At 43.1% G+C, this 62,712-nt stretch overlaps 4 protein-coding genes across 5 annotated transcripts; 3 read left to right on the top strand and 1 right to left on the bottom strand.

Annotated features, from left to right (window-relative positions):
* Positions 1–5,995: 5,995 nt before the first annotated feature.
* LOC148899457 (serine/threonine-protein phosphatase 2A 55 kDa regulatory subunit B alpha isoform-like) lies at positions 5,996–20,630 on the top strand. The gene is made up of 11 exons (XM_088994703.1): positions 5,996–6,024; positions 6,177–6,288; positions 6,516–6,593; positions 15,229–15,326; positions 15,430–15,595; positions 16,059–16,171; positions 16,276–16,453; positions 17,235–17,399; positions 17,519–17,688; positions 17,772–17,863; positions 18,057–20,630. The coding sequence occupies exons 2-11, from the start codon at positions 6,282–6,284 to the stop codon at positions 18,334–18,336; spliced, it is 1,347 nt and encodes a 448-aa protein (XP_088850829.1). The 5' UTR covers positions 5,996–6,024; positions 6,177–6,281; the 3' UTR covers positions 18,337–20,630.
* Positions 20,631–21,206: 576 nt separating this feature from the next.
* On the top strand, positions 21,207–26,098 carry bnip3la (BCL2 interacting protein 3 like a). The gene is made up of 6 exons (XM_088994697.1): positions 21,207–21,353; positions 22,833–23,094; positions 23,171–23,252; positions 23,732–23,838; positions 23,934–24,083; positions 24,532–26,098. Exons 1-6 carry the CDS (start codon positions 21,302–21,304, stop codon positions 24,572–24,574), a joined length of 696 nt encoding a protein of 231 aa, XP_088850823.1. The 5' UTR covers positions 21,207–21,301; the 3' UTR covers positions 24,575–26,098.
* Positions 26,099–31,321: 5,223 nt separating this feature from the next.
* Positions 31,322–42,089, top strand: LOC148899455 (dihydropyrimidinase-related protein 2-like). Of its 2 annotated transcripts, XM_088994695.1 has the most exons (17): positions 31,322–31,364; positions 32,608–32,673; positions 33,006–33,053; positions 33,134–33,216; positions 34,717–34,805; positions 36,547–36,731; positions 36,886–37,050; positions 37,326–37,387; positions 37,528–37,608; positions 37,691–37,759; positions 37,852–37,972; positions 38,177–38,333; positions 38,555–38,696; positions 38,784–38,954; positions 39,330–39,509; positions 40,144–40,327; positions 40,424–42,089. In XM_088994695.1, exons 4-17 carry the CDS (start codon positions 33,175–33,177, stop codon positions 40,513–40,515), a joined length of 1,740 nt encoding a protein of 579 aa, XP_088850821.1. In that variant the 5' UTR covers positions 31,322–31,364; positions 32,608–32,673; positions 33,006–33,053; positions 33,134–33,174; the 3' UTR covers positions 40,516–42,089. The 2 variants fall into 2 exon arrangements, with proteins under 2 accessions (XP_088850821.1, XP_088850820.1); XM_088994694.1 differs by lacking the exon at positions 31,322–31,364 and having other exon boundaries at positions 32,614–32,771.
* A 1,037-nt stretch (positions 42,090–43,126) lies between these two features.
* Positions 43,127–60,170, bottom strand: adra1aa (adrenoceptor alpha 1Aa). Its single transcript, XM_088995541.1, has 3 exons — positions 60,028–60,170; positions 55,709–57,296; positions 43,127–46,161 (listed from the first exon to the last, which is right to left on the bottom strand). The coding sequence occupies exons 2-3, from the start codon at positions 56,604–56,606 to the stop codon at positions 45,599–45,601; spliced, it is 1,461 nt and encodes a 486-aa protein (XP_088851667.1). The 5' UTR covers positions 56,607–57,296; positions 60,028–60,170; the 3' UTR covers positions 43,127–45,598.
* Between the last annotated feature and the right edge of the window lie 2,542 nt (positions 60,171–62,712).

The following is a 62,712-nucleotide window of genomic DNA, read 5'->3' as shown; positions in this document are numbered from 1 at the left end:
TACATCAATTGCAGAGATACAAGACTTCCAGGGATTGTGTGTGCATGCGTGTGTGCGTGCATGCATGCATACACGGGCTCGTGTACGTGTACAGGCTTGTGTCACTGGTCTGACCGAAAGGAAAAGAAGACACATACAGTAAAGTCTCGTTATATCGATATTCAAGGGAGTCCGAAAAAATATCGATATAACCGGGACTATCGATATATCCGACCCTGTTTGCATGTAATTTTCTCAGTGCGTGCATAGAAATAGTATCGATATAACCGGGACTATCGCTATATCCGATATCGATATAACGAGACTTTACTGTATATGAGAGCTAAACTATAATGACAGAAAAGACGTTGTTTGTGAAATGAAGATTAGTGTGGCGGGCACTAGGACCAGGCATCTCACCCAGCAGGTGCAGGGGAGGGGGCAGTTCATGTTGCATGTATTGCACTGCTTTTGCTGTTCAGTAGAGATCCACTTGTTAGCCGTTGGAATAAACACGTCTCCACATATTCATCGTGTGTGCTCATTCCTCAACGGCTACACTGGTGACCCCGACAATGGAAATGTTCATGGCAACGGACGAAGATGTTTCTTCTACGGCCATGTCTCCACGACCGGCGCCCAAACTCGCAGCTGCCGCCTACGCCGCGAAGTTGCCCGAGTTCTGGCACAGCGACCCGGCTTCGTGGTTCCAGCATGTGGAAGCACTTTTCCACCTACAAGGCGTCACGACAGATGACCTAAAATATTACATGGTCGTGGCGTCCCTCGACCAACCGACAACGCATCGCATGATGCAACTTCTGCGCGCGCCTCCACGATGCAAGAAGTACGACGCGCTCAAACAATGGCTGCTCCGACGGTTCACGCTATCGGCCTCCGAGAGAGCAGACAGACTACTTTCGCTTCCCGGACTCAGCGACGGAACAGCAGTGGATCTAATGGACAAAATGCTGTCGCTGTTAAATGCGGATGATGGCGGATTCCTTTTCCCCCACATTTTCCTTCGCCAGCTACCACCCGAAGTGCGCGCCGTGCTCGCTAACTCGACGTGCCCAGCCACCGGCGACTATCGTGGCTTGGCGGAAGAAGCAGATCGAGCGCTTCTGGCGATACGGCGGTTAGCCGTGCAAATTGATCCGACCGTCGTGGCCGCAGTGGGATCGCAGAAGCGGCGCGGGAAAGCCACCTGCTATTTCCATCAGCGGTTTGGCGCCAAGGCTCGACGCTGCGCACCTCCCTGCTCCTACGAGACGGCGGGAATTTTCAACGCCCAACACCCAGTAGCAGCCGTGGGCGCCAGCAACGAAAGCGAGCTGCTTTTCGTCACGGACTCCTCGTCAGGAAGACGTTTCCTTGTGGACAGCGGGGCACAAGTAAGCCTGCTGACACCCACCGCTGCGGACAAGATGGCAGGTGGATGCGGGCCTGCCTTGTGCGCAGCTAACGGCTCGCCCATCGCTAACTTCGGTTCCAGGTCGGTGACTGTGCGTTTCCACGGACGGGAATTCAAGTGGAACTTTATTGTTGCCGCGACCACAGTTCCCATAATTGGCGCCGATTTTTTTATGTGCTCACGGACTTCTTGTGGACATTGCCAACCGTCGTTTGATTGACGCCATCTCTTTCGCCACTTTTCCGTGTGAGGCCGGAGGGCTCGGGGCGTTAACGCATGCAAATTATTTAACATCGGGTAACGTTTATGAATGCCTGCTGACCGATTATCCGTCGTTAACCACACCCGCCTTTTCCAATGCCGATACTAAACACGGGGTAGAGCATTTCATTCCCACGGTTGGCCCGCCAGTTTTTGCCCGCGCTCGTCGCCGCGACGCGGCAAAATTGGCAATGGCGAAAGGGGAGTTCGCGACGATGGAGCGCTTGGGCATCGTGAGGCGTTCCCACAGCCCGTGGGCTTCACCATTACACATGGTGCCCAAAAGTGACGGTTCTTGGCGGCCGTGCGGTGATTTTCGTCGGCTGAATAACATAACCACACATGACCGTTACCCCATCCCGCACATTCAAGATTTTTCCGCACGTTTGGCCGGCGCCGTGATCTTTTCAAAAGTAGATCTAGTTCGCGGTTATCTCCAGGTGCCGGTACGGGCGGAGGATGTGCCCAAAACAGCGGTGATTACCCCCTTTGGCCTCTTTGAATTTCTCCGCATGCCTTTTGGCCTGAAGGGGGCGGCACAGACCTTCCAAAGACTGATGGACTCAGTCTTGCGAGGTCTTGATTTTGTATTTGTCTATCTAGACGACATCCTTGTGGCCAGCCCTTCACCGGAGGAACACCTGTCGCACTTAACCGAAGTTTTCAAGCGCCTTGATTCGCACAGCCTTATAGTCAACCCTGTTAAGTGCCAATTTGGTCTGTCCAAGATCGATTTCTTGGGGCATCGCATTTCTCCACAGGGCGCCATCCCCTTACCCGCCAAAGTACAAGCAGTGGTGGATTTCCCCCACCCGGCCACAGTTAAGGCTCTGCAGGAGTTTTTGGGAATGATCAATTTTTACAACCGGTTTCTTCCTCACGCAGCCGACCTCCTACAACCCCTCTACGGCGCCTTGAGAAAAAAGAAGGCTAACGACCCCGTCGAGTGGGCACCGCAACGAGCACAATCCTTCCAACGGGCCAAGGAAGCTCTTGCGGGTGCAACTCTTCTGGTCCACCCAATCTCAACCGCACAGGTAGCTTTGACTACCGACGCGTTTGATGTTGCCGTAGGGGCGGTGGTTGAGCAGCTTGTGGAGAACGAATGGCAGCCCCTTGCATTTTTCAGTCGGAAACTGCAAGATAACGAACGCAAGTACAGTGTTTTCGACAGAGAGTTGTTAGCACTCTATCTTGCAACGCGCCATTTTCGTTTCCTCCTCGAGGGGCGCCGGTTTACCACAAACCACTCACATTCGCCATGTCAAAGGTGACTGAACCGTGGTCGGCCCGACAGCAACGGCATTTGGCGGCCATTTCTGAATTCACAACAGACATTCAGCACGTGGCCGGCAAATGTAACCCTGTGGCCGATTGCTTGTCACGCGCGATTGTGTGTCCAGTCCAGCTCGGGGTGGATTTTTCAGAGATGGCCACTGCCCAATCTGAGGATCCGGACATCCACGAACTCAAGGCAGCAGGCACAGCCCTGAAACTTGAGAAGGTGGCACTGTGTGAAGGGGGTCCCGCTCTCCTCTGCGATGTGTCTACGGGTCGCACTCGTCCCGTGGTTCCGCAGGAGTGGCGTCGGCAAATTTTTAATTCTATTCATTCCCTCTCACACCCTGGCGTCCGGGCGTCAGTCAAACTTATTGGGGCCAAGTTTGTCTGGCCTGGGTTACGGAAGGACGTCAGGAAGTGGGCAGCTGCATGCGTGGCATGTCAGCGCGCCAAAGTCCACAGGCACACCCGAGCAAACCTGGAAACTTTTCCAATTCCGGACAGGAGATTTGACCACGTCCATGTGGATCTGGTCGGGCCCCTCCCTCCTTCGCAGGGTTGCACACATCTCCTCACCATGGTCGATCGAACCACTAGGTGGCCGGAAGCAGTTCCCCTGTCCTCCACGACCTCGGCAGATATTGCTCGCGCGTTTCTGTCGTCCTGGGTCGCACGTTTCGGCACGCCATCCGATATCACTTCGGACAGAGGCCCCCAGTTTGTGTCCGAGCTCTGGTCGGCCATGGCGCAGTCCTTGGGTGTGCAGGTACACCGCACTATGGCCTACCACCCGCAGGCTAACGGGATGTGCGAACGCTTCCACCGGTCACTGAAAGCCGCGCTACGGGCCGCGCTGTCGGACGGTAACTGGGTCGACCAGCTTCCGTGGGTCCTGCTCGGGTTACGTTCGGCCCCTAAAGAAGACCTTAACGCCGCCCCCGCAGAGTTAGTGCTCGGTCAACCACTCCGCGTTCCTGGTGAATTTCTGCCTGAAGCTTCGGGTGCACCTTCATTCCCCTTTTGCCAGCAGAGCCCCTGACTCCAGCACCAATTCACCACTGCGTCCCCAAAATATTTGTTCCGTCTGCTCTTAGGTCAGCCCGTTTCGTCTTTGTGCGTCACGATGCCCACCGCTCTCCCCTCCGACCGCCGTACGACGGCCCGTTTAGAGTGCTCGAACACGGTGAAAAGAGTTTTGTGCTCGATATGGGTGGGCGGAGGGAGGGAATTTCAATAGACAGGCTCAAACCGGCTCATTTAGTTGCAGGCGAGGACGTTTCGCCGGCCCAGGCCCCACGTCGCGGACACCCTCCGAAACCTCCAGCCTCACCGCGGCATGCCAGGGTTGAGTGTCGTTCCCCCACTGAGGTCTCGCCCGAATCACCTACACCACCTAATGACGGACTGCGTAGTCGTTGGGGCAGGCTGGTTAAGCCCCCTGCAAAATTTTCACCTTGACCTTCCTTCTGGGTGTTCTGGGGGGGGCTGTGTGGCGGGCACGAGGACCAGGCATCTCACCCAGCAGGTGCAGGGGAGGGGGCAGTTCATGTTGCATGTATTGCACTGCTTTTGCTGTTCAGTAGAGATCCACTTGTTAGCCGTTGGAATAAACACGTCTCCACATATTCATCGTGTGTGCTCATTCCTCAACGGCTACATTAGTGCCTTTAGTGCAATCTGCAGATTATTCAACAGTAGTCAAAATAAAAATGTGTCCTTTAATACAATTGGTTTAATTTAAATACAGTAAAGTCTCGTTATATCGATATTCAAGGGAGTCGGAAAAAATATCGATATAACCGGGACTATCGATATATCCGACCCTGTTTGCATGTAATTTTCTCCGTGCGTGCATAGAAATAGTATCGATATAACCGGGACTATCGATATATCCGATATCGATATAACGAGACTTTACTGTACTTCACATTATTTATTTGCCTTATGGATTCGTGTTTTTGCAGAATGGGACGAGGTGGAAACCTGGGGCATCTACCTATTGCTGCTTCCAGGCACAAGACACAGGCATCGGTGCATCTGGATTCCGAGCCTTTGTTGATCCGCTTCCTGCGGACATTCAGGGAAATCCTCAAATTTGTCCTTTTCAGCTACACAGTGCTTTTCGGTTCCTTGCTACTCGCCCGTTGGACCACTTACTACATGGTGGGAAAGTAAAACGACAAAAAAAGTCAACCGGCACTTGGACGTGGAGCTCCCTACTCAAAATGAAGATGTTTAATTTTGGACTCCAAAGCCACAACTCAGTAACACTTTAAATGTAAACATTTTCTTTCATGTTTCACACAACCAACCCTGGTATCACCAAAAATGCCATACTTTTGAAAGAATGCACTTAACCCTACTTGCTGTTGCGGGTGAAAAAAAGGGGAAACTTAGATTCAACAATGTATTGCATCAAACGGTGCTTCTAATTCATTCGATCACAGCAAATGATGTCATCGTAATAAATGTGCCGTCCAGGCCAAAAACAAAATGCTTTTCCATATAGAATACACTATTGCTGATTACAATTGATGAAATAGACGTTTTGTGGGGGGTGAAAATATATATTGAGGAAGCGGCACAGATAGAAAAATGTAAGTATGTCTGAGGATGGGGTGTTCATTGATAAATGGGTTAAATGTAATGCGATAACAGAAAATGTATATCAGTGAACTGTTGTCTTATATGAATGATCTTGTTTTAAAGTGAAAATTTAAGGTAAACTGTATTAAACGATCAAATGTAAAACAGTTTTTTTCGCGTCCCAAACTGCGCTTTGCATTTGATTTTTCGGAGTCCAAGAACATACGGATTGAGATTGGCGTTTCCGGTTTATATCTGACGCAAATTATTGCCACTTTTAAGTAAAAAAAAAAGTATACTATGGTTCAACCCGTCTCAATTTCTGGTGGGGTATTAACCTATTTGCCACCGATTAATGATTCAGAACTAAAATATTTATTATTTTCTTGGCTCACCCTCGCCGCTTTCCTGGTACGAGACTGGTATTATTTCTCAGCGCCGCACGCGTTGGCCATTTTGAAAGTGTGATGCGGGGAGAGGCAGGGAAGAGGAAATTCTTAAAGGTAGACTGCAAAGTCTTCACCCGTGTGCCTAGCAATACGTTGTTACCATTCCATATCAGATATATATATATATATTTTGTAACAACTGAGCCAAGATTGTTTACGCTTGTCTTAAAAACATTGGCGGCGCTTGAAGCTCAACTCCTCCACAGCTCATCGGCAGTCATTAGCAGCCTGGTCAATAACAACAGCGGTTCACAGTCCAGGACTTGATCCCGCTTCAAAGACCCCCCTGTCCCTTTCCCTGGACCACGACCATGTCAGGTAAAACTTAAACGACACGATGATACTGCCGCCATCGATCAGTGAGTATAATATAATATAACGAATATAACGCAAATTGATCTCGTCCGTTGATATTGAACAAGGCGTTTGCTAGCATGCTACGCAGTATCTAGTATGCATAGTGTGTGTTCCTCGCATGTTACTCCGAACAAAGTTACTCTTCGTTTGATGTGGTTTCTGCAAAAGTGTATTTATGCCTCCTGTAGGGGTCGGTGGTGAGAGTGACGAGATGCAATGGTGCTTTTCCCAAGTCAAAGGAGCAATAGATGACGATGTTGCGGATGGTAAGTAAATTTGAATACGTTTTCATCGACACTGGGTGCCTCTACGCCGTTTAAATATGCATTTGGTAGCTGTCCTATCAGGTTTAAGATTGGTGCACTAGTCCTTAATAGTAAGACAATAAAGCACACAAGAAGACTTATGTCCCTTTGTGGCTACAGAACAAGCAACTCGCTCAGTAAAGGCTCCCAAAGACAGGGGTGTCAAACATACGGCCCGCGGGCCGGAACCGGCCCCCGAAGAGGTTCGATCAGGCCCGCAGGATAATTTGAAAGTGGAAAAATGCATAAAAGACATGGAATTAATATTTTTGATTCACTGCAATTCATGGATTATCCGCTAAGGGGCGCACTCTTTCCATCTGAGTAGAAGACACGCCGCATCACTGAGACAGACTGAAAACAGCCGACGGTGTCAATGCGCCATCTGCTGCTTGTTACGACGTTGTTAATATCTTGGTCTCTACCTCTCCGCTACACCCTCATTAGCCAAAATGTCGTTATCCAAACGGAGAAAAGTAGATAAGGAGTGTAGAATTTTCAAAGAAACATGGACCACGTCCTATTTATTTACAGAGATGCACGGAAAACCTTTGTGCTTGGTGTGTTTGCAACAAGTTTCAGTATTGAAGGAATATAATATTCGACGCCAGTACGGGACTCATCACAGCGAAAAAATATGACGGGTTGCAAGGACAACTGAGAAGAGAAGAGATTAACGAATTGCTGGCGGGTCTGAGGAAACAGCAGTCAACTTTCATCCGGAGCCGAGAAGTCAGTGAAGCAGCGGTAAAAGCCAGCTACCTAATTGCTAGTGAAATAGCATTAGCATCGAGGCCCTATTTCGACGATGAGTTTGTTAAACGATGCATGATGAAGGCGGCTGAACTTGTATGTTCCGAGAAGCGACAAGCTTTTGCCAATATTAGCCTGACGAGGAATACTATAGCAGAGAGGATTTATTGCATTTTCCGTGGCAATTGACAAGAGCACTGACATCACAGACGTGGCCCAACGGACCTTATTTATTCGAGGAGTTGATGAGACATTGACTGTTACTGAAGAGTTTCTTGAGTTGGTGCTAATGATGGACACCACAACAGCCGAGGACATTTTCGGCTCTGTCGTTGCTGTATTGGACAGAGTTGGAGTGAACTGGTCCCGCGCTGTCAGCCTGGCTACAGACGGGGCGTCATCCATAATCGTAAAGAAAGCAGGTGTTGTGACAAAGTTCAAAGACAAAGTACAAGCCCTTAATGGAGGAGATCGTTTCTGGACATTTCACTGTATTTTGCACCAGGAGGCATTGTGTTGCAAGTCGCTGAAAATGGACCACGTCATGGAGGTGGTTGTTCGCACTGTAAATTTCCAGAGGTCTGAACCATCGTCAGTTTGACAAACTTCTCAGCGACAGCAACATTACCCACAGCCTGCCATACCACACTTTAATGTTAGTCAGCAGCTTCAAAACAAAAGTTCTGTGATGGAATTCTACTGTTCATACAACTCCATATATTTTCAGTATGTATTGTATGTGTATGTATGTTTCATGTATGAAGTTTACAGATTTACAGGACACGTGAACACTTTCTTCATTACAAATTTAGAATCACTCCCCTTAGTTTGTAAGGTGTACGCAGGGATTACATTTAGATTTTATATGCGTATGTGTAAGTGGTTTAAAAAATCCCTTTCTTTAAAAGTCTCATTTAATCTTAAAGTGCATTACTATATTTTTCAGTACAAATTAAAGTTTTGTGCCTTTGTATAATCATTGGGATCAGTTGCAATGCATATTTGTGAATGATAAAAGTAAATTGCACATTTGTCTAAGGAAAGATGAGGTGTTTCATGAAATGTTTTGTAAAAGGATAGTTCATTAAATGTCAATATTTTCCTAATGTTCTTGTGCTTCTTTACACCAAAAACAAAGGAAAGACATGATATTTTTGCTATTTTAGCAGAGTACTAATTGAATGTATAAATAAACAATGAAAGCATTTTCTAACGCTCACATTATTTTAACATGCGCTGTAGCCGTTGAGGTAGGAGCTCACACACGACTGAATGTGGAGACATGTTTATTCCAACGGCTAAGAAGTGTATCTGACTTGAACATGGGAAAATGAGGTCAAATATTGTTATCATAACCACGCCCCTTGCTGTACACCTGCTGGCTGAGATACATGGTCTTAGTGCCCCCCACATCACCACAGAATCGCAAGTACGAAAATCTCCCGATTTATGATATCTGAAATGTCACATTTATGGAGACATGACTTCATTTTTTATTTCCTAGTGTCATTTTTGCAGTTCGATAGTTTACGAATATTTTCACAAGTGTAATAAAATCGTTTTTAAGACCTTTTTATTGTGTACCACTGCTACTAGTTGTGGTAAAACACTGCCTGAAGATACATGCATTCCACTCGTGTGCCCTACCAGTATGCTGAATCGTGCTACAATTGGATTAATAATACATTTAATTTACAAAGCGCCTTTCAAATTACCCAAGAACACTTTACAATTGAAAGAACTATAAACACCAGAGCAATAACAACATGAATAAAATTATAAATAATAAAAGCTGATTAAACTCAAATGTGAATGCATTTTTAAACAGATGGGTTTTGAGGTGGCATTTGAAGGTGGGAAGAGAGTCAATATTTCGGAAATTGGGTGGAAGTGAGTTTCAGAGTTTGGGAGCAGAGAGTCTGAAAGCTCTGCACCCCACCGTGGTGAGACGTGCAGAGGGCACACAGAAGTGGAGGGAGGATGAGGATCTGAGCGACCGGGAGGGAACGGAAATTTGAAGGTTAGACAGATATGGGGGGACAAGGTTATGAATGGCTTTAAATGTTAATATAAGTACAGTGATACCTCGGTTTACGAACCCCTTGGCTTACGAACTTTTCGGTTTACCAATGTTAAATTTATTGCATACGAACTGTTTTTCGGGATACACACGGAGCTGCCATAATGAGTGATGTGTCGTTCGCGAACGAGCCCGTTCTCCTAACAAGAAAATGGCAGACGTCTTGTTTTGGTCCTCTATTCCCCGCCCCCACTCGTCAGTTAAAGCCACATGATTGGTCAAGAACGCAGCAGTGAGGGCACGTGGTTTAAACATTAAAGAGACAGGCAGACAACCGAGAGAGCGTGACAGAATGGATTGAAAACAGTGACATTTGGACTTGTTTCAACTTTAATAGTTCAAAAGCGGAGTGTTTATATTTGTACAATAATATGATATTACAAGCACAAAGCATGATGATTCAAAATTATTTTGGCCCTACTTTACAAACGTTAATATATTACTGCGATACAGTTATTGCTGAAGTAAAGCTACAGTGTTTACCGTAAATCTGTTTGATAAATTTAATCTCGAGTAGGTGTAAATGCGTTTCTACAACATTTATTGCAGTGTTGTTCACATCTCTTGCTGAAGCTTGATCTGTCAATCTGCAGCTAAAAATATTCTCATAACTACTGGACACCATCATGCTTTGAAATGTGTGTGCGTTGCCTGACAACTGTAGAATCCCAGAGCTATTTCTTGCGATTCTCTTGTGACTTGTCTTCAATTTTCTTCTCCCCATAATAGACTACTTCAGCTGTGTGAATTATTGGCAAAAGAGTCCGCCACTGTATGCTGTCCTGAAATGAACTTGCATTTTCTCATGTAGTTTTGCACTGCGCTTTCCCACTCACCTTCTGTATAAAAAGGCGGTACAGTGAGACCTCGGTTTACGAACACCTTGCCTTACGAAATTTTCGGTTTATGAACATCAAATTTATGAAAATTAAACTTTGGAGGACGCACTACTTTTCGCGATACACACCCACCACGGTTGGCGGGGTGATCTTCGGATCTGGCGGAGGGATCTTCGGATCTGGTGGAGTGATCTTCGGATCTTCGGCGGAAGCACACGACCGAACAGCGCTCCAGCCAGCGCACCTTTCCACACACCCTCTCATTGAATGCACACGTCGATCGCCTCCAAGGAGCGTTTTGCAGATAATTTTACTATTATGGGACCGAAAAGAAATACCACCATACGCTCGTGTTCAGCCGAAGAAGACACAAAACAAAATCACCATCAAGGAGAAGAAGGAGATAATTGAAAACACGAACGAGGTGTGCGTTTGTCTGATTTAGCGGCCCAGTACGGCTATGCTAAGTCAACCATTGCTACCATCCTCCACAACAGAGAAGCCATCAAAGGTGCGTCTGTTGCAAAAGGTGTTTCCGTGCTGTCAAAGCAACTGTCTCGGGCAATCGAAGAAGTTCAGAATCAGAATCATCAGAATCAGAATCATCTTTATTGCCAAGTATGTAGAACACACAAGGAATTTGTTTCTGGTAGAACACGCTGCACTAGTATCGTTGTCAAAAAAAAAACTGCTAAGTGGCACTATACAGTTCCATTTTGGCTACTGTTGAAAGAGTTCAAAGAGTTAATGGCTTGGGGGAAGAAGCTGTTTAAATGTCTGCTGGATTTGGTGCGCATGGATCGGTAGCGCCTGCCTGAGGGGAGTAGCTGGAAAAGGTGGTGGGCAGGGTGCGGAGGGTCCAGTAGGATTTTCCGCGCCCTAGTTTGGATTCTTGCAGTATGCAAGTCCTCGAGAGTTGGTAGGGTGGTGCCAATGATTTTTTCCGCCGTCCTAACTGTCCGTTGAAGTCGGATTTTGTCCATTTTTGTGGCGGCCCCGAACCAAACGGTGATGGAAGAACACAGAATGGATTCGATGACAGCCGTGTAGAAATGTTGCAGCACCTCCTGTGGCAGGCCATGCTTCTTTAGCAGCCTCAGGAAGTACATTCTCTGTTGGGCCTTTTTCAGGATAGAGTTGGTGTTGACCTCCCACTTCATGTCCTGGGAGACTGTGATTCCCAGGAACTTGAAGGTCTCAACGGTTGACACCAGGCAGTTGGATAGTGTGAGGGGTAGCTGTGGTGATGGATGTTTCCTGAAGTCCACCATCATCTCAACTGTCTTGAGCGTGTTCAGCTCCAGGTTGTGACGGCTGCACCAGAGCTCCAGCTGCTCCACTTGTTGTCGGTACGCAGATTCGTCGCCGTCTTTGATGAGACCGATGACCGTGGTGTCGTCTGCGAACTTTATGAATTTGACAGCTGGGTGCGTTGAGGTGCAGTCGTTTGTGTAGAGAGAGAAGAGCAATGGAGAGAGGACGCATCCCTGCGGGGCTCCAGTGCTCGTGGTTCGTGTTGTGGATGATATATTTCCCAGTCTGACCTGTTGTGTCCGTCCTGTCAGGAAGCTGAGGGTCCACTGGCAGATCGTGGGGGACACACCAAGCTGGAGAAGTTTGGGGATGAGGAGTTCTGGGATGATGGTATTGAACGCAGAGCTGTAGTCCACAAACAGGATCCTTGCGTAGGTTCCTGTGTTGTCAAGGTGGTCGAGGATGTGATGCAGTCCAATGTTGACCGCATCCTCCACAGACCTGTTTGCCCGGTAGGCAAACTGAAGAGGATCTAGCAGAGGTCCGGTGATGTTCTTTAGGTGGTTCAGCACGAGGCGTTCAAAGGACTTCATGACCACAGACGTCAGAGCGACAGGTCTATAGTTGTTCAATCCCGAGGGTGCTGGTTTCTTTGGAACTGGGACGATAGTAGACTGTTTGAAGCAGGATGGGACTTCACACTGCTCCAGGGATCTGTTGAAGATTTGTGTGAAGACCGGAGCCAGCTGGTCAGCGCAGACTCTCAGGCAGGAGGGGGACACTCTGTCAGGTCCTGCAGCTTTCTTGATCTTTTGCTGCTTGAAGAGCCGTCTAACGTCCATTTCGTGGATCTGTAGGGCAGAGGGCGGAGATACGGTAGTTTCTGGTAATGGTGGGCAGACCGGGGAAATGGGGGTGTCCTTTTCAAATCGGCAAAAGTATGTATTTAACTCATCAGCCATACCATTGTTGTACACTGCTTGGGGGGAAGGTAAACGATAATTTGTTATTGCTTTCAGGCCATTCCACACCGATGCAGAGTCGTTAGCGGAGAACTGTTTGTTAAGCCTCTCCGCATAACGTTTCTTTGCGATGTTAATTTCCTTCGTCAGTCTGTTTCGGGCGAGTTTGTAAACTGCTCAATCACCGCTTTTAAATGCGGATTCTTTCTCTTTCCTAAGCTGCCTGAGTTTTGGAGTGAACCATGGCTTGTTGTTGTTGAATGAGCGGAAGGACTTTGTTGGTACACACATGTCCTCACAGAAACTGATGTATGATGTTACAGTGTCTGTGTATTCATCCAATGTGTCCGTTGAAGTTTCAAAGACGCTCCAATCAGTGCAGTCTAAGCATTCTTGTAGCGATAACTTTGCTTCATCTGTCCATGTTTTAACTGTCTTGACTACCGGTTTTACACATTTGAGTTTCTGTTTGTATGTGGGAATTAAGTGGATTAAATAGTGGTCAGAAAGACCCAATGCTGCATGCGCAACAGACCGGTATGCGCCTTTGAGTGCTGTGTAACAATGATCTAGAATACTTTCTCCTCTGGTAAAACAGTCAATATGCTGCTTATATTTGGGAAGTTCACGAAAAACTTCTGGTTGAAAAACTTCTGTTAATTTGGATTAATGAAAAGCAGCTATCCGGCGACAGTGTGAATAAAGCAATTATATGCGAGAAAGCACGACTGGATGCATGATATTTTCACTCCTTCAGTGAGGAAATATCTCGAGGAGAAAGGACTCCCTCTCAAGTGTCTTCTTCTCCTTGACAATGCCACAGCGCATCCACCAAATTTGGAGGAGGAACTTCAGGGTGATTTTAATTTAAGGTAAAATTCCTCCCTCCCAACCCCTCTCCTGCAGCCCAAGGACCAGCAAGTGATTGCAAGCTTTAATAAGCTTTACACAAAGGCACAACAACACAAAGTGACAAAAGAAAACACAAAAATAAGACAAAAACAATAAAAAAAAGCAAAGCTCGTGAGAGCACTTGCTGACGGCTGCCTACTCGTTCGCCATCTCAGACTTCTCCGGATTGGATAGATCGCTCAATATTCTGTCTGATCAAATTGGCGATCGGATTTTTTTTAACTTGTTAACAGTGAACAGCTCTAAAATCTTAAAAAGGTTTAATCCACACAAAATACTCCATTGTGAGACAAACAATGGTTTTCGGGTTAATGCTTCCCGCACGTGTTATGTCAGAGGAATGAGAGGAGAATACTAGCTTTGTCAACGTCTTTATTGCGCCGCCATGTTCGTCTACCTGCAGTCGTGACGTCACCGCTGCTTTACGACCTTTCGCAACATTCTGTAGCAGTATGACATATGCTACAACACGTTTCCCATCATTCTTCCGACGCACCATAAATGTGGCACCGTTTTGGCGTAGGGTTCGCCTTCAGGTGGTGCTGCCACAATTGTACAACTTTTGAAGAAAGTTTGAAGACAGACGAAACACAAATACTATATTACAAATGCAAACTGCAAACTTCAGGTTCTCCCCCTTCTCAAAAAAAGTACAATAGGTCATTTTCCGTTTCTGGTGTTTTATTAGAATTTAGGGAAATTCAACAGTTGTAGTGTGAATACGCCATACATATCAGTATTTAAAATTTGTGTTTGGGAGCCTTTTACTGAGCATCTTCATCTTTATTAACTTCATAGAGTTGTTTGTTCTGTAGCCACGAGGGGACATAAGCCAGTGTCTTCTTGTGCCGGTCCCTAGCCCGGATAAATACAGAGGGTTGTGTCAGGAAGGGCATCCGACGTAAAAGCTTGGCCAAAACAAACATGCGAATCAAACCTCTGAAGATGGAGGATACTGATTCGCTGTGGCGATCCCTTGAAGGGAAAAGCTGAAAGGAAAAGAACATTTTATACTCCCCCTGTGCAACAAATACTACATTTGTCATCCAAACTACTCACTTGTAACCATCTGTTCACCAGCAACAGAATAATGTGGAATTTAACTGGACAACGAAAACAATTGCTTTCTATTCATTCAGCATTGTTAGTATTTTTATGAGCTTATACGGACGGAGACGAACTTTATCAGGCACTTTGTTTGGGCCAGATTGTTTAAGACGTTGTGTTGAGAAAAAATCTTCACAACAGTGCCAGGCAGTAAAGACGGATTGATTTTTGTACGACTTGTTGTGATTTGTTGTAAATGCTCTTCTAGTTGCCAATTGTGAGTTCTCCCAGCTACTTAATGTGACTGGAATGATGGATGAATGATAGAGACATATAATACATCAATTGCAGAGATACAAGACTTCCAGGGATTGTGTGTGCATGCGTGTGTGCATGCATGCATACATGGGCTCGTGTATGTGTACAGGCTTGTGTCACTGGTCTCTTGTGTTTTTATCCTGACTGGCATTTTCCTTGCTTCTTATAACGGACAAAATAAGCGAGCTTCATGTTGTCAGGGCCACCAAAGGTTTGACATTGTTGTTACATGAAATGTAACAACAATTTACATTAAATGTAAATTTCTCCACTGTGAGACTAATAAAGGCAAATCCAATCCAATGTTATGTTGGTGGACACTGATTTGCTGTGGCGGCCCCTTGAAGGGAAAAGACGAAAGGAAAAGAAGTTACATGTTATGTTGTATGCAATGTTCAAAGAAAATGATTGCTCCAATCCTATGTTGACAGCTGATATCATATCCACTGTTGAGTTCAACCACTCTGGGGAATTGCTTGCAACTGGTGATAAAGGAGGCCGTGTCGTCATCTTCCAACAGGAGCCAGAGGTATTTTTTATGTAGGCACATCGATGTTTGAATCTACGTGCCCCACATTTGCAGTTTTGCATTATCATACCTGACATGATCGTTGTTATTGTTTATTTTTAAGAGTAAGAATCAACCTCAGTGCTGCGGAGAATACAATGTCTACAGCACATTTCAGAGCCATGAACCTGAGTTTGACTACCTGAAGAGCCTTGAGATTGAGGAGAAGATCAACAAGATCCGCTGGCTTCCCCAGAAGAATGCTGCTCACTTCCTTTTATCCACAAATGGCAAGTTAACTTGTCATCCCCGACAGAATGCTATGCAGCTTTTTTCCTGATTTTTGGCCAAATACATAATTTTTGAAAATGCAAAAAAAATCTTCATGCAATACACAAAAGCAGAAATAAAAGTCTAGCAAAAGAGAGAGAGAGAAAAAATAATTTCTGGCTTGACTGTACTGGTTAACTTGCTATGACAAAACATTTCAGATACCACATTGGTAAAAAGTTTGTACTGTATCTGCTTTTAAATGACGAGTTGATGGATTTTTAACTCCAAAGTTGTATTTGTCTCGCCACCCACCTGATGGCGTCAGCAGCCACAGATTTGTAATAATTATTGATTTATATTTTACTTTGTGTTAACTGTTTTGAAGCTTTGAAGCGCTTTGTGACAGATCCAGCTGTTTAAAAGTATGATATTGATCGGTGTGTCGTATTGATTTTAAATGTTCTGTTGTCCTTTTTTCAGATAAAACCATCAAGCTGTGGAAAATTAGTGAGCGAGACAAGCGTCCGGAAGGTTACAATTTGAAAGAAGATGACGGTCGATACAGAGATCCAAATACAGTCACAACACTACGGGTGGGTATCGGAGGTTTCTTATTTTTTTGTTTGCAGCCATCGCATTTTAACATTTTATCACTTTGTCTGAAAAAAGATTTTTTTTAAAAGGTTGTGTCCCCTAGGTACCAATATTCAGGTCCATGGACCTGATGGTGGAGGCCAGCCCCCGTCGAGTCTTTGCAAACGCTCACACCTACCACATCAATTCCATCTCAGTTAACAGTGATTGTGAAACATACCTATCCGCGGATGATCTTCGCATCAACCTGTGGCATTTGGAGATCACTGATCGCAGCTTTAGTATCCTTTCTCTTCAAGATCCTTGTGGACATCATCGGCAGTCTGTTAGAAACTCCTTATGTTTTCTAGGCTAGTCATTGAGCATATCCTTTCCACTGTGGGAACGTGCGGTTGTTAGAGAGACTGTAAAGGGCAGATGTACTCTTGCATGGTTCTGTTCATGTCCGAAGTCTCTCGGTTGAAAGATTCATTCCGTCTGCTTATTGGAGGCAAATGTACCGACTGCAATGTGAGCGGGTTGCTGCACAAAAATACATCTTCTCAATCAATCAAATTAATATTATAATTGTAATGTGAAAAAAATACCATCTCTTGACTTAGTGTCTTGATTAACTCATAATCGATGTTTAAATGTATCATTATTTTGGATAATCTATGAGTTGTTAGGCTATCTTTTTAAATGTAAAACTGTCCAAATGCTCAGCGGTTAATTTTATCAATCTTCTTCCCCCCTCTATGTAAGTGTGTGATTATTGAGTCAAAAAAAAAACATTTAGCTTTTAACATGTTACAAACCAAGCCAGTCACTGAATCATAATTAATCAATTTGATAGTTGTCATGTGTTTGACTAAAGGAATAGAAATTAAATCGATTTTTAAAACGGATTCATCAATTAATCAACAAAATTGATAACAGAATAATCGATTACAAAAAGGATCACAAGTCTCAGTCATTCTTTTTTCTGATGATAATCGGGCAAATGTTTGGTCCTTTTTCCTGTTGTAATTTAAAGTTGGGAAGTTTCCTCATCCTATTGGACCTGAACTTTTCCCTCTTCAGATATTGTTGACATTAAGCCAGCTAACATGGAGGAATTGACCGAGGTGATCACAGCATCAGAGTTCCATCCTAACCAATGCAATACGTTTGTGTACAGTAGCAGTAAAGGGGCCATCCGCTTATGCGACATGAGAATGTCGGCACTGTGTGACAACCATGCCAAATGTAAGCAGAAGCAGCCCCTATTGGGACTCCACCCAACTCAAATTCAGATTTCCATTTCCAGTCTTCTTCATGTGGTGCCTGGCAACCTTACTGTACAAAGTATGTTGTTTTGTTCACAGTTTTTGAAGAGCCAGAGGATCCAAACAATCGTTCCTTCTTCTCAGAAATAACATCATCTATCTCTGATGTAAAGTTCAGCCACAGTGGACGTTACATGATGACACGTGATTACCTGTCCATCAAAATCTGGGACCTCAACATGGAGACTCGTCCGGTGGTGACTTACCAGGTATGTATTGTATATGTGGTCAAGCCAAACCATTCAGATACAGTCCAATGCTTGTTTTTTTTCAAATTGTTGTCCTTTATCAGGTACACGAGTATCTCAGGAGCAAGTTGTGTTCACTCTACGAGAATGATTGCATCTTTGATAAATTTGAATGCTGTTGGAATGGGAACGACAGGTTAGAACAGACATTCTCTGGATTGATTTTCTTTCTGGCATCTTTATTCTGTTTCCCAGATGTTAATATCCACAGCTGGTGTCAAGTTACTTGTTTTTTTGTCAACACTAACATTTATTTTAGTGTTAATTTGTTAGTTTTGTTGACTGTGCAGCTCACACTGTCTCATTATCACACTTTGCCCTGTCTGCAGTGTGGTCATGACAGGTTCCTACAATAACTTCTTCAGGATGTTTGACCGAGGCTACAGGCAAGATGTGACCCTCGAGGCATCAAGGGAGAACAGCAAACCACAGTCTGTCCTGAAACCCCGCAAAGTAAGCTCGGGCGGGAAGCGCAAGAAGGATGAGATCAGTGTTGACAGTTTGGACTTTAACAAGAAAATCCTCCACACTGCTTGGCATCCCCTGGACAACATTATTGCTGTGGCCACCACCAATAATCTCTATATATTCCAGGACAAATTTAACTAGCATTTGATGGGTCATTTCTGCTCCATTTCACAGACAGGTCTAAGTGTTCCAGTCTGTCTCAGACCTTGAGTATGACCGATCATCACAAGAACACATTCTATGTGTAATGAACATGCAGGCCTTGTCGAGCTAATTACTGTATCAACTTTGGGATTCGGGGGCTTATGTACTTCCCCTCCAGTGTAGGCACCTGTTTATCCACGTGCTGGTTGCGACCACCGCATGCCAGACCAAAGGGAAGATATGTGAACAAACAAACATATTTCTGAGTTGTATATTTAGAGCTATGACTAATTGTCAATGCGTTCTTGGTTCCTACATTTTATCATTTTAGCAGGAAAATGTCTAATTGTAGACTAAATTGCACTGATATGAAATACTGCTGCACTGTATAAGTCATCGACACTCCTTATTTACACCAACATGTTTGTCAACTCGCCAAATTCACAAAAAAAAAAAATATTTCATGATTAACTCATTCACTGCCGTTCCCGAATTTATTCGGAAATTCAAAAGCATGACGTAGAGCACCATTCCCAAATTTGTTCAGGTTTTGTTTTTTCTTGCGGGGGGATGCGTTTCGATCTTCGGTCAGACCCCTGGCAATGTTTTTCCCTGCCACGAGGGGGGAGCATTTACCTTTTGTACAGCTATCCCCACTTTCAAAGCAGAGTACTACAAACAAGAAAGTTTGAAATAGACTCTCTTCTTTCATTAGAAAAAAGGTCTAAGGTTTCTTACACTGCTTTGAATGTTTATGTAGTCCTAAAACTCAACATTCTGTGCGTCCTGCAATTTGAGTGAAAATGACAAAAACCCTGGCACTGTAGTGGAAACATATTTGCACATCGTCTGGCAGTGAATTAATTGTGTATTGGTAAAGGGCCAGTTTTGGATTTCTCCTCAGGTTAGTCTTCAAAGGAGTTTCACCAATGTTACTGTTCATACCCTCTTAAATCTATATCCTGAAATTGTTCATTGTTCACATTGATATTCTTAACAGTAAGTGTGCCAAGTTTCACTTCTGTGGCACAACGGTCACCTGAAAAACAAGCTTTTTCGTAGTTTTTGTATAGCTGGGTGCTTTCATGAACCACTGTATAAGAGGGCTTGACTGATAACACATGGTTGAATGTGGACAGACAGGAATCGTATTAACACACTGGCAGGTGATGGAAAGGAATCACACCAAAGTAAAATGTACTTTATGCCTCTAAATCATAATTCTTTAGTAAGACCCCTGACCAATCCTTGCAGGGAGAATGGGCTACCATTAACAGGCTTGTATATTGGACATAAGTTAGCCCAAGTTTTTTGTGATGTCAAAGTTCGATGCTGCTGCCACCTCCCCCAAATCTTTTTTGTTGTAGATGGCTTTACGCCTTGAATCAAGCTTCATTTTTTACGTTTTATACTGTACCTCCAAAGAGAACATAGGCACAATAGCTCATATATTTTTGTATAAATTAAGGCAATAGTCACAGATGTTTAAAATTTTAGCCATCTATCTGATGGCTAGTTTGACTTGTCTTCATACTTACATCAGCGAATGCATGGGCAGTTCATTCTGTCTCTGACGTAAAGGGGGTAATGGCCTCCCCCCACCCCCAATTTACTCTTTTCAAAGCCAGTCAAGTGAATTTTGCCTTCATTTCTTGAAAGGATATCTACACTGTGTTTTTAATGTACTGTATAATTATTTAAGGAGGGAATTTGTGAGGCACTTGGCTTGCAGATGCTTGTTTTCTATAAATGAAGTTGCCTCAAACCTTATAAGCCATCATCCCGCAACCATCTCCCGCCTTTGTCACAAGTTGCCAGTCCTATGGAACAAACGGGTTGAGAATGTTTTTTTTCTTTGAGTAATTTTTGTCTTATAACCAACAATTTTTTTTGCAGTTGATGCCAACAAATAAGTGCTGTCACTTCCTCAGTGCTGTGCATGACATTTTTCAGTCATTAAGTATTTTCAAAATTATTCGTGGCCTTTTTTAGAATTTGTGTGTACTATTGGCAACCTTGCGATAACAGTTTATAATCTCACCAGTCTTTGAACTCCAGGTCTGATCATCACCCATCTCCAAAAACATCAACTGTCATATATTAAATAAAATACTGTTCATAGCTACTGACCATTAAGACTTTAGAAACCGCTAAGGTGACAGATGCATTTCCTCTTTCTTATATGCCAGATATGAGACACTCAGGGGGTTTACCACTGCCCATTGTTCAAAACATTGTACTTTCAAGAAAACATGTTTTCAGTAATAAATAAAAAACGCCTTCAATTAAAACTGATGGGGTTTGATCTTTAATTGTTTAATTGTAATGAAGCCATGGCCAAACTACAATACTGACACTACCTGTGTCTGTGGACACAGTCATACACTATTTTGTTTAATTTGTCTTTCAAGAAGTTCTGGACCAAAGAAAATAATTTGGATGTCATACTGTAGTGGAAAATTACTGTATTCTGACGGCGTTTTTCCAGATGGAAAGCACACAACACATTTCGAAATTAAATGTGGCATTAAAAATAAATGACCGATCAGTGTAAGTGTTGTTTGGAGCATAAGATCACTTAAAAGGCTTTAAATATTGTTTTAATAAGTGAGTGACAAATGCCTCGCCATCTTCATGAATTAATATGTCGCAGGCATTAATGACGAAGTTATTTTCTTCGTACTTTGTCCACTGTCGACGATGAAAGCCTACACCATATGGATCGTTCATCACGTAAGCCTTGTTTTTGACAAGAATTGTTTGACTCTTGACGTCACAATACATCGAAACCTAAACGTATTTTATCGTGAAAGTTGCACGTGGACCATTGACGAATGCAGACAGACACGTCATTTTCCGAGTTAAAGACGACATTTGCTATCCTGTATTGTTTGGACCCTGGACAGATTAGGCGCATGCGCACAAACCCTAGTCATGTTGACTCGCAAAAACAGAAGTCAACATGTCCACCTCTGCTGCTCAACAAAACAATCAAGCAGAACCCGGACTTCACGGTACGTAACATCGTTCGTATGTAATGTTTACTATAACCTGAAGCTATGTAGAGTTTCTTCAACAGGTGTTTGATTTTGACCGTAATGGTGCAAAAGTAATTTGTTTCAAGTTATACAGTGTTTGGTAAAAGCGTTTCCTCATCCTCTTGGGGTGGCGGCGGGTGTTGTAAATTGACGTTGCTGGGAGATAGCCAATGGGGCTTCAGACTTATTTTACTGATGGGAATTGTAGCCAATACACAGCCGACTTCACGCTGGGCGGACTCCAACCAAAACAAAAACAAGTTTGCGACAAAACCTATAACATAGACTTGCTTTTTATTTGAAGATTCTCGTGGCCGCCACCAATTATTTGGGGGAATTTAGAATGCTACCGTTGTTACAAAGGCATATGTCCCTTTGGTTGAAAAGGGGGCGGGGGGTGGTCAAGCGACATGATTGCATTACCACTGCTAACAAAAATATTTAAGACGAATAACTGCCCCGGGGCTTGTTCACGCGCAAGGGGGTTGTTCACGCGCAAAATATACAAATAAAATAGTAATCTTTCTAAAGATAGGAGTATTATATTCGTTGCAGCGATACGTATGAGCAGCCTGTCTGTTACGCAACAGAGACCTGCATTGTTGTCATGGCTATAGATACATTATATTTGACCATGCGCGGGTACGCCGTTCAGTCGTTGACAGTCAGTCGTTCCTGTCTGGCTGGACAATATAAACGGATGAAAGAGGCGTTTCGTGCAATTAGTTAGCATTCCAGCATCTTCTCGCAAAACTGAAGTCAAGTGATCCACCACTGCAATTGTGAATACAAAATGTGAAAAAGATACTGCTACGTCACATAATTTTGCTTAAATTCATGTAGTGTAATAACATGTAGACTAACGTCCTATACCAGAATGTAAAGTAATAAAATGTATTAAATTAAAAATATTACACTAATATACAACGCATTGTCATCAAATGGTGAGTATACTTTTTTCTTTTTTTTAATGTTGCTGTGCCGATGACCATTTTGTGTTTGGGAGCCTTTTACTGAGCAAGTTGCTTGTTCTGTAGTCACAAAGGGACATAAGTCTTCTTGTGCCGGTCCCAAGCCCGGATAAATACAGAAGGTTGTGTCAGGAAGGGCATCCGGCGTAAAAGCTTGGCCAAAACAAACATGCAGATCAAACCTCTAAAGATGGAGGACACTGATTTGCTGTGGCGACCCCTTCAAGGGAAAAGCCGAAAGGAAAAGAAGTTCGCATTCGGTGTGAAGCCAGCCTGGCTATAATTAATTGAATAACGCCATCATCCTGCTGAGAAATAACGCTCTTGCTGTTAGTATGGCAGTGGCACATAGATGAACGGCATCAATGATGCAGTGCAATATATTTAAAAAACAACGCTTCATGCATCGATAGTTCTTATGTCAGAATTGCTGCTGATTGGGATAAATTGAACACAATCGTTTTAAATCTTTGCTGTTTCCAAGGTTCCTGGGTGGAGTTAGAGTTGAATGGAAATACAGGAGTGCAGAGTGTGCACACGAGCTTGCAAATATCAGATGCCGTGGACCAAATAAATGCTAACAGTGACACGAATCAAACCTTGGAACTGGTCCATGAAATGGACGAAACATTAATTGGAGGACTAGAACATGTGCCGTCATCTTCCTCCATTCACAATGGCGACATGGAAAGGATCCTCCTGGATGCTCAGCACGAATCCAGCCCAAGCAGTTCTTCATGTGATAGGTGGGTTTTATGACATTTGGTTCATGCTGTCTGGAGTCTCGAAACATACATATTAACCACACTGGTGTCAATTCAGTCCCCATAGGCCACAGAGTCCCGACCAGAATGAGGGTCAAATCACTTTTGATGTGGAGATGTCAAGTCTGAGAGATGGCCAGGTAAAAAAAAACAATGTATTCCTTGATTTGTCTTTCTCAAACCCAATCTCACTTTGGAACCTGCGGGTTAGCACCTCTTACCCAAAGCATTTTTTTTTCGAACTTGGTCACTCTAAAATAAAAAAATAAATAAAAAACTGTCGGAACAGTAAGCATGTTTTGAATTATGCAATGGCCTCGTGTGAATGGATAATGTGTCAAAACAATTACTGTACTGAATCAATGTATATCTTACCAGTATCTGGCCTTTAAATATTTTTGCTGGATGGAGATTGCCACGTATGCTTGACAGATGAAGCTTAAATAAAGACTGACCACGGCTAATGGCAATCTATATATTCTGTTCAGATTATCTTTTTTTAACCATACCGACCAAAACAGATCCACATTCCACTTTTTCATGTGGAATGCGGGGCCACTGTACCTCATGGTTATCATTATATTTCAGTCCTAACTATCTTGTCCTGTGACAATTGTAGTCCGAAGAAGAAGGGGTAGACAAAGACCGAGAGGATGATATCCTAATGAACAAAGAAGTCGACTGGGTTGCTGATTGGTCCAGCAGGCCGGAAAACATTCCACCCAAGTGAGGCTCTTTCCTGTTTGGCATCTTATTTTTGCTTTTACTATTTATTTTATTGAATCTAAATTGTATGTTGCAAATTGTTTTTGTTATTTCAGGGAATTCCATTTCAGGCACCCCCGACGTGCAGTATCCCTTAGTATGAGAAAAAGTGGAGTTATGAAGAAAGGTGGCGTATTCTCTGCTGAATTCCTACAAGTTTTCATCCCGTCACTTCTCATTTCACACATCCTCGCCCTCGGAATCGGGTAAGAAGTTGCATGTTTAATAGCCATTCACACATTTTAATTTAATTAACCGGTAGATACACCTGATTTTATAAATAAACCTTTCAGACTGATGATCAATCAAATATTCTGTCTTTCTTTCTTTCTTTTTTTCCTTTTTTCTTTCTGGTGCTTGATGTCCCATTTTTTGGGTACTTGTGCCTGGCCAGGTGGTTTGGAGACGACTGCCTTAGTTAATTGTGAAAGTTACTTTGTCATATATGTTCATTGTTCGTGATTTGTTTTTTTCTTTTAATTGATGATACCAAGAAAGAATGCTGTTTCCTACACATTAAAGCTTTTTTTTAATAACATGAATGGTGTGATACAGATTGGTTGTTACTGAACAATTCTGATGATGTAAATGGTGTTTCTAATCCTTTTGATCCTTTTTTAATAGTAATAATTCCTGTTTGTTTTGTCTTTGGAGGGTGTACATTGGGAAAAGAATCGGCACTGCCAGCTCTTACTGAGTAGAGAATGAGTGGTGCCTGGGTGTCCTGTCTTTCAAGCAGCCGATCATCACATTCTCTGCAGTCAGCGTGCACCCACATTTACCCTCTTGATTCATGTTCGATTGAGTCAAATTGTAAGTGTATGTATGCACACATGTTGTAATGTGCTCACTCCTCATCTTGACCCAAGTAAGTTGACTTGTATCCACTCTATAGCAACTTTTGTTCAAGATGAAAACTCTGTCATCATATTTCAATACAAATGTGACAAGGATTTTGCCTCAGTAGGGCGCATGGCCTTGTGGTAGAGTGCTGTTTTCCTAACCAGAGGTAGGTGGTTTGAATCCTGGCAATTGCAACCATAGGGGTGATCGCACAGTAACTTTTACTCTGGCATAGCATCGGGCCTGCCCCGGTAGAGCATTCACATGTGCAAAATTACACCAATGTAGCCCCTGAAAGCAGCTTAACCCTGCTCAGGAGGTGGGTTAAAAATTTACTCTGGACTAAATGCTTCTCAAAACTAAATGCTTTGATACGTCAACAGGCAAGGCTTGGAGAAGGAAGTACACTTGTGTACACCTGTATATGCTTTATTTCCGTATCACTATCGTATTGTACGGCTACAGAAACTGCCATCTGAATGCTAGTGAGGCTGCACAGTGTTTAACACGCTTCTCTTTAGTAAGCAGCTTTTTACATGTAAATGCTCCACAAAACTTAAGATATATCGCTACAAAATACATTGGTGCAAATGTGTGCCGTGTGAACACCCCTCATGTCGAAGTGATACTGAAACCCCAGTTGAGCACTTGAGTACTCAAAAAGTGCTACATGAGCGACAACCCATTTACCATGCAGTGGGTTTTTTTGTTTTGTTTGAAGGACAACCAACACCATTTTTTGTTTCCTAACTGACATCAGAAAAACGTTTTATAGCATCTAAAATACCCAAAACGCGCAGGCTGCTATTTTTAGTCAAATGCAAAACACCAATAAAACTTAAAGTATCCCAAAACTGCTTCAAAATGACCTTGGAAATGGCGAGTTTCAGAAGGTCCCGCCTCCTTGTTCGTGACGGCACGCCAGGATACTCCAGACAAAACAATGGCTTCAGAGAGTTCAGATTCGGAGAAGATGCTTTCTTGTTACTCATCCAGTTATGAATATGATTCAAATAGTTCTGTAGAGGAAAGCATACATGTTTGCAATCGATTAAAGAAGTCCTTCTGTATCAATTCGAGCCGTCAGGACTCCAATGTAGCTCCCAGAAAATGCACAAGATGGCGCACAAGCTTCGTTGGAAATGGGCTGATTTGTCTGCTGAGAATTTGTGTCCACTTTTATGGTGTTACCGCAATTGGTAATGCTGGTGTGACACACAATGATTCACCATCGCGTTAATTATGTATTTTTCCTTTTATGTTTTCAGACCAAACAAAGTACCCAAAATGCGTTGTGTGTCGCTTTCTCAGTCAGGGGCGTTCCTGACGTGACGTCACGTCAGGCATCGTGATCAACTCAAAAATAAGACTTCCTGAATATTCAGCGTGAGTCTTAAAACGTAGAATATAGCTACAGTAAAGTCTCGTTATATCGATATTCTTGGGAGTCGGAAAAAATATCGATATAACCGGACTATCGATATATCCGATCCTGCGCCATGTAAATTTTCTCCTTGCGTTCATAGAAATAGTATCGTAATAAGCAGTACTATCGATATAACCGATATCGATATAACGAGACTTTACTGTATATGTGGTGGAATCTTTGTAAAATGCGCTCCGTAGAAGTCATTTGAAGTGATTTTACAAATTATGGACACTTGTCCGGAGGTGTCGATTGTCCTTTAAGGGATGTATTGTCAAAATTACACTCCTTATTTTTTATCGGTTTGTCACCAGACATTCTGGCCCTAAAACTGAGTCGCCTTACTACTCTTAAATTCACCAGGGTTATGAAACAAAAAATATGTGCCATATCCGAAATACGAAAAGAAATACAGGTATGAAAGAATAACTTGTGACGCCTTAACTTTTTGAGCTGAACTTGACGGGTGCAGATGCTGAAGGAAACGTAATGCTGCACACATCTTTTTGAAATAGAAGCTTGCTCAGTTTTACCTTGAGTGGTTTTCTTTTTAAAGATTTTTGTCTTGAAGATTGAACTCTAAAACATTAACCTACCATGTAGCCAATGATTGACTTGTGCATTTTGTGGTTTATCTTACGATAGTGGAAGTATGACTAATCGACCTGCAATGTCCCAAGCCCTATACTTTTTTGCTTTTTCTTTTTTGCTTTATGTTTTACTTTTATTGCACATGACAACAAAAATGGCACAGTGTCAAGTTAATGTGTTTTCAGTCATGGCACATTTGCATCATATGCTTCGGGGAATTTTCCTGACATGTTTAATAATAAAAGTGATCCGTTCCAATTAGTAGAAACAATATATATATATATATATATATATATATATATATATATATATATATATATATATATATATATATATATATATATATATATATATATATATATATATATATATATACAGTAAAGTCTCGTTATATCGATATTCAAGGGAGTCCGAAAAAATATCGATATAACCCGGGACTATCGATATATCCGATATCGATATAACGAGACTTTACTGTATATATATCAAATCAGTATTGTCGGTACTGTCTTTTTGCTGTCATCTAGCTCACCATGTGAAGCAGAACCCACCACTGTTTTTCCAGGACACCATTTTCATCTCAATGTCTATATAATTTCCAGTGTAATTTAATATGTGAAATGCTTGTAAACTTCCAGAAAAAAATACAAAAGCCTTTACTAATTTAAGTAGATCTAACGTCTGTGTTGATGCTGATATGGATCATAAAGATGATTGATTCTGACTCATTTGACAGTGTTTTAAAATTGATCTTCAAACAAACATAATGTGAAAACCAAATCTATTTTGTTAATCTTAATATCACTATAGCTTGTGTGCAGTTATTGAGATATTGACTAGGAATATAACATGCGGTTGCACAATTATAACACACATGTAATATTTGATCATTGGCAAGCTTCTGTACAGCTGATAATTGCAGAAAACAATGGAAACTCTGAAATGACTTTACTGAATAAAGCAGAAACCTGGTCATCTGAAAGTTTGTCCAGTCGCCATTTTAATAAATGCTCCAATATAAGATATGTCTATGTGTACATACTCTATCCACTGTGGTCAAGCCAGCCTCCACTTGCAAAATCGAAGTCAAGTCAGCAGCCACTTCGATTGACAACACTGCATTACTGTAGTCTGCGGTGAGCGAGCGGCGTGGGCCACCTTCAACACTAAAGCGACACAAGTGCATGCCCGGGCCCCGGCAGTGGTTTGGAAGTAAATAAACAAAAAATATGTAAAACAAGCTGTTTCTTGGCTGTTGGGTAAGGATGACGTTTACCGACGTTTAGGAAGAATAAGAACTCCCAGAATAGTTTTCATCGGCGGCCCGGTAGTTGAGTGGTTAGCACACCGGCTTACAGTTCAGAGGTCGCCGGTTAGTGTCCCGCACCCCCCCCCCTGTGGAGTTTGCATGCTCTCCCTGGGCCTGCGTGGGTTTTCTCTGGGTTCTCCGGTTTCCTCCCACATTCCAAAAACATGCATGGCAGGCAGATTGCACACTCCAAATTGTCCTTAGGAGTGAGTGTGAGAGTGACTGTTGTACGTCTTTGTGTGTCCAGCAACCCCCGCGACCCTAATGAGGAATAAGCGGTATGGAAAATGGATGGATAGATGTATCCACACTGAGAAAATATTACGAGCCCTTGGTGATTTCAGAACGGTTCAGAATCAGAATCATCTTTATTGCCAAGTATGTAGAACACACAAGGAATTTGTTTCCGGTAGAACACGCTGCACTAGTATCGTTGTCAAAAAAACTGCTAAGTGGCACTATACAGTTCCATTTTGGCTACTGTTGAAAGAGTTCAAAGAGTTAATGGCTTGGGGGAAGAAGCTGTTTAAATGTCTGCTGGATTTGGTGCGCATGGATCGGTAGCGCCTGCCCGAGGGGAGTAGCTGGAAAAGGTGGTGGGCAGGGTGCGGAGGGTCCAGTAGGATTTTCCGCGCCCTAGTTTGGATTCTTGCAGTGTGCAAGTCCTCGAGAGTGGGTAGGGCGGTGCCAATGATTTTTTCCGCCGTCCTAACTGTCCGTTGAAGTCGGATTTTGTCCATTTTTGTGGCTGCCCCGAACCAAACGGTGATGGAAGAACACAGAATGGATTCGATGACAGCCGTGTAGAAATGTTGCAGCACCTCCTGTGGCAGGCCATGCTTCTTTAGCAGCCTCAGGAAGTACATTCTCTGTTGGGCCTTTTTCAGGATAGAGTTGGTGTTGACCTCCCACTTCATGTCCTGGGAGACTGTGATTCCCAGGAACTTGAAGGTCTCAACGGTTGACACCAGGCAGTTGGATAGTGTGAGGGGTAGCTGTGGTGATGGATGTTTCCTGAAGTCCACCATCATCTCAACTGTCTTGAGCGTGTTCAGCTCCAGGTTGTGACGGCTGCACCAGAGCTCCAGCTGCTCCACTTGTTGTCGGTACGCAGACTCGTCGCCGTCTTTGATGAGACTGATGACCGTGGTGTCGTCTGCGAACTTTATGAATTTGACAGCTGGGTGCGTTGAGGTGCAGTCGTTCGTGTAGAGAGAGAAGAGCAATGGAGAGAGGACGCATCCCTGCGGGGCTCCAGTGCTCGTGGTTCGTGTTGTGGATGATATATTTCCCAGTCTGACCTGTTGTGTCCGTCCTGTCAGGAAGCTGAGGGTCCACTGGCAGATCGTGGGGGACACACCAAGCTGGAGAAGTTTGGGGATGAGGAGTTCTGGGATGATGGTATTGAACGCAGAGCTGTAGTCCACAAACAGGATCCTTGCGTAGGTTCCTGTGTTGTCAAGGTGGTCGAGGATGTGATGCAGTCCAATGTTGACTGCATCCTCCACAGACCTGTTTGCCCGGTAGGCAAACTGAAGAGGATCTAGCAGAGGTCCGGTGATGTTCTTTAGGTGGTTCAGCACGAGGCGTTCAAAGGACTTCATGACCACAGACGTCAGAGCGACAGGTCTATAGTCGTTCAATCCCGAGGGTGCTGGTTTCTTTGGAACTGGGACGATAGTAGACTGTTTGAAGCAGGATGGGACTTCACACTGCTCCAGGGATCTGTTGAAGATTTGTGTGAAGACCGGAGCCAGCTGGTCAGCGCAGACTCTCAGGCAGGAGGGGGACACTCTGTCAGGTCCTGCAGCTTTCTTGATCTTTTGCTGCTTGAAGAGCCGTCTAACGTCCAGTTCGTGGATCTGTAGGGCAGAGGGCGGAGATACGGTAGTTTCTGGTAATGGTGGGCAGACAGGGGAAATGGTGGTGTCCTTTTCAAATCGGCAAAAGTATGTATTTAACTCATCAGCCATACCATTGTTGTACACTGCTTGGGGGGAAGGTAAACGATAATTTGTTATTGCTTTCAGGCCATTCCACACCGATGCAGAGTCGTTAGCGGAGAACTGTTTGTTAAGCCTCTCCGCATAACTTTTCTTTGCGATGTTAATTTCCTTCGTCAGCCTGTTTCGGGCGAGTTTGTAAACTGCTCGATCGCCACTTTTAAATGCGGATTCTTTCTCTTTCCTAAGCTGCCTGAGTTTGGGAGTGAACCATGGCTTGTTGTTGTTGAATGAGCGGAAGGTACTGTACACAGAATAGCAGCCAGACTGTGACAGAATTTGCCACTAAGCTACGTCAACTTGCTACGAAGTGTGATTTTGGGGACAGACTGGACGAGGCTTTACGTGTTGGCTTCGTCAGTGGAGTCGCTTCAGAGGCCTTGCCGTTTGCAAGAGCCGTGGAGCTTGCAGTCAACATGGAGACAGCCCACCGGGATGCACAGCAGTTTATGAAAAGGGAAGATGTCACAACGCAAGTCCACAAGTTCAAAGAGAACCAACAGGGAGGAGGCATTGCTACAGATGTAAAGGCACAAACCATAGTGCAAATGACTGTTTCTACAAGAATTCAAAATGTCATCACTGGTAAAGTAGGTCATATTCAAAAGGCATGTCGGGCCCGGACACAGGCATTACCATATAAGGCCGTTTCTTACATAAATGGGATACAGATCTCAATGGAGATTGATACGGGCGCGGCTGTCAGCATTATTTCTGAAAAGGTGTATGAGCGGTCGTTCTCGCATATACCACTAGAGGGGAGTCGTGTAGCACTAAAGGGCTATTTTGGGCAACCCATCCCAGTGACAGGTCAATTCAACGTTAAAGTGACATATGCGGGTCAGACTGCTAACTTACCACTGGTAGTTGTGGCGATTAATGGGCCGTCACTCTGTGGACGAGAGTGGCTAGATAAAATAAAAGTAAACTGGGAAACCAACAACACAATGTTTTATTGCTTCTGTTGTTGCTCAGAACGCCCAGAGACATGGTATGCTTATCAAGAAAACTGTTTTACTAATATGTCACTTTAATTTGCATGTATTCTGAATAAATAGCTTGGCAAAGGGGCGCAGAATTCAGACGTATGTCATTGATTACTGCGTTTACTGCCGGCAGTAGGGACAATATTTCTGGTTCCGAGTCTCTGTCCACGGTGTCTGACTGTCATATCTCTGACAAATTATCACAGAGAAAGCACCTACAAGGGATCATTCCTCAAGATGGTGAAAGAAGACTATGTTCCTCATCAAGTGTTTAATGCTGAGGAAACCGGACACTCCATTCCATCAATCCATTAACGACCATCACATAGGTAAATAAAATGACTTTATTGTACGGTACAGTTTATTGCTTTAATCATAATACTATAGCACATTTATTATACATAAAATAAGGTATATTTTGTGTGGTTTTAAGGCTTAGAAAATTAGAAAGTAGCAAATTATGTTTTATGGGGACCTGGGAATGGATTATTCTCATTTTAATGGTTTCCTATGGGAAATTAATTTTTGGGATACACACCTTTTGCCTTACACACTCTGCCTGGGGACCAATTCAGTTCGTAAGCCAAGGTCCCACTGTGTGTGTGTGTGTGTGTGTGTGTGTGTGTGTGTGTGTGTGTGTGTGTGTGTGTGTGTGTGTGTGTGTGTGTGTGTGTGTGTGCGTGCGTGCGTGCGTGCGTGTGTGTGTGTGTGTGTGTGTGTGTGTGTGTGTGTGTGTGTGTGTGTGTGTGTGTGTGTGTGCCGTCTCACCCATCATGGGTGGTGTCTGTCCCCCATTTTAGCTCGGGTCCTCTCGGGTCCTCATAAACTTTTAACTACTTACAGTAAACAACAAAAGTAAACAACAAATGATAAATTAAAATTTGCATAACAAAAAGAAAAAAGCACCACCCAGGCCACCACACATATATATATATATATATATATATATATATATATATATATATATATATATATATATATATATATATATATATATATATACAGTAAAGTCTCGTTATATCGATACTATTTCTATGCACGCACGGAGAAAATTACATGCAAACAGGGTCGGATATATCAATAGTCCCGGTTATATCGATATTTTTTTCGGACTCCCTTGAATATCGATATAACGAGACTTTACTGTATATATATATATATATATATATATGAATATACAAAGAGATTGGAAGTTTCTGTTGGTCTTGTTTTTAGATGGGTCTTTGTTTTTGTACTTTATTTTTCTAAATACTCCATATTTTAGGTTCAGAAGAATATACTGTAAATATATTGAATGTTTTTTACATTAGTAATTCGTTTTACATGTAATTTTGCCCTATTTTTTGGAAGTACAAATTAATTTAAGCAACAAAAAAAACATGGATCCGTATGGGAGCCTAAAGAGGTCTTTTTGGTGAGCCGATCCAAAAGAACCGACTCTCTTAAAAAGGGCCAGAATTCCCATGTCTAATAAAACCGCATTCAGATTGAACGTTTATTGTGAGGGGCATAATACACAGCTGTGCACTGTGCACTGTGCAATTATAATGCTGTCTAATCCACCTTGAACAGCCATGCAGGAGACCAAGAGGAAGACCGAAGAGGAGGTTTCAGGATGTGGTCAAATAGGACATGAAGGTGTGATAGAAGAGGATGCACAAAACCTGGATAGATTGAGGACGTTGATTCGCTGTGGCGACCCCTGAAGGGAAAAGCCGAAAGGAAAAGAATAAGAAGTAAAAGGAACATAGAATGTTGGCTGCTAATTCTGTACTCGAGGTATCTCTTGCTTGAGACTTTATGGTTAACACTAAAATGTGGAGCTGAGACTGACAAGGGTGGGGTATTGCGCATGCGCGTTACGATTGAGCGACTCTTGAGGTTGTCTTCTGTGATCCATTCCTACAGAATTGGCAACATTTTAAACGATATTCTCAAACTGTGGCTCTCATTTTTTATATATGCATTAGATATAACTTTTTGAACAACGCTGACCCTCGATAGAAGCTGTCGGACAGGTACAAATTGCGTCGATTGTCCATTGAGCATCCATTTATTCTTTCGCCGGCTGCTGAGCTTCTCCTGTCTTACGAGCTAGCGGTAGCCAAGAGACAGACGACCACTGGAGGGACACTCAAAATGTCGGGTTATCAAGGAAAAAAGAACATTCCTCGAATCACCGTGAGTATATTGGTATATTTTACCCTATCGTTTTTTCAAAACCGCGCCAGTAAGCTTGAAAACATTAGTTGAACGCTGACCACCGGTCGCATCGGTAGTTAATTTTTGCCACCAACTGTTCACATTCTATAAATGTCCAAACAGCATCTTTTTTTAATTTTTCTTGAGGGGCGATTCTAAATCTCACTGCACAGCGTTTGGAAAACGCTGCATGAATGGCGTAATGGGCGATTGGAATAAAATCTCTTAAGTAGGTCATCTGACAGCACCCATCCAAAAAACCCTTATCCTGCAGCTGTTGGGGCCCCACCGACGGAGCAATAATGAAATAAGATAAGAGTGAACCCCATTTTCAGTGTTACAGTGGCGTGCTTTTAACACCGCAGGCAAACCTGCAGCGCGTCTACGTTCTTGACAAATCTTCGCACTCGTGCAGGTGCTTCCCTTTTCAATTCCGAATCGCCCAAAGTGTCTTAACTGCATCCTTATATTATTTCCACAAAGCGCAATAATTATGTCTTGCAATCATGTATATGTGTTTGTATGAATGGTAACAGATGGATATACAGTACATGCTAGTTGTACCTTCTTCCATCCTCTGGAAAGAACATTTAGTATTTCTGGTAGTCACTATACTGTGAAGATAGTAAAACATACATTTGTTCCTCCCTAAATGCATTTTGGACACAGATTTTGTATACGTATACTTTTTCCTGAGCACATAAAATTCGTATGATATTTTCATTTTTGTTTTTTAAATGCGACCAATGAAAGCTTACATATGTTACGATCCGTTGCAATTTACACCAATAACATTTCAGCAAAAGTCCACCAGAATTCATTCACGTTATTAATATATTATTTTTATTCTATTTTAATTTAAATGTAAACCTTACTTGTCAGAAAAAATGACCACAGATTCTGAATGTGTGCCTCTTGTCTCACTCTGACCATACCAAATGGCACAGGAGCTCTGGAACCTTTCTGGCAATCATATACCGGCCCATGCATTTGGCTATATGGTTGGAGCTTTGGTTTTTATACTTATTCATTCAGCATTTCAATGCCATTCTAATGTTTCATTCTTGTGTTGTAATGTGATAATATTCTCCAACTGTATGACTACTGTACCAAGTGAACAGGGTATTCTAAACCCCTTCACATTGAGGCTTTTGTACAGTTAATGAATGAAGCTGGTACACGTGGGCACAATTTGGGTTACACAAACAAGTCATTTATTGTTTTTGTGTTTTACAGTGGAAACATGGCAAACAATGTAATAGAGTGGTCAGGGTGATATTCTGGTCAGTCATGATACATCTTCCGGTATGTGTGCTCTGTGACTGGCTGTAGACCAATCATCACGTGTCCTTCATTCTGCCCCAAAGTCGAGTGGGATATGCGTCAGCACAGCCATGACCCTGATGAGGACAAGTGCTGTTGCAACTGGATCAATGTGGTGGATACTTTTATTCAATGAAAACTGTTTCTCACTTGCAGAGCGAACGTCTCCTCGTAAAAGGAGCAAAGATTGTGAATGATGATCAGTCCTTCATGGCTGATATCTACATGGAGGATGGAGTCATCAAGTAAGTTTGATTTTTTTATACCAATCCACTATTTCAATAAGATGTAATCATTGCATATATATATATATATATATATATATATATATATATATATATATATATATATATATATATGTATGCTAAGAGCGAAAGGGACATAGACTCCCTGATCCACACAACCAGGATCTACAGCAGTGATATCGGAATGTCATTCGGGCTGGAGAAATGTAGTCGGATGGTGACTAAGAGGGGCAAGGTAGTCCACACTGAAGGGGTCTCACTCACTGAAGGAACAATAGCAGACATTGAAAACAGCTACAAGTACCTCGGTATACCACAGGCCAATGGCAACCTCGAATTAGCAACAAGGAAAGCGGCTACGACCAAATACCTCCAGCGGGTGAGGCAAGTCCTCAGAAGCCAGCTCAATGGCAAGAACAAGACCCGGGCAATAAACAGCTATGCCCTGCCAGTGATCAGATACCCTGCAGGAATAATAAGGTGGCCAAAGGAAGAGATTCAGACCACGGATGTTAAGACCCGAAAACTCCTCACCATGCACGGAGGGTTCCATCCCAAGTCCAGCACCCTGAGACTGTACACAAGCCGTAAGGAAGGAGGCCGGGGACTAGTGAGTGTGAGAGCCGCTGTCCAGGATGAAACATCCAAGCTCCATGAATACATCAAAGAGAAGGCTCCAACGGATGATGTACTCAGAGAATGTCTCAGTCAATGGGGAACAGAGGATGAGGTGCTGGAAGAGGGACAATCATGGGAGGAAAAGCCCCTACACGGGATGTACCACCGAACCATAGCAGAAGTGGCTGATCTCAAGAAGTCCTATCAGTGGCTAGAGAGGGCTGGCCTAAAGGACAGCACAGAGGCACTCATCCTGGCTGCCCAAGAACAGGCCCTGAACACCAGAGCCATAGAGGCAAGGATATACCACACCAGACAAGACCCAAGGTGTAGGTTGTGCAAAGAGGCACCTGAGACAATCCAACACGTAACTGCAGGGTGTAAGATGCTGGCAGGGAAAGCCTACATGGAGCGCCATAACCAGGTGGCTGGCATAGTCTACCGAAACATCTGTGCGGAGTATGGACTGGAAACCCCAAGGTCAAAATGGGAAACACCTCCCAAGGTGGTGGAGAATGACCGAGCAAAAATCCTGTGGGACTTCCAGATACAGACTGACAAGATGGTAATGGCCAACCAACCAGATATCGTGGTCATAGATAAAGGGGAAAGGAAAGCCGTTGTCGTGGATGTAGCGGTCCCGAGTGATGGGAACATCAGAAAGAAGGAACATGAGAAAATCGAGAAATACCAAGGGCTCAGAGAGGAGCTGGAGAGAGCCTGGAAGGTAAAGGTGACAGTCGTGCCTGTGGTGGTCGGAGCACTTGGGGCAGTGACCCCCAAACTCGACGAGTGGTTGCAACAGATCCCGGGAACAACATCGGATATCTCGGTCCAGAAAAGCGCAGTGCTGGGAACAGCACGGATACTGCGCAGAACCCTCAAGCTTCCTGCCCTCTGGTAGAGGACCCGAGCTGAAATGGGGACAGACACCACCCATGGTGGGTGAGACGAGGATTTTTATATATATATATAAATATGTGTGTGTACGTGTATATACACATATATGTGTATATACATATATATACAGTATATAAAATAATAGTACATGGTTGATGTTACTTTTCTAATTTTTGCTTTGTTCACATCTGCATTACGTATCTTTTTTTCCCTCTTTTTCCAGGCAAATAGGTGACAATTTAATTGTCCCCGGGGGAGTGAAGATTATAGAGGCTCATGGGAGAATGGTGATGCCTGGAGGCATAGACGTGCACACCCGATTCCAAATGTGTGACCGTGGCATGGTGGCATCAGATGACTTCTACCAGGGCACAAGGGCAGCTCTGGCGGGTGGTACCACCATGATCAGTAAGTTGTTCATCAAAGACCTCTGTATGTCGTCAACTAAGGTGCACACATCCAATCACATCAATTATAACATTGCATATGTGCATGCAACGAGGTGTTTGAATACTGCTGTCTCCCATACATTCAATGTAGCCTTTTTTTGGGTGTTTTTTAGTTGACCATGTGGTGCCGGACCCTGGCATCAGCTTGGTTGCAGCTTTCAAGCAGTGGAGAGAATTGGCTGACAGCAAATCCTGTTGTGACTTCTCTCTCCACGTGGATATCACTGACTGGAAAAAGGGGACTCAAGAAGAGATGGAGGCCTTGGTGAAGGAACATGGTATGAATTCAACATTCCTAATGCAAGTCTAAATTATTACAACCGTACAAGGTACAGCCCTCAATACTCATCTTCGTAATTGTGTCACGACAAATCTCAAATTTCTTTCTACATTCAGTCTTTGCGTCTTTGGTGTCAGAAAACAAGTTTGATAAGACTATCTCATGTCTTGTCATTGTTTGTTTTTTTGTTTTGCTCTTCCTCTTTTGCTCTGGGATCTTCCGCTCTTGCTCTCTTTTTTCCACTTTTGGCTCTCATAAGTTTTCTATCTTCAGGTGTCAACTCTTTCCTGGTCTATTTGGCTTATAAGGATGTTTTCCAACTTTCTGACTCTCAGGTACACTGAACTCTTGCAGGGCATTCTCTTCTCTTGCATGGCTGGCTCTTCTCTTTTTGCTCAATTTGCATGTTTGACTGTTAGAGGTCTGTGTGTGAGACTTCTGCTCATGAACCCACTTGTCTCTGGTGATATTTTAGATTTATGAGGTTTTCAGCATCATCAGAGACCTTGGTGCCATTGCTCAAGTGCATGCCGAAAATGGCGACATCATTGCTGAGGTAAGAATAAAAATATTCAATCTAAGCAAGAATCTGCTCTTTCAAATTTGGAACATGATGTTTTTTTGGGGGGACTTAATAGGAGCAGCGACGCATCCTTGAGCTGGGTATAACTGGCCCTGAAGGTCATGTGCTTAGTCGCCCAGAAGAGGTGAGATGTCTCGAATTTTAAACACAGCAAAGGACTCAAGAGAGGGTGCCGGAAAGCCCAAATATTCCGGTATGTGGCTGCCTGTTTGACAGGTGGAAGCAGAAGCAGTTAATCGCTCTATCACCATAGCCAATCAGACAAATTGTCCAGTTTACATCACCAAGGTAATGAGCAAGAGTGCTGCAGATGTCATCGCTCTGGCCAGGAAAAAGGGTATGTTCTGAAATGTTCATTTCTGATACATCCATCCATCCATTTCTAATCAGACTTATCCTCACACGAGTCGCAGGTGTTTTGGAGCTGCCTATTCCAGCAGGCGGCGTCCACCCCGAAATTCTTCACCAGCCAATCATAAGGCACTCTTTTCCATTACACTGCAGCTAATTTTGCAATGGTTACTCCTGACTGTTCTTTTAGGTTCTGTGGTTTTCGGTGAACCCATCTCAGCCAGCTTGGGCACTGACGGTACCCATTACTGGAGCAAGAACTGGGCCAAGGCTGCGACCTACGTCACCTCGCCACCACTCAGTCCTGATCCAACCACCCCCGATTATCTCAGCTCTCTGTTGTCGTGGTTGGTGTTTGGAATCAAAGATCGCAGTCTTTTCAAAAAGCGTTCTCCTGTTTGCCTTCTTAAAAAGACAATGACAAAGTATTCTGTGGTACTTACCTTTACGTCGGTCTTCCAATTTATGAGTTTAAATTAGAAGCCAAGACGTTTTTATTTCCTTTGTGTTACGGACCAAAATTGACCGATGAGAAATAATCAGCATTTTTGCATTCTGTTAAATCCAGTGGGGACCTCCAGGTGACAGGGAGCGCTCACTGCACTTTCCAGACCTCTCAGCGTGCAGTAGGCAAAGATAACTTCACCTTAATCCCGGAGGGCACCAATGGTACTGAAGAGAGGATGTCTCTAATCTGGGACAAATGTGTGGTGAGGGCCAACATTCACTCTGTGAAAGAAGAAAAAAGTCTCATCTATCTGTGTGTTCTGAGACCTTGTTCCCATATCTCCCACTAGGTGACTGGGAAGATGGATGAGAACCAGTTTGTGGCAGTGACCAGCACAAATGCCGCCAAGATCTTCAATCTCTTTCCTCGCAAGGGCCGCATTGCTGTGGGCTCTGATGCTGACCTTGTTTTGTGGGACCCGGATGTCACCAAGATCATCTCAGCCAAGAACCACAACTTGGTATTTGTAGAGGTGTTTTGCTAGTTGGGGGTTTTATTTGAATGAATAGGGCAGTACTGTGTAAAAGTGGGTTGTTTATCTGGCTCACAGTGCTGAGATTTGGGCTTTGGTATCAGCAAATGGGTTTTCTCAAAAATATGAATATTATGTCAATTGAACAATCTAAATTTCCCTCAGCTGTTAAGTATGGATGTTTGTCTTGATGTGTCCTGCAATCGACTGGTGACCTGTTCAGGGAGGGTGTGCCCCACCTCACACGCAGTTATTTGGGACAGGCTCGCTCTAAATGAGGAGGTGCAGTTTAGAAAATGGATGCGTGGATGTTTTACTAAAGAATGCCTCTGACTGCTGCCCCCGGCTTCCTCTTCTCCCCAGTCTGTTGAGTACAACATCTTTGAGGGCACAGAGGTGCGCGGAGGTCCTCTGGTGGTGATCAGCCAAGGTAAAGTTGTGCTGGAAGACGGCAGCCTTCACACGACAGAGGGCTGCGGGCGCTACATCAGCAGGAAAGCCTTTCCGGACCACGTGTACAAGAAGATAAAGGCTCGCAGCAGGGTGCGTCCACATAGATAGAATGACCTAGCACCGTGTCTCCCTACCTTAATTGAAACAAGGCAAATTTGTTTGATTTGAAAAATCTCACAGCAAACTGGCAAATAAATATTTCATGAATCAGGTACTGTGGTGAAGAGTGAAAATCCGTCACCCTCTAAAAAGGTTTCTACGGTAATTGCTTTCAAATGCCATACGATGATATCTAAGCATTTCTTTTCTCAAAATGAAAACCCCAAACTCACGTCACCAGACTTCTTTGGCACCAAGATGGCTATTGGCAAACCACTACTTTTGCCTAAATGAACTTTAGTGAACTTTAGTTCATTTAGACAGTTGAGTCTTGAGACCAAGAGGCCACAAGATGGTGCCAATGCAGTACTCTTAGGGCAGAAAAATTGAGAATTGGTTTAAAAAACGGCAATTGTGTGAGCATTTAATTGTTCTGCCCCTCACGACAGATTGCTGACATGGCTACATGAATATAGATCAAATAATTTCACACTGAATTTACTGAAGTGATAAATGTTCAAATTCCTACGTTTAGACGTAAAGAAGCAGAAATGGTTAGGAATCACCGCTGAAACAGGACGAGTAGTAAGTGCCATCTCACCAATGGAATGATTTGAATGTTCAGTTGACAGAGTTGCGTGGAGTCCCTCGGGGCCAGTACGATGGGCCGGTGTGTGAGGTGATCCTTACTCCCAAGGTTTTGTCCTCAGTGTCTGCCGTGAAGACCTCTCCTACCAAGCAGCTACAGCAGCAACAATTTATTGAGCAGCCAGTGCGCAACCTTCACCAGTCTGGCTTCAGTCTGTCAGGTGTGTGAGCCATGTTCGCTGAATTTTGCCTCCATAGTGGGAAAGAAATGCGATTTACATTTGGGATGCGGTTATAATCAACGTTTTCATTATTAGGTGCCCAAATTGACGACAACGTGCCGCGCCGTAACACCCAACGGATCGTGGCTCCCCCTGGAGGAAAAACCAATATCACCAGCCTGGGCTAAGTTGTTCAAGAAATGCACCAAGGTGCAGGGAGGCATGGAACTGGCAGCCCGTCATTCAACAATCGTCCATCAGCACTCACTGTTATGGTGTTTCATTAACATGAATGAAAGCGCTACTTATTTTTATTTTGTTTAACCAAAACAGAAATATTCAAGGGACTTGAAATTGTTGTTTAAGCTTTTACTTAGGTCTCTGGGCTTCAGAACATGAGCCAAACGTTCAACCATTCATTGGGCATTTTACGATCAGCGGTTTTTGCTGATGGTCGAAAGAATCAATTCTCAATTGTTCTTGCATTATCCCGTACCTGTTCTTGTTCAAGTGAGTTTTTAATCACCAGAAAACTCAAGTGTTGATTTTTTTCCCCTGACATTTAATGTTGCTGCTCAGCTCGGTCTTCCTTTTTCACTTATATTTCAATTTCATCCTCTATTTGGGAGGTATAGCACACCCATTTACCAAACCTTTCCCTCTCACTTTGATCACTAGTGATATGTCTGCGAAACACTTTTGAGTATATACTGCAAAGTTCATTGGGGAGATTTGCAGAGGTCAGTCACTGTTAACTATTTCTGCAACTGTCATTTGACAATTGTCTTTGCTTTGGGATATGCGCCAGGGGCCGATTTAGCCACTTAGAGTGATACATTTGTCTAGCACCTGTACTCTTCCAAATGGTACACGTTTGTGAGCTTGCACTTTTTTTGGGCGGGGGTCTGTTTTTTTCTATGTTCAATTCAAATAGTACCCAACTTGTAATTTAAGATAGTGATCACCACAATGTATCTATGAAGGCTCTTGAAACAAGTGCACTTTGAGACCTGAAGAAACATTGCAATATGGATTGTTATATATTTAGAAGAACTGTTACCGCGTGCTGATTGTGCCCACTTCTCTCTGTGTTTGTGTTGTGAACCAAGGACCACAAATCCTGTTCTCCCTTCTCCCTTGCTTATTGCCACCGGTTGGAACTGGAGCCACAGCAAGTGGCCAGTAAGTTGTAGATACAATAAGTCCCTCCATTGCCTTGTCCAATGCCGCCCGTTAGAATTAATGTCAAGTGGATGACATTATTTTGACAAGGTTCTTAATCGTATTTATTGAGCTGTAACGTGCAGCGCTGGTGTTGTCCTCTTAGCGTGATATTCGGTCATGACTATCTTGTAGGAAGTTCTGACACGGCACAAATCAATGTTCTTTTCTGCATCTAACCTGACCTGTGTTGACCTCAGTAGCGTAAAATATAAATAAAACATTTGTTACCAGCACATTTCTCCTCCCTCTGGATTTTCACTGTGTTTGATGAAAATAATTCAAAATTTTATAGGAATGATTGTTGCTCACAGTAAGGCCAAAGCCTGGCCGTGCCAAACCAACGATGTTCAAAACTATGAACTGCTGTGGTAACCACATTGATGAAAACCCTGCAGATTTCCCCAGAATTGTGGATTTTCAAATGTTCATGAAATTTTGAGTTAAACACATCTGTCCATTAGTTTACAACATTGATTGAACATGCAGTTAGTTGTTTTGTTTGCATGAACAAAGCCATGTTGAGGCACGAACATTCATAATAGTAACACCCCTCCGTTTGCATTCTCTCGGCTTTTAAATATCACAAATTTTGATATTTTGGTGAGAACGGAAGTCACAAAGGGTGCGCGCGTGCACACAAAAGCCTGATAAATCATTGAATGTCGAGTATTTGAATACAGTTTTGTGTAACCTTCATGTTTGATCGGTACAGTCCCAGCGCAATGTATAAACAGGCAAACTGGAATACTGTATGTACAGTAGACGCGAGTATTAGGAACATGTTGCAGTGGTTATGACTTGAACAAAGATTTTTTTAGAAAGAGGGCAGCCCAGTATGCCAGTGGTGAGTGCGTCAACCTCGCAATGCAGAGGTCGTGGGCTCAGTCCCCGCTCCGGCCTTCATGTTCTCCCTCTTTCCCGTCGTTTTCCACCTGTTCAGCCCCTTCCCTCTCATGTAAAAAGAGCTGGCCACATAAAAAACCGCAATTGCATATTTGTACTGAACTTATTCCTTTAATTAGTGCCAAGGGATGTTAGAAAAGTAGCCAGTCCAGACACAAGTAATTACTGAGCAAAGGGGGTTTCTCATGTCAACATCTCCTCCCACGGATGATAGCTTTGGGTAATAAATTGCCTCAGGAAGACGTCACAAAACTGATCCTTCTTGGTGAATTCGCCCACATGAGTCATCAACAGAGCATCATAAAACAAGTTGGCACATATGTTGAGACAATTCAGTGACACAGTTTCTAATCTTAATCAGTAACCAAAAAATGTCATATTTTGGAGATATTTTTTTCATTGACTCTTTCCACTGGGAACCGTTTGGGCCCTTTCTGTTCCAACAGGACTGCACTGCTCTTCAGAGCGCAAAGTGAGCTTCATAAAGACGCGTTCCGATGTGTTGGTATGGAAGAACTTCAATTCCCTGAAGAATCGGCAAGTGTTTAATCATAACCTGGCAATACTTCCCTGTTGACGCATTCAAAGCTCCAAATTGAATCAAGGTACTCATTCCAAACTGATGTGTATAGAAAATGGCGATTATTTCAGAGAATAATAGAGAGGTGAGAATTAGGTCAGCGGTATCATCCACGGTTTTATTGCTGTTGCTACTGCCTCCCCTAATGGCATCTGTGCCGAGACGGCGTGATTTAAGGGGGTTGGAGATGTTCCAGCCAATGACAAGTACTCTGGAATCTTCCCTTTGTGAGAAAACTGTCGGTTGCGCTTGTACGATCAAACTTAATGTGCAATGGGCGAGCATGGCGTCACGATACTGTCGACATTACGCTCCTCAAGAAAGCACCCCAGAGGAAAGAAATCAACCCGACCAGCAGCGACCCTCTTGCCCTGTAGACACGCTTTGCAGTTATGATCTATCGCAGTAGTAAACATCACCATAAATGGATCATCTGACCAAAGGCAACAAGTTGCATTTGTGGATGGCAGATGGATGAGAAGAGCCTGAGACAGGAATGCCGAAGACTGTGCGTTATTTATGTTGACATCCAAATCTGCCATTTTCTTTCTTATTTTTTCTTTTAAGAGGCTCGGGGGGTGGCCAGAATTGAGGTCAGAAATCACAAGGTCAGTGAAATTCCACATGTGAATGTATTAAGACTTTCCTATTGCACATGCAAAAAAAGGGAATCTACCAATTTCTGCATATTTTGTGAAAATATGGGGAGAGATGACTGGATGTCCACTTTGGATGGGTAATTTTATCCATCCCTCCATTTTCCACACCGCTTTATCCACATTAGGGTCACAAGAGGTGCTGGAGCCTATCCCAGCCGTCTTTGGGCACTAGGCGAGGGACACCCTGAATTAATATTACAGTAATGTTTTGTTAATAAAACCATACACATGTTACCATGAAAACTTTGCGTGGCAATTACAAAGTTATTGTCATGTGAGAATGAAGTACACAAAAGTAATTTCGGAAAACTTTTGGTATAACTGGAGCACCGCTGACCTGCATTGTTAATCATGTAACAAAACAATACATTGTAACGTTATTGAGAAGTTGACTCTGTAATGCGCACACACGATACATTTCAATAAAACAAAGTTCAATGATTTATTTGGTAAACATCTTTGCCTGCTCCTCCAACAGTGATTTTTAGAGATCAATATAATCAATCAATGTCACTTTTAACTCATTTGCTGCCAGACGTGCAAAAACTCCAGTGTTTTTGTCATTGTCACTCGCATTCCAGGACCGACAGAATCTTGAGTTTTCGGATACATAAACATTCAATGCAGCCTAAGAAACTGTAGACTCACTTCACTGTCTAAGGTTCATCATCAGAAAAAAGGAGTTAATTCCTAAATTATATGGGTCTGGAGTTATATGAGCTTGTAATGAGGGCGGCTGTCCTAAATACAGTGATACCTCAGCTCACGAACTTAATTAGTTCCCAGAAAGTGTGTGTAAGGTGAAAAGTTTGTCTGCCGAACATTAATTTCCCATTGGAAACCATTAAAAATGCGAATGATTCGTTTCCAGGTTCCCATAAAACATAATTTTCTACTAAATAAGCCTTAAAACTATATACAATATACCCAATTTTATGTATAATAAATGTGCTATTGTATTGTAATTAAAGAAATAAACTACTGTATTATAAAGTCGTTTTATTTACCTTTGTGATGGTCGTTAATGTTGTTGCCTCTCGACGATCCGAGTGAAGTTGGCGTACTTTCTCGGTGATAATACCCTCACTCACACGGTCCCCTGCTAGCTGCTTTTCGGGAATCCAAACCAACAGAAGTTTGTAAACCTCTTTTATGACCTGAGACATTGCTTAGACAACACAGAAACACCCTTAGCCACACGTAGCAATGGTTGACTTAGCGTACTGGTACAGGGACGCTAAGTCACACAAACGCACACCTCGTTTATAATTTTGTTTCCTCTTCAGCTTTATACCAGCCTGTGGTGGGGTCTTTTTTCGGTCCCATAAGAGCAAAAGTGACCACCGGCCACCGTGGTGCTGTTCGACCGTGCGGTTTTGTGTTCATCCGCCGAAAACTAGTCCGCCAGCCACCGAGGCGCTATGTGGTTTGGTTCGTCCGCCGAAAACGAGTTTGTCTGCCAAGATTATACTCTCGCAAATTTCATGTTCGTGAGGCGAAACGTTTCGTGTCTGAAGCGTTCGTATGCGGAGGTATCACTATATACAATTTTACACGTTACAATGTACATTATGTCTACACAACATGAATTGATAAAAGTATTGATTTTTATCAACAAGTTGTTGTTTAAAGGGTCAACAACAGCTGAAGCTCGAACAAAGCGGTAACATGGAAAAAGGAAGATACTGCCCCCTTGTGGCAGGGAAACACATTGCCGGAGGCCATGGCCAGTGCTTTATCGGCACCCAAACAAGAAAAAAATAAAAGCCGAACAAATTCGGGAATGGTGCGCTCTACGTCATATTTTCAATTCCCGATTAAATTTGGGAATGGCAGTGAATGAGTTAAAAAGGCAAAACTGCTGGCTGAAGTCAATACATTTGCTTTCACGTGACAATACAGTGGTTAGACAGGCTCGCCTTTATCCGACAAGGCTAGCTGATGGATTTTAATGGTGGGAACTTTTCCCACCTGACAGGTGTGTGTGCGATTTGCCTGCGGGGGACTCGCACCACTTGGGACGCAGCAGCAGGTCCGTTGGAATCTTTTACTACAAAGTTTAGCCACTTCTCTGCTTTTGTCAGCTGGTCTGGTTCCCCCAGCGGGATTGTCTGAAAAAACATTCCACTCTCCGCTATCCCGTGAGGACGGAGTCCTGGACCGATCAACGGGAGAGGAGGGGCTGAGGCGATCAGATGGTCCCCCGTGAGCAAGGTTCAAAGTCAGGGTCTGGTTGTGGTTGCACATTTGACTCTGGTCCACAGCCAGTTGATGATGATGATGTTGATAATGATGCTGCCTTGGACTGGCTTTCAGACAGGGGGCCCCGAGTAAACTCTGGAAGGCCTTTTTAAACTCCTGATTGGAGCAGGGATAAATGATGGGGTTGATGCAGCTGTTGAAGTAGCCCAGCCAGAAGGTGATCTTGAAGACTGTATCTGGTGGTCGATAAGCAGGGAAGATGGCGCCTGTGGGAAGACATGAAACGCCACAGTATCATCAAACAGATAAATTCAGGCTCACCTCTGATGATTACACTCGATTCGGACCAAAAGTCTAATGATCTGAATGCTCTGAATCAGGGGTCATCAACATGGTTCCTGTGAGCACCAGGTTGCCCTCATTGACCAAAAACGTAGGCCTGTTCTCAACATTTTGGAGCTCACCAATGATGGTGCATTGTGGTTTTCTGTTAATATTGTGTAAATAATCGTTTGAAAATGCAAAAACTGACAGATTTATCGAAAGAAAGTGTTGATATTTATCTTCTGTTTCTGACTAACCGTGAGAAAGACACGATTGGCATCGTCACATAAATGACTTTAGTTATTACAAATAATGATGAAAGTTTGCGCGCATTTTCATATTTTGCACATGTCTCTCGAACCGGCAGCCCTTCCCACTAAACAGAAGTGAGAAAGAATCTTTCAAATTTCATAAAGTTTGGGGACCCATATGCTGTAAGTGTAGTTCCGGTGTGAGGAGGTTTCCTGACCTTTATTGAATCAAGACATTTTTACACTGGTCATTATCTCATGACATCACAATTAAAAAATAGATTATAAAGGTGAAACAAAAAGCGTCTGCAATCTAATGGAAGAACATTTAATTAATCCTGCCTGTCATGATACAATGCTGCCATAAATAGATAAACAAACGTCCTCACAAATAGATAAACAAACATCCTCAAGTAAAATCCTCACGACCAAGTCCAAGGATGCCAAAATGACTGCAATGACAAGCCACCTAAATCTCGCACCAATGGAATACATTGGGCCCTATTTTGGAAGACAAGCACATCTTCATGTTGAGGCAAATCTACATTTGGGAATTTGGCAAAGCATGCTGAGCCTCATTTGGCTTTCCGGCAGAACAAGGGCCCCTTGCATACTGGTCAATTGGGTGACAACATGTAGACTAGATTTTAGACTCAGTGAAATCAGGTCTGAGTTGTGTTCCAGGGTGCTGTAACGTGATTTCGGTGGATTTGATCCAGGTACAGGCAGACATATTGTCCACCTCGGTGATATGTTTTCATATTTCATTCATAAATTAGAGAATACGGGCATTGAACCTTCTGATTCATTGTAGAAATATTTCATTATTATTGTTATGATTAGTTTTTTTCATGAAATGCTTTCTACCCTATCTACGCCAAGGCATCCAACTGGATGTAATTCGCAAGTGAAGATCTTCCTGTAGCTCCTTGCAAATCTACTTTGCAACATTTTATGTACAACATTTGTAGATGCGTACCACTGAATTTAAAGGGAATGAAGGGAGATGTTTCAATTGGCCAGGAATACGTCTGTGTAAGCTCTCAGTCGTACAGGAGTGGTCCATCGATGAGAAGGTTTCATCAGCCGTCATCTGCATAGGGCTAAACTAATACCAACTAGCATTGAAGGTAGAGAAAATGAGTCTAAACATATCAGGAGAGCACTCACTAACTGTGGGTACCCTCAGTGGTCATTTAACAAATGTCAGAAAGAAAGAATAGGGAATGAAACCAATAATTCTCAAGATACAAAAAGGAGAGGAGTAGCAGTACCTTACATTGCAGGAGTTTCTGAAAAATTACAAAGAGTCCCTTGGCAACATAAAATTCCAACTTATTTCAAACCGATAAACACGTTAAGGCAAAAATTAGTGCATCCAAAAGATAGGCTACCAAATGAAAAACAAAGTAATGTAGTTTATTCCATACATTGTAAGAATGAAAATTGTAAAGAGCAGTACATTGGGGAGACTCAACAAATTCTCAAAAAAAGACTTTATCAACATTGCAGGGATAATACAAGTGGGCCTCAATCGGCAGTACATTTGCACCTAAAAGCTAGCAACCACTCATTTGACGACAATGAGGTTAAAATCTTAGCGAAAGAACATAGATGGTTTGAAAGGGGGGTAAAAGAAGCGATTCTTATAAAACAACAAAATCCTTCATTAAACCGGTCTGGTGGGGTGAGGTTCAATTTGGATCGTTCATACAATAGCCTGCTTAGGTTAGGCAACATTCGTTATGCTGATGAGGTGATACCGGTGGGCGTGGGGGAAATAAGCCAGTCGTTAGTCAGGAATGTAGGAACAATCAGTGGGGCCACAGGGAGGGGTCCTCTCCTCCCCCCAACCTGAGAGTAGGGACCTATCATAGCTGTGTCTGGCGCCACCATGCCTGGACATTAGGGATATATAAATAGGGCCGATACGACCAGTCAGACTTTAGTTCGCTGACGAAGCCTCTTGGATAGGAGGCGAAACGTCCGAAACCTTCAAAATTGTACAGATGACGGCTGAAGAAACCTTCTCATCAATTGGCCAGGAATTATGTCAACTGTCCATCTTCAGTCGCACAATGGCGCAAACACCAATTTCGAAGAAAACTCTACTTGTGCGCACAAATTGACACATAGGGGTCCATGCATTATATTGATGAGCAAAAAGTGTATTTATCGTTAAGGCAATTTGCCATGCTTACCTTTGATTCCTGCTTCATTCCTGCTTCATTAATAAATGACCCTAACATGTATCCAGGTGAAATACAAGATTCCCCCTTGTGAATGATGTGGATTAGAGACTGCCTTGCACCCGCAATCTCATTAGTGTGGGATACTATCCTTACTGTACATCGTAAAGTTGGGCCGCACAATTAGGGGGTTCCTATTCATATATATTTAAGTCATTCATTTAATTCATTTCCACAATGGTTCTAAGGAATTGTTGCACGCTCTTTTCAAATTTATGTTCGGCTGTGAATCACAGGGCAAACGATGACAAACCATGACAGTATTTAGTTACATATATCAATTTGATGTTGATATTCTGATTCTTATTAATTGCCCCTGGTCCATAAATGTTGTGTGCATAGGCTATTATTATTCAAATATCTTGGTGAAACACACAATGTTGTAATTTAGTAGTCCCGATGAAAACAAATATTTTATGCACTGGGGAATTTTGGCCATATGACAAGGCCAGAGTGTGTTATGGGATTTGTCTGTCAACTATGTGCCCAGAACATTGGGGAGAAGCTGGCGTGTGAGAGGCTTTATTGGACAGGTTACTGCAGATGTCAAACACAGGCTTTGAAAAATGAGATTGCGATACAGAGGTAGATAGAAAGACAGGTGAAGAGAGCTTGGGAGCTCACCGTAAAGGTCTATCATTTTATCCCCAGATGGACTAAACCAAAAAGACCTCTGTTATTGCCTGTACTCGTGGTAGTTTCATTTTTGGCTTGGCAAGAGTCATCAAGCATCGTTGCCTTGTGTGCAACAGGTTGTCAAGATGTTTGCGTCACTTGTGTCATGTGTCAGATGACGTCTTCAGCTTGTTAAAAATATGATCAGCACGATCAAAATAGAAACGCGTTGGGGGGAAAACATGTTAAACAGTGAACTGATGCACAGCCAGACATGCAAATATGTGTCCACTCAAGTGCCAGGGTTTTTGTCATTGTCACTTGAATTTCAGGACCCACAGAATATTGAGTTTTAGGATTACATAAACATTCAATACAGCATTAGAAACCTTAGACACTCTTCTTTCATCAAAAAACAAAGAGTTAATTCCTAAATTATATGGGTTTGGAGTTGTATGAGCTTGAAATGAGGGTGGCTGTCCAAAATCCAATGCAATACATACATATTGGTTTATATAGCGCTTTAACAACAGCTGAAGCTGGAACAAAACACCAACATGAAAAAAAGAGGTGCTGCCCCCTTGTGGAAAAGAAAAAAAACATTGCCAGAGGTCATGGCCAGCGCGTTATCGGCACTCAAGCATGAAAAAATAAAACCCGAACAAACTCAGGAATGGCGCTCTACGTCATATTTTCAATTCCCGAATAAATTCATGAAAGGCTGTGAATGAGTGAACAGCCAGTTGAAACATTGTGTTCTTAACTGAATATCTGTCACTAAATGTGCAAACTGAACACAAAACACATGCTCTATTTGAAATGTTTCTTTTACTGTTCTTGCCATCCACTGAGTAAGGTTATTTAATTGCAAGAAATACACCCCCATACTCCAACACAATCACCCAAAAAAACTGGAGCGCAATAAACCTCTATCCTGAATCTGCAACTGCAATAACCCAAACATCAGAACCTTAATGGACTTTTTCTGCAATATCGTACATATGTATTGTACTGCATAGTCAGGACATCGTGTTAATATATAACATGTAGATTGTTGCTATTCCTTTCATTATGTTATGTTTCATTCTTTCTTTGAAAAAAAAAAAAAAATCATACGATATACAGTGTAGAGTAAGCCTTTAGTATGTATATATTTTAGAGTATAGTACAATGGTTTGTGTTAGTGGACATTTTAGCCATTTTCACATTGTAATAACAGATTTATTGATTTCATCAGAAGTGGGCATTCCTCCAGTGCTGAAGAAAGTTTTGTCACTCTGTCACTGACCGGTTGCACATTTTGCTGACAAATGACAGAAACACGCCTCACCTGCATCATGTGGTATGAATACAAGCAGAGTTGCTTTCACTGGCAGTAATCCCTTGCCACTTTGCACTTCACATTTTGCGGAGGTGAGTGCCAAAGTGCAGCCTTCATAAAATATATATACTGTACATCAGTGACGTGCGGTGAGGTTCATGGCTGGTGAGGCACTGACGTCATCACAGTCAGATTTACAAACACATGAACTCTATATAGAGTAGCTTATTCACCATTTGATTGGCAACAGTTAACGTGTTTTGTTTAAAATGTTATGTCCACATTCTTTATAGAAACTGTAGCATAGAAAAAAACATTGTTATCGTGTTACCTTTACTTATAAATGAAGTCCATGCGCCGCTCCTTCTGAAGAAAGGCAGCTATACCTTCTTTGTAGAAGCCTTCCTTATCTTCAGTCTCTATTTCTTTCAATTTAGATATGTAATCCACGGTTCTAAAAATAAGGCCAAGCAACACGAAAAAAATGACTGGATGGTTGCACTTAACTTGCGAACTGTTTACTGTAGCTTGCTCTTACTAATTCTATTATTCTGCAGCCAAGGAGGCGCAAGAAGAATCTGTAATCACCAGCGCCCCCTGTCATGAGGCAGGAGAACTGTGTGCCTCACATGTGCACACAATTTTGATAAAAATAAAATAAACACTGTAGTACAGTGTTTATAATGTAAAGTGGCTCTACATTGTATACACCAGCTAATCTGTAGACATTTAGTTTATATACTAAAAGTATTTGAACACTTTAATAACGATATGCAGAGGGACAGCAATGCGGTCTCACTGCAGAGCAAGCCAGCACAGTTCGCATAGTGATTGCGCAATCCATGGTGAGGCTCAGCCGGCTGCTGCCTCATTGCTCGTCTCCACTTAGTATTTGAACGATAAATGTGAAAATTCGGCGATTTTGAAAAAAAAAATCCAAAAATGGTGAAGTTAAATGGAAAAGAACTTTTAAGTACAAATCACTAAATAAATATAACTGTTAAATAATCCCAACACAAAAAACAAAAAATACATTTTGGGTTTTGTATACATCAAAGGGAAGGAGTGACAGCTGAGACAAAGGCATGAATGACAGCCAAAACAGTTAGGTAAGGGTTTTTTCTTCACTAAAAAGACAATTGTCTAATAATAAAAGTACAAATAAAACACAAAGTACATAATAAGAAGACAACCTAGACGGGTGCCCAGGCTGGTGACAAATGACAGACCTGCAAAATTTAGCAAAATGTAGACACCTGCATTTAAAGAGCAAGATCGTATATTTTTTGATTCGTAAATAAACTTAAATGCAAGAAAAATCTATACATTTGTTACAATAGTATAAGATCAACTATGTGTACAATACAACTCTTTACAATGTGGAGCTTTATTGCAAATTATGGGTGAATCTATTTTTTGTTTTTTGTTAGAGTCTCAATGCATATTATTCCTTTGCACTGAATTGTCATAGATGCCACCCCTTTTGAAGAGCCTATTGATATACGTATTGAGATGATTCAACGAGCAAGGAAGGAAACTGTGTTATCCCATATTGCAGATAGAGGTTGACTGGACTTGTGGGTGAGGATGTTGGGATTTGGGTGCAGGTAAAGCTCTTTGAAAAAAGTTGTTCACTTTTCTTCTAGTTCAAACGATTTGCATTTGTTCATTTTCTTTTTTTAACCATATCTCTGGATAAATATAGCAGTTTACCCCCAAAATTTATTGAACCAGTACAGGTTTTACGTTTTACTTTTTAAGTCTCACAACACACTTACACACTTACACACACACACACCAATATACACAAGTACACACACACACACACACACACACACACACACACACACACACACACACACACACACACACACACACATATATATACAGTATATCTATACATATATATATATATATATATATATCCCTTAGAGATAATGTGAGAAGCTCAGTCATCCGGAAGGGCTCAAAGTCGAGCCGCTTCTCCTCCACATCGAGAGGAGCCAGATGAGGTGGCTCGGGCATCTGATTAGGATGCCTCTGGATGCCTCCCTGGTGAGGTGTTCTGAGCATGCCCCACTGGCAGGAGACCCCGGGGACGACCCAGGACACGCTGCAGAGATTATGTCTCCCAACTGGCCTGGGAATGCCTCGGGATCCGCCAGGACGAGCTAGAAGAAGCGGCAGGGGAGAGGGACGTCTGGGCTTCCCTACTGAAGCTGCTGCCCCTGCGACCCGACCTCGGATAAGCGGCAGAAGATGGATAGATGGATGGATGGATGGATATATATATATATATATATATATATATATAATAATAATAATAATAATAATAATACATTTTATTTCAAACGCCTTTCAAAACACCCATGGACACTTTACAATAAAAACAATAGAACACAGCACATAACAATAGCTCTGCATCCCATCGTGGTGAGACGGGCAGAGGGCACATAGAGGTGAAGGGAGGATGAGGATCTGAGGGACCGAGAGGGAACAGAGATTTCAAGCAGGTCAGAAAGATAGGGAGGAGCAAGGTTATGGATGGCTTTGAAAGTAAACAGAAGTATTTTGAATTCGATACGATGTTTAACCGGTAGCCAGTGGAGTTGCTGGAGTACAGGGGTGATGTGGTGAAAGGAGGGGGTTTTAGTGATGATCCGGGCTGAAGAATTTTGGACGAGTTGGAGTTTATGGAGAAATTTCTGATTGACACCGAAGAGAAGTGCGTTGCAATAATCGATGCGGGAGGTGACAAGACTGGAATATGGATATGTGTAATATATATCTCATTGCACTTCAGATCAGATCAAAGAAGCGGATCTGATAATTGAGATGATACATTATATGTCATGTTACGTTATAATGTATTATACAATTAGTGACTGTTGTTACATTTGATACCAATTCTGACTATAGCCATCCATTGCTCATAGCATGAAATGGACAAATTTAAAAGAACATCATAGGTGGTGGGTCACAAATGTATTCAAAAATAATGGCAGCTGGCTGTAGTTTCTTTTCATCGAGAGATTACAGAGATCACAGGCAGTGATCTCCAACTCCTGTCCTCGCGGGCCACTACCCTGCGTGATTTATAGATTTCCCCCCTCCAACACAACTGATTGAAATGTTCAGCTCTGCAGAACCATGATCACAGTCTTGATCATTTAAATCGGGTAAACTGAAGGGAGGAAACATGTAACCCATGCAGGATAGTGAACCCAACGAACAGCGTTTGACACCTGTGCACTGTAAATAAATGACATGGAAAAAAATAAAGTACAGCTTAAAAAGATGAGAAAAAGACGAATACAATAAGAAATGCATTGTTCAATAATAGGAATCCTACAATCGGGATGCAATTGTAAATAACTGCAAACGGAAATGGCCTTGGGAAGCTTCCAAAAGAAGAAATATTTTGCGTGATAAATACTGTCAAATAATTTCAACAGCTGTCATTAAAGTCTTCACTGCAAAAGGAACTTGTGTTTCCGAAAAGGCCTTTAAACTTTTGACTATTTGTGATACCTTACATCAGTCATCAAATTCCTTTGCTAATTAATCAACATTTTTCTTGGACTGGTCTCATCTTTGCACATCCGGTATGCTATGCAAGGCTGGTGATAGGTGTGACTTTCCCGGAGGCTTGTCCCCATGAAGTAAGTAGACATTAGTAAAGTCTAATATTGTCTCTGATGGCTCTGCTGGTCTATTTCTAAAACTGTTTTAAAGGATAACCGACACCATTTTTTTGTTTGCTAACTGACATCAGAAAAACGGTTTATAGCATCTAAAATACCCAAAACACCCAGGCTGATATTTTTAGTCAAATGCAAAACACAAATAAAAATGACTTAAAGTGTGCTAAAACTGCAACAAATTGAGCTTTTTAGAAAGTCCCGTCCCCAGTTCGTGACGTCACGCCAAGACGTCTTGCCTTGCTTGAGAATCAAAACAATGGCTTCAGATTCGGAGAAGATGCTTTCTTGTTACTCATCCAGTTATGAAAATGATTCAAATAGTTCTGAAGAGAAAAGCATCAATGTTTGCAATTGATTAAAGGAGTCCTCCCATATCAATGACAGCAATGTTGGACCCAGAAAATGCAAAAGATGGCGCCCAAGGGCCGTTGCAAATGAGCTGATTTGTCTGCTGGGAATTTCTGTCAGCTCGTATCAAATAGTAGTGTTGGTGCAAAACACAACGATTAACCATCGCATTATTTATGTTTTCCTTCTAATTTCGCCATCAAAAATCGATCAACACGAAGTTTTCAGACCAAAAAAAGTACCCCAAAATGCATTGTGTGTCGCTTTCTCGGTTAGGAGGCGTCACGTGGAGATCGTCACGTGGTGATCGTCATCAACTCGAAAACAAGACTTCCTGAATTCAGCGCGAGTCTTAAAAGGTCAAATATCGCTATATGCGGTGGAATCATTTGAAGTGATTTTACAAATTATGGACACAACTTGTCCGGAGGCGTCGGTTGTCCTTTAAATGATCCATCGACAGGGTCAGAGAACGCTGGATTGTCACCTCACCCATGGAGCTGCGTGTACAGTATGCGAGCATTGCTTACCGCCATGAATACGCTTGAAGACGTCAGCTATCTCCAAGATTTCTATAGAGCCTCTTAAATATGCGTCTAACTGGCCAGGTTGATGGCTTTGTAGGTGTAGAGGTTATTCAGCTTCTCTGCATGTGGATTTTATTGACCGAGTAGCATTTGAATCGCTGTCATTGAACTTTTAAATCGGCTCGTTCATAAAACGCTCCCGGGGTTATAAAACAATGCATGGTTATCAAATGTGATTGTCTTGTCTCTTTATGTGCGCTGTGACGGACTGGTGACTAGTGCAGGGCGTTGTCTGCTTTTTGCCTCAAATTGGCTGAACTGAATTCACGGATGACATTGCCAACGTTGGAGCATTCGGTTACGTTTCGGCGTACCTAATCCTGGCAGCCGCTGAACAACACACTTAAACTTTTGAAGAGAGCTGAGAGTTAATGATTAAGAATAGCACAGAAGCAAAGAGAAGATGATACTCACTGATGGGGAGGACCAGGAAAAACGGCAGCCAGCACAGCACAAAGCAGCCCACGACGATGCCCAACGTCTTAGCGGCCTTCTTCTCCCGAGAGAACTTGAGCAATCGCAGGGCAAAATGCGTACGACTGCGAAGGGCCTCGTCGTCACTTGCACTTGTGTTGCCACGATGGATCCTGAGTATAACAAACTCGGAATCCAACTTCTCTGTCTTGTGACCCTCCCTCAGCCCCTGGCTCTCTTTGTGAGCCACCACATACACCCTGCAGTACATGGCCAGGATGATGGCCAGGGGGAGGTAGAAGGAGCCCACGGCGGAGAAGATAGCGTAGGCCGGCTCCTCCGTGATCTTGCAGATGGATTCGTCATCCGGCACCGGCTCCTTCCAGCCAAACAGAGGACCGATGGATATGATGACTGACAGCACCCACAGCAGCATGACAGCCAGCAGGGCCCTGCGTTTTGTCATGATAGCCGGATGGCGTAGCGGGTAGCTGACCCCAATGTAGCGATCCACAGATATCACGCACAGGCTCATTATTGAGGCTGTGCAGCAGAGCACGTCAACAGCTGCCCAAACATTGCAAAAGACCCGACCAAACACCCACCGGTCCAGGATCTCAAATATGGCAGAGAAGGGCAGTACCGTAGAGCTTAGGAGCAGGTCTGCTATCGCAAGATTAACAATGAAATAATGCGTCACTGTACGCAGGTGTCGGTGGCAAACGACTGAGAGGATAACCAGGATGTTCCCAACGACTCCAAACACGATGAAGACGCCGAGCACCGAGCCCAGACCAACGGCCTTGATCACGCTGAGTTCTGGAGGCAGCACCTGGCTGCAGTTGGAGCAGTTTTGAGTCAGAGGAACCGGCGTCATTTTGTGTAGCGCAGGCACCATCTTTCCCGCGACCACACTGGGGCCGAGCTGACTCTGTATGCAGCCTCTGTTGGACCACAGCGCGCAGCTTTGAGTTTAGATATTAGCACATGTCATAAATGGAAGTAGTCAGCCTTGACAATACCCAGTGCGAAAGATGTTGTTGCTGAATCATTGCTAACCCCATTATGCAATCACAAGATGCATGCGACAACATAATGAGAAGAGCCTAATATATTGAAGTGTAAATCCTCCTTGAAACATGTTCATGTTCCATATTGAAAATTAGTTCAAATGGGGAAAGGGGATGCCATCTTTAAGGTACCTGTAACTGACATGCAGCTACCATTTTACAGTTTGTTTCTTGTCCCTTTGTTGTCGTGTTTGTTGTGCGGTTTCGGTGTCATAAATTGTATTTAGTTGAAGGTGTGAAAATGTCTTTGATGTGCTTTTGCGATTGCTGCCAGAAATGGGGTGGGGAATGCCCTTAGGGCACAAAACTCTGGTGCAAAAAGTCAGTGTATAGCTTTTTTCAATCCAATCCAGTCAGTTTCAAATCCAGGTGTCGAGTTTTAGTCTTCAAAGAAAAAAAATTGAAGCCCATGACACAATTGCAAGTGGGTGCAGTCAGGTTCCAGACTCCTGCTGTTGACTGGTGGATTCATTCTAGTGTGAATACAGCAGTCATAGAACAGTTGCAGCATTCAGGACCTATGAAAGGAAATAGGAAATTAAAACTGACATTCATCAGAATACAAAGGCAGCTGTCCCCGTTCTTTTTTGTGTGCATTGTTTGCCTCACTCCCCTTCTGTGAGTTGAACCCTTCATTACAATGGAGAAGAGGCAATGTTTAAGGCGCAACCAGACAGATCTATGTGACTGTGTTATGTTCAGATTTAAAAAAAAAACCTGATCCAAAATTATAGATGAAAGAAACAATTTTAAAAATCCCCTCAGTTGATCTAGAAAATATCACAGAAGTATAATGCAGCACAACAAAAAAAATATGGAAAAGTGATGATATAGTCTCATACATTGAAGAGAGATGCAGGATTTCGAAGAACCCAAGGCACCCGTGAATCACCGCTATGGCGTCTGTGTAGTGAAATCAATTGAAATGGTTAAAATCAGACAATCTATAAATGGTGAGAGGTGAAAGCATCATCTCGTCAGTCCTCTCGTGTCTCTCCCTCTCTCCCTTCCTCGCCGCACTATTAACCACTGACATTTTGCCGCAAATCTCAATACTGCACAGAAGGCTCTTTGGAGTGTTTGATGGACTCCGCGTTGCTGATAAGTTCTGCTGTGTGCTCGCCTCACTCAAAGTATGGAATAGCTTGCATCTAGAGGTCATTGAGAACCAGCAGCTCAGCGCCTCTTCCACCCATACTGCCCCAAAGATGTATGTGTCTGCTGAAGTGTGCATTGCCTTAGAGGAGACAACAAAAGTAATATGTAAATGCTTGTCCTCTGTGCCATTTCACAAGACAGTTTCTCCAGACTTGACACGTTGCAATGAAATTGTTTAGTCTATATTTATACAATGCATGGCATTTGCCAAGCTGAAGGAACTCATTTTTAGATCATTAATAGTCCATGCTTGCAATCAAGATTGCTTTGCAAATGTTTGAATGGTCCATTTTATCAAATCAAACACATTTCTTATATATATATATATATATATATATATATATATATATATATATATATATATATATATATATATATATATATATATATATATATATACATATACAGTGAGACCTCAACTTACAAACACCTTATCTTACAAACTTTTCGTCTTACAAACGTCAAATTTATGAAAATTCAACCTTATAATAAGCACTATTTTCACAATACACACCCACCACGGCTGGCGGAGTGATCTTCGGCGGAAGCACACGACCGAACAGCACCAGAGGTTCAGTTACCAACAGTCCTTATGGAAGGTGACTCTCCTTCCATAAGCCATCAACGACCATCAAAAAGGTAAATAAAACTTTATTTTACAGCACAGTTTATTTCTTTAATTACAGTCCTCGTGTAATGTGCCTCTCTTTCCAAACAGCACAACGCCATTCCATCAAGCCATCAATGACCATCACAAATGTAAATAAAGTGACTTTATGATACAATGCAGTGTATTTCTTTCATTACAATACAATGGCACATTTATTGGAAAATAGAATAAGGTATGTTGTGTGTAGTTTTAAGGCTTATTTAGTTGAAAAGTATATTTTATGGAAACCCGGGAATGGATTATTCCCATTTTAATGGTTTCCTATGGGAATTTCTTTTTTGAGATACACACTTTTCGCCTTACACACTATGTCTGGGAACCAATTAAGTTCGTAAATTGAGGTCTCACTGTACTGTATAGTGTCAACGTGTAGCCCACACAGTTCATCTCTATTCAAGTGCCTTTCCTTTTATAATCTCTCAAAGTGTTAGAAAGCAAATTTGTGAACTTAACAGACACACACCAATAACACGTAGCTTGCTAATGAGCAGGCACTGTGATTCACAATAATGTCAAGGACATTTTGAGGCATATGGTCACTCCATGGGTGCAGTTATTTTTAAGTGGACGAGTAAACATCCAGTTTGGCTCAGTTGCAATTGCCGCCTCACGCAGGGTAAGCAGGGCCTGCTGTGCATTGGCTTACAGACACTTGGTAAAGAGTCCTCCTTAAAAATGACAGAGCCAGGGTCTCAAGGCCATCATTATACAGTACTTTTGCCGGGCAGTGAGCCATACAGTACATTTTTAGAATTAAACATTATTTTCAATGAGAATCCCAGCATGTCACTCCATTAAGGCAAATCTGAGTCTAACAATATTATATTGACTCATGGGGAAAAAAGGCATATTAGTGTACCCATAAAAAACACTGTGTACGAAGCTTGCAGATTTATACCACTGATGCATAATGAATAAACGTCAACTGTAGTGTATAATTAGAAATTTACATGATTATTATTATTATGTAGGTATATTTTAGCTGCTCTTGTGACTTGTATGAGATCGTGCCATGGTGGCCGGTGAGTGTGCTCCCTGCATAGCCTCCCAAAGAGGAAACTATTTTAATATTGTGGTCAGTATATGTCACCGTGTTCTCTAAATTTCACAGGACAAAAATCGAGATGTTTTTAGAAATGCCTGAATACTGTCTAGATTCGTGTAGTAATGTGAACTGTGTGTACATATTCACATGTTGCAATTTCAGTAGCTGTTTTCGATGCGTTTCATTATCTCTTAATTAATGTCCAACTTGTAGCACATTACTTGCAAATGATTCTCGGCGATTTCGATAACATTGAAATGATGAAAAACGAGGTAATACTCTTTCCAAGTTATTTTTTTCCATTTTATTTTGGTTTTAAATAAAGCCAAAAACATAAAATGGGTGGATGAAGATGAAACAATTAAGCCGTACTAACCCGTGTCTGGTTGGAGCTTTAATATCTCTCGCCAAGACTTGGCCACATCTGCGCCCACGGAGTCTCGTAGTGCGCTAAAAGCCACACGGGTCTAGTGCACCCACCGCTAAGAAAAGCCTCAGCAGCGAATCGATTCGCTGAGCCCCCCTTCACGTACTCCCCGACACTACGAATGACGAAGAGTATTTGATGACTCTCACCTCTCATTCCTCACGCGATTGATCATCGTCCCCCATCACCTCCAGCCAATCAACCATCACAGCCCCCGCCCCCATAATTCCACACTCAGTGTACACCATTCCAACCAATCCCCCAAGTGACTTCCCATTGAGAAATATTCCAACGTAACGTCTTTCAATTTCACTGAGATTTTCAATGAAACATGCGATTGGACTATTTTTAAGACTTGACGTTTCTTTCCATAAAAAAAACTGACGACTTCCTTTATGATACGCTCGCGCTCGATGCCCTTTTCCGAGTCTATCCAAAAATTCATTCAAATGATCAGACCTCCACTTCAACCTTTGTGTGCACAATTTGTAAGTAATTGAAGCGTCTTGTCAATACTGATTAAATGGCGTGGGGGTAAAACAGACAATTGCAATTCATTTGCTATTCACGAAAGATAAGTTTGATTTCTGAAACGACTAACCCTCTATCTGTGTCTGTCTGTCTGTCTGTCTATCTGTCCGTCTCTCTCTCTCTCTCTCTCTCTCTCTCTCTCTCTCTCTCTCTCTCTCTCTCTCTCTCTCTCTCTCTCTCTCTCTCTCTCTCTCTCTCTCTCTCTCTCTCTCTCTCTCTCTCTCTCTCTCTCTCTCTCTCTCTCTCTCTCTCGGTCTCTCTCTCTGTCTCTCTGTCTCTCTCTTTCTCTCTCGGTCTGTCTCTCTTTCACTCTCTCTCTCTGTCTGTCTCTGTCTCTCTGTCTCTCTCTCTCTTCTTTTCTCTCCCTCTCTCTATCTCTTTCTCCCGTTCTCTCTGTCTCTCTCTTTCTCTCTCAGTATTTCTCTCTGTGTCTTTCCGTCTCTCTTTCCTCTCTCTCTCTTCTTTGTCTCTCTCTATCTTTCTCTGTCTGTGCCTCTGTCTCTCTCTTTTTTTCTCTCATTCTCTCTCTCTCTCTCTCTCTCTCTCTCTCTCTCTCTCTCTCTCTCTCTCTCTCTCTCTCTCTGTGTGTCTCTGTGTCTCTCTCTCTTTCTCTCTTGGTCTGTCTCTCTCTCTTTCTCTTTTTCTCCCCCCCCCCCCCTCTCTCTCTCGCTCTCTCTCTATCTATCTGTCTCTCTCTCTGCCTCTCTCTTTCTCTTTCAATTTCGTCATGGTATGATCAAGAAGTGAAGCCAAAACAATCATAAGTCAGCTGTTCGAGCTTGTCAGAAAAAAAGGTGTTGTTGTGAAACATTCTGATAAATGTCTAATCCTTCGGGCTCGGAACGCTGCCTACAAAGCTGGCGATGAGCTGGGCCTGAGAACAGCCAGGGCCAACCTGTCACGTGGCATCAGGATGGCCAAGAGACAGCACTCCAGGAGGATCGCCAACCACTTCAGAGACAGCAGAGACACCAGGAATCTGTGACGTGGGATACAGACCATCACAGACTACAAGCTCTCTCCACAGACCTGTGAGAACTCCACCACTCTGCTGAATCAGCTGAACGACTTCTTCGCCCGCTTCGAGGCAGACAACAGCACTCCAGCACAGAAGACCCCACCACCTCCCGGCGAACAGGTGCTGACACTGTCCCAGGACAGCGTGAGGCGATCCCTCAGAGGGACCAACCCACGAAAAGCCCCGGGTCCCGACGGCATTCCTGGCCGTGTTCTGAGAGACTGCGCTGTGGAGCTCACAGATGTCTTCACGGACATCTTCAACACATCTCTGAGCCAGGCTGTTGTGCCCACTTGCCTCAAAGCCACCACCATTATCCCGGTCCCTAAGAAGTCGTCCCCCACCTGCCACAATGACTACCGCCCGGTCGCACTCACTCCCATCCTCATGAAGTGCTTCGAGCGGCTAGTTTTGAACCACATCAAGGCTGCCCTCCCCCCCAGCCATGACCCCTTCCAGTTTGCATATCGGCCCAACCGCTCTACCGATGATGCCATCTCCACTGCTCTCCACACAGCGCTCACCCACCTGGAGACCAGAGACTCCTACGTCAGAATGCTGTTCATCGACTTCAGCTCAGCATTCAACACAATCATCCCCCAACATCTCACCGATAAACTGAGCAAACTGGGGATCAGCACCTCCCTGTGCAACTGGCTGCTGGACTTCCTGACGGGGAGACCACAGGCAGTCAGAGTTGGCGACAACACTTCCAGCACCATCACGCTGAACACAGGGGCCCCCCAGGGGTGTGTGCTGAGCCCCCTCCTCTTCACTCTGCTCACGCACGACTGCTCACCATCATCACCCAGCTCCAACCTCTTCATAAAGTTTGCGGATGACACGACTGTGGTGGGCCTCATCAACAACGACGACGAGACAGCCTACAGGGACGAGGTCAGCCGCCTGGCCACGTGGTGCAAGGACAACAATCTTCGTCTGAATGTGGAGAAGACGAAGGAGATTGTTGTGGACTTCAGGAGAGTGCGCCCCCAGAATGCTCCACTAACCATCGACGGTGCTGCAGTGGAGAGAGTGAGCAGCACCAAGTTCCTGGGAGTGCACATATCCGAAGATCTGTCCTG

The sequence above is a fragment of the Hippocampus bargibanti genome, linkage group LG04 (assembly GCF_051943395.1).
Source record: "Hippocampus bargibanti isolate YZ-2025 linkage group LG04, ASM5194339v1, whole genome shotgun sequence".
In the NCBI taxonomy this organism is placed as follows: domain Eukaryota; kingdom Metazoa; phylum Chordata; class Actinopteri; order Syngnathiformes; family Syngnathidae; genus Hippocampus; species Hippocampus bargibanti.
This window is presented reverse-complemented; position numbering and strand designations above follow the sequence as displayed.

Bases quoted from the DNA above. Each gene is read 5' to 3' on its own strand.
- LOC148899457 (XM_088994703.1), top strand. The intron at 17,400-17,518 runs GTAAGCAGAAGC...TTTTGTTCACAG, and splicing joins GTGTGACAACCATGCCAAAT to TTTTTGAAGAGCCAGAGGAT. The intron at 17,864-18,056 runs GTTAGAACAGAC...CCCTGTCTGCAG, and splicing joins TGTTGGAATGGGAACGACAG to TGTGGTCATGACAGGTTCCT.
- bnip3la (XM_088994697.1), top strand. From the start codon at position 21,302: ATGTCCACCTCTGCTGCTCAACAAAACAATCAAGCAGAACCCGGACTT. The intron at 23,253-23,731 runs GTAAAAAAAAAC...TGACAATTGTAG, and splicing joins CAAGTCTGAGAGATGGCCAG to TCCGAAGAAGAAGGGGTAGA. The intron at 24,084-24,531 runs GTAAGAAGTTGC...TTGTCTTTGGAG, and splicing joins ATCCTCGCCCTCGGAATCGG to GGTGTACATTGGGAAAAGAA.
- LOC148899455 (XM_088994695.1), top strand. From the start codon at position 33,175: ATGTCGGGTTATCAAGGAAAAAAGAACATTCCTCGAATCACC. The intron at 34,806-36,546 runs GTAAGTTTGATT...CTCTTTTTCCAG, and splicing joins ATGGAGGATGGAGTCATCAA to GCAAATAGGTGACAATTTAA. The intron at 38,955-39,329 runs GTATTTGTAGAG...TCTTCTCCCCAG, and splicing joins CAGCCAAGAACCACAACTTG to TCTGTTGAGTACAACATCTT.
- adra1aa (XM_088995541.1), bottom strand. From the start codon at position 56,606: ATGGTGCCTGCGCTACACAAAATGACGCCGGTTCCTCTGACTCAAAAC. The intron at 46,162-55,708 runs GTGAGTATCATC...GTCTTCCCACAG, and splicing joins TTTCCTGGTCCTCCCCATCA to GCGCCATCTTCCCTGCTTAT.